Source organism: Diadema setosum, chromosome 13 (genome assembly GCF_964275005.1).
Source record: "Diadema setosum chromosome 13, eeDiaSeto1, whole genome shotgun sequence".
NCBI lineage: Eukaryota > Metazoa > Echinodermata > Echinoidea > Diadematoida > Diadematidae > Diadema > Diadema setosum.
This window is the reverse complement of record NC_092697.1, coordinates 2,072,063-2,144,151: the sequence shown is the minus strand read 5'-3', so window position 1 is coordinate 2,144,151 and position 72,089 is coordinate 2,072,063. Positions and strand designations below refer to the sequence as shown.

Sequence of the window (72,089 nt, the reverse complement as noted above, 5' to 3'; positions counted from 1 at the left end):
TATCGAGGGTATTAAATCCGAATCCAGATGATTCAGCTCGTTCATCGAATTGAGATATTCAAGACGACTGACGGATTGGCAGCCAATATGGCTAAATGTCTTAAATTCCTTCACATTTCTTCAAATGGTGAAAATTGAAACAAATTGTGGCTTTTATTTCGTTTCGAGGGTGCTAAATCCGAATCTGGATGATTATACTACAACTCTTGAATTCCTTTGGGGTAATCGATATTCACGATGGCTTCCAAAGTCTGAAATGCCTTTAGAACTGTATTTCCTGGCGAAAATTTGTGCTTTGAATGATTTCAGTCGAGCGACTTTGTCAAAACAGCAAGAAAGGTATCAAAAATGGCTTCACATCTTCATAAGATATCCTAATAATGTCGATGAATGTTTGAAAGGATGTAATTCACGCGTGTCCTGAAACGGTTGATAACATCCTCCTTACGAGGTCAATGTCTGATGCTTACAAACACAAGGAATAATGATTAATCACTTAATTATTCCAAAAGGCTTTCAAAATGTCCGGAAAGATGGCCGCCAAGATGGCTCCCAAGATGTGAAGTTACTCGATTTCGGCTATAGAGTCATTGTGTCACTTTGTGGTATAGCTGCATGATTTGACAGATTGGTTTTTCCTCCTGAATCACTTGAAAAATACAATTTCCACATGACTCCACAGTTTTGCCGCAATTTTGAATATCTGAAATACTGTGAAGTTACTCTATTTCGGCTACACAGAATAATATTATTGTGTGACTTTTTGGTATGGCTGCATGATTGGTTAACTTCCTAAATCACTCGAAATAAACACTTTCCACATGAATTTCACATTTTTGCCGCCATTTTGAATACTAGTATCTAAAAACCCTCAAGGATTTAGAGTTGATTCATCCGAATTCGGGTGCAGGTGCAGGTACCATAGGGGTGTACAGTGAGCGCGTGCGTGTGGTGGTGTGGTGTGTGGTTCCTGGGCGTGGGCTGAGTGTGGGTGATCGTGGTGGTGGTGGTGTGGATGCTTGTTTTTTGTTGAAAAACAAAAAATGCTCGTGCCTCTGATGGGCGTGTCCGCGGTTGCGTGAGGGGCTTGTCTTGCACGTCCACTCATGGCGACCACCAGGGAGAATTCCGCCCGACCATCCGGGGGTTGCATCTCTTTTATTGACTTTAGGCGTTCTGCATGAATGATTCCACGTCTTTTCTTGCCAGCCGGTTTTTTTTTTCCTAAAATCCACACAGGACAGGGTCCACAACAGCATGCACATTATGTCGAGTGGTATGAAAAAGACTTGCCTGCGGAGATCAAACCCTTTATAGTCCGGATCCAGTGGTCACAATTGAAATAAAGAATTAACCCCCTCGAAACCACAATCCCAGTGTTCCAGGGATTTTGTATTACAGGTTGTGAATAGCGGTAGCAGTTTTAATACACCTGTTGGTATGGACCTTATGCTGTCGGTGGAATAGAAACTCTGACAGTATTCTTCCAGTATGGACGATGATTAAGTTCAAAAGACTGGAGTGGGCAGTGGATAATGCGAGCCGGGGTTTTTGTGGGGATTGGCTCAGAGTTAGTGCCGAGGCTTTCTGACAGTTTTTGTTCTCTCTGCATTTAAGGCAGGTAAGAACAAAAATATCGCATCCCTCCAATGAACTAAAATATATACAGTAAACCAATGCTCAAATTGGCTATCTCTTAAATCCATTACAGTGTGCGAGAAGTTTGAGATCTAATTTACACCTTACACAAAAACTGTTCACAAGAATAACTCATACTTATTCATCAGAATGGAATATATACGAGCACCTCTCATGCCTGAATATACCCTTTAAGACATAATTTTCCTTTTCCTAACACTGGTCACTCTCCCATGAACTCTTTGACACATCACATCCGCTCTAAAAAAAAAAAATCACATGACTACAGAAATATAAACAATTAATACAATGTAATTCATTTTTCATACATTCAAGCATTTTTACAACTATGTAAGCCATGAAAATCCTTACGTAGATACACGTGTATACCAGTAGGCCTACAGCCCTGGTAAGATTGCTTGTTTGTTTGTTTGTTATTTTCTAGTATAGTGGTTTAAAATTAAGTGGTTAGAAAATAGTAGTTTAAAGGTGGATAGAGGAAGTGGTCGTGGTAGTGATAGGCAGACAATTCAGTGAGTTATCCATGGTATTGAGAAGATGTGGTATGGAAAAGAATATGCGAAACGTGAAGGATCGAGTGATGAGGGTTTTCTTTGCTTATTGGCGGCTATTTTAAAAACCATCTTCCTCTTCTTCTTTTTTTTTTTGGCACAATAAAATCATCAGTTATATCTTTGTGTTCCTAAGTGTCAGACCTTCATCTCTGGTGGAGGGATGATAATATCAACCTTTTCAATAAGCGTGAAAACTATCCACTGAGACCAACATTACTGGGACATATAGTGTAGAAATCCGTTTAGGCGGCCATTTTGGATACCCTTTAGGCTGATTCGATAAATTCGCTCAACTGAAATGTACGTACGTACGTATAAAACAACACTAATTTTTGCTTTTTACCCTTGTTTCAATCTCCCGAATCACTTTCAGAGCATACTTTTTCACCACTGCAGGAAAATACATAGGTAATTTCATATTTTGGCAGCCATGTTTATTTTGAATATCTTAAATCTTTCAGGATGTTGAATCATCTTTATTTGAATTTAGCACCCTGGAAGCAGAGTACTCCGTAAATCAAACATTTTATACATTTTTCGGTTTTTCATCATTCATAAGGAACTGCACACACATAGGATTTCCGATTCTGGCGGCCATTGTAGCAATTATTTGGTGGCCATCTAAAATCTTCAAGGCTGCAAACATCGCATCATCCGAAATTGGATTCAGCACCCTCAAAATAGGGTAAAGCCATCTTTTTTGCTTTAATTTGTCACCATCTATACTGCCCTACTTTGGCAAAAGGAAGCAAGTGACATACCATCCGAATTTGAGTTATTGATGTTTTCATAATTCACATAATGAGCTCTTCTTCCAGGCCAAATTTCATGCAGAAACAATCATCCTATTAAGAGATACAATGTATGTTAGATGAGACATCATGATAGTCCATTGACGTCAGTGTAAATAACAAACACATTTTGCTCTTTTACGAGAAATGTCACTTTTGTCACTTGCTTCCTTTTGCCAAAGTAGGGCAGTATAATGAAATACGTAAGAAATTCAGATTTCGGCAGCAGTCTTAAATATCTCAAAATCCTCATAGATGCAAGAGTCGTATCAGCCAGAATTCGATTCAGCACTCTAGGGGAAAAAAAAAAACACCAAAAAACACAACACAACAAAACAAGACAAAAATCGAGCGGACGATGAAACACAATTAGGCCCAAAATCTGACTTTGGCACTCATATTACTAGCTATTACCCATTGTGAGATTAATTATTATCGATAGCTTAGACTTGATAATATAGAAACAGGAAGTATTGAACGTATGCGCATCATTAAATGCATAAAATCTATACACGTCCTCAACAGGTTTAAAGATTTCCATAAACTTCCTAGAATATTTGTTGGCGCTCTCTTCATGATACTGTATTGATATTGCAATGGCATGTGCTTTTGAAGCAAAAAGATTAATGTCTTCATTAGCCCAAAGGTCCCCTTTAAAAAAAGAACGATCTCACAATAGGAAACATGCAAATGCCTTACCTATAAAGGAATGAAGCCCAATACACAGGACAAAATAGCAGATACAATTAACACATTTCTTCGGTCCTCATAGATAAAGTCCTTATTTTATTGACTGCTTTTGGTTGGTAATATGACAATATACTTCATATCATGATTAAGACTTTCTAGCATAATAAAGAATTCGTTTTATCTAGATTGACTTTAATTCAAAACAAAATGTACCAATCAGATCAGTAATGAAAATATACACACGACAAGGGTCTACAGTACCATTAAAAGACAAGTTCACCTTAATATACATGTGAATACAGAAAAGTGCAATAATGTTGGTAGAACACATCAGTGAAAGTTTGAAGAAAATCGGACAATCTGTGCAAATGTTATGAATTTCTGAAGTCTCAGTGCCACCATCGTTGGATGAGAAGACTACTGCAGCTTTATATTTCCCAATATTGTTCTACGCATGCAACATCATCTACCGTAATAGTCTTCTCATCCAACGGTGACTGCGCAAAAAATTTGAAAAGTTCATAACTTTTGAACAGAATGTCTGATTTTCATCAAACTTTAACTGATGTGTTCTACGAATATTGCTACATTCACTCAATACACATGTATATAAGGGTGAACTTGTCCTTTAAATGTTGATGCAACATGTGCATTCCATGCATCTTAAAAGTAACATTTATCATGTCACCGGGATGCTACATCTAGTCTTTATTCAAGCCTGCTAAATGATTTCTTCAATACTATCGATCACTACTATTCATACACTGCCAAAGAACTTTAAATATCGAGGAGTTCATGTCGACAGAAAACTAAACACAGATGTAAACATTCAACCTATTACTGCCTTTGTACAAAGATCGGCTGCTTTACCATTGTATATATTACTGGTCAGTACCAGGTGGGGGCTCCATCTCATGACATGTATTATATTTCTCTCTTTTTTCTTGGGGGGGGGGGGGAGAAGACAAACCCATCTTGTCCATTTGATATTGTCATGGCCCTTGGCTATTGTGCATAACATCCATCAGTTTCATTTAGCGGCAAGTTACCTGTTAACCTATCGAGAGTGAGCTGATTTTGCTCTAACACATATTTCCAACGGACAACTGCCCAAGCATACTTGGGATTCGTCTTCAACGGGTGAAGTAAATACTCCATCTAAAATGGATGAGATCCGAGGTACAGAGAGTCCAGCTAAGTTTTGGGTCTCACTGTCCTCACCCAAAAATATCCAGTTCCTTAGACTGGATGTTAAATGGCATCCTGTGTGCATGAGATTCAACACTGGTTTTTGTACATGGTCCTATTTTCATTCTTCTCAGAAAGAGCATTGTGCAAGCACAGTGCAGTCGTCTGTCCAGTACATATACACATCAGTAAACGAGCATTCAGTCATTGTCATGTGATTGTCATTGTAGTGTGTACCGATAGACAAGCAAAAGTAAGTGAACTGTAACAAACCAAGCACATCTTACCATGTGTATACATCTGTCTATCTGTATATATATATATATATATATATATATATATATATATCTTGGAATTTTCCACGTGTTGGACTTCGAATGTTGTAATTATTAGAAGAAAGAGTCTCAAGTACGCCATGGATCCAACGATTACAAAAAAATTTTATTACAAAATTTTCGGTCTGCCTCAGACCTTCGTCAGTGCAAAGACAATGATGGACAATGATAAACATGAATCATAACAACAATGCTATGCGCGTCATGCGCGTAGTGCGTTGCCCTGGAGCTGCGTTGTCAAGGAGAGCGCTGATACGTATAGGGGTATGGTAGAAAGTGAAATCTCAATGAATACTGAACTCAGACTCAACAAAAGTTTCAAGTGCTTGTTTGAATCATAATATGCTATATATACTCTTTATAAAAATACATTGCTTTATATACGTCCTTGTAATAATAGACTTTAGCGATTCTATTTTTTCGTAGATAAACTTCGAAGAAAAGACGCATATAAAGCATTGATTACAAATGGAGAAGAAATTAAAAGGAATGAGCTAATAATACAACTAGTTATTAGAGCGTCTGTTTACTGTAAAAATAAAAATTGTATATATATATATATATATATATATATTATACGGATGGTCAAGACATCATATCAAAAAAATAGTGTTCAATACAAATATAATAAAATCTCAACATTAACTCAATTAAAATCTCAATGAAGACTAAACTCAAACTCAACAGTTCCGAGCGTATGTGTATATTATATGCATGCCAATGTATGCTATATATACTATATATAAATACATTACTTTATGTATACATCCATGTAATATTTGACTTTTGTGACTCCAAAAAAGCATGTAAAGACGCCTATCAAGCATCAATCAAGCATCAATTACAAATGGAGAAAAACATGAAAAAATAAGCTCATAATAATCATAACCAAATATCGAAGCATCTCTTTACTGTAATGGTGAGAATATGATAAATTTGCGGATAATCAAGACATCATATTTAACATAAAAGGTAAGTGGTCAATGCGAAAGTAATAAAATCTTAACATTACCTTTTGTAAATAATGAAAAATATGCATATAATATAGGTCTAGTCTCAGATTCTTAGAGATTCGTTTCTTCACTTCTTGTAGAAAGAGAAACTGCTTAACCATCCAAGGTCCTTGTTGAGTCCCGTTTCAAAAGACCTGGTTTGGATGATGAATTTCATTTCAGCTAATTTTCTGGCTTCTCTGTCTTTGAAATTAGTGCCGATGATACAGAATTGCAGATCCCGAATTGAGTGGTTGCCCGAGTTGAAATGTTCGGCAACTGGTAGTGATGACTTGTGCTGAATTGAACTTCTGTGATTGTTGAAACGAAGTCTGAACTTAGTACCTGTTTCCCCGATATACTTCGCGTTAGGGCATTTTGAGCATGAGATGCAGTAAACCACATTTGGGGTGTCACATGTGGCGTGAGGGGTAGAGACAGAGAAGCCAGGAGTTAGATCTACTTTTTCAGAGGTGAGCATATGGGCACAGATTTGGCAACGGCTTTTGCCACATGGGCGGTTAGCTTTCTGTTTTTGTTTCTTTGAGATTGAGCTCTTTACCAATAATTCTCGTAGGTTTTTCGGTTGTTTTTGAGCGTTGATGGGGTGGTTCGAGAACGTGGCAGGGAGAGATTTGTCAAGAGATAGGTATTTCCACTCCTTGTTGATTTCGTTAATCAACGCTTTTGTGGAGGGATGATACGTGGTTACAAGAGGTAGCCTGTCAGATGGTTTAGCAGTTTCGCTTTTACTCTTGAGTAACTCTTCACGCTTTTTTGATTTAGCTCTTTCTAGACTGCGGTTTATCATGTGGATAGGATATCCTCTTTGTAAGAAGAAGCCTCCTAGTGTGATCGCTTGTTTGTCAAATTCCTCGTCATCTGAGATGATTCTCCGGTATCTCAGAAACTGACTGTACACGACCGCTTCTTTGCAGTGTTTTGGATGGAAGCTTTCATGGCGAAGATAGGTGTGTTTGTCAGTGGGCTTGTGATACACACTTGTCGAAATCTTGTTTCCGTCAGATATTTTGAGTTTAACATCAAGGAAGGCAATCTCTGACTTTGACTTTGACATAGTGAATTGGATGCTTCGGTTGACTTTTCCGAAGTCTTCGACAAACTTCATGAGCGACTCGTCTGAGTCTGTCCAAATTATGAAAATATCGTCGATGTATCTCAGATAGAGTAGAGGCTTCTTCTCACATTTGGATAGGAAACTTTGTTCTAGCTCACACATGAATATGTTTGCATACGAAGGGGCCATTTTCGTGCCCATTGCAGTGCCATTGGTTTGGAGATAGAATTTGTCGTCAAACGTGAAGAAATTGTGCTTGAGAATGAACTCTGTTAACCTAGCAAGATCAGTCACAAGAGATGCTTCTACGTCTTGCTTAGTAAGAAAATCTGACATGGCCTTGATTCCGTCTTCATGACCTATGTTAGTGTACAGAGAAGTGACATCCATCGTGACTAGAGTAAATGACTCGGGGAGTTTATCCTTAATGGACTCTATCTTGTTGAGAAAGTCAGTGGTGTCTTTGATGAAGCTGGGAATCGAGGGCAAGTATTTTTGTAGAGTTCTATCTACGTAAGCTGACATCATTTCTGTTAGAGAACCACAGTTTGATATTATGGGTCGGCCTGGTGGGATGATGTTATGTGATTTAGCTACGTCGATTACCTGGTCACTGGAGATCTCACCTTCTGGTTGTTCGAGGTGTGAGGCTACTTTCGCTTGTAGTTTGTGGATCTTCGGTAGAAGGTAGAGACGACTGGTTCTGGGATCGGTGGGGAGAAGGTTCCTGCTTTCAGTTTTCGGGATCGCCGATAGTGATGACAGGACTTCCTCTGCCTCTTTAGTGAATTGCTGAGAGGGATCCGACGACAGGGGTGTGTAGAATCTTCCATCAGAGAGTTGCCGTTGTGCTTCCGCGATGTAGTTGTCTTTATCTTGAACAGTAACTGCTCCCCCTTTATCTGCTGGTTTGATAACTATGTCGTCGTTGTTTTGGAGGGATTTGATGGCTCGTCGCTCACTTGCGCTCAAGTTGTCGGCTGTACATTTTTCGTCAATAGAGCGAAGGAATGTGTCAAGGTGCTGATTAACACTGTTGATGAAGGTGTCGATATACTGGTTTCGATTGCCAGGCGGTGTCCACTCTCTGCCTCCTTTGCGTTGGGATTTAGGATTAGCAGGCACTGCGTTCTCCGCTTTATGTGCATCATGTGAACTATCCCCATTGAAGTACTCACGGAGTCTCACCCGACGTTCGAAGTTCCGGACATGTTGACAGAGTTGGAGTTTATCAAGTTTCGTGGTGGGGCAGAAGGACAAACCGCGGTTTAGAATTTTCTCTTCAGCATCAGTGAGTGAATAATGGGATAGATTCACCACCACGTTATGAGCTTCTGGCGTACTCTCCTCCGTTGAGTCTGCGGGCTTTTGCCTTCTGGTGTTGAGGATGGGTGAAGTGGAAATCAAATGATCGAGCTTTTGATTTTTCACTTTCATTCTATCACTCAATGTCTGCTTGTATCTTTTGTCCAGATACTTGAATGTCGATTCCACGCTTTCCTGGGTGTAGTTCCGTTGTCTTAGTGTTTCCCGCAGTGCATGTATGGCCGCATCGATATCTGCAGTAAGCTTCTTTTGCTTGGCGTAGGCGCTTCGAAGAGCGTCGTTTCTCAACAGTTCAGAAGCCCGGCGGCATATTTGGCGAGATTGTCGTGAGTTAGAAGTCGATCCGAGAGGGTTTTTAACAGTAAATCCTTTGGGTAAGAGGTCCAGTTTTCTGCAACGCGACAGGAAATATATGTCCGATCTTGTTTGCGCAAGTTTATCATTTGTCCGTTCCAGTGCACGTCTTTCGTGGAGAGCTGTGGCGTCCAGTAAAATGTTCATCTTGGAATTTTCCACGTGTTGGACTTCGAATGTTGTAATTATTAGAAGAAACTACAAGCGAAAGTAGCCTCACACCTCGAACAACCAGAAGGTGAGATCTCCAGTGACCAGGTAATCGACGTAGCTAAATCACATAACATCATCCCACCAGGCCGACCCATAATATCAAACTGTGGTTCTCTAACAGAAATGATGTCAGCTTACGTAGATAGAACTCTACAAAAATACTTGCCCTCGATTCCCAGCTTCATCAAAGACACCACTGTCTTTCTCAACAAGATAGAGTCCATTAAGGATAAACTCCCCGAGTCATTTACTCTAGTCACGATGGATGTCACTTCTCTGTACACTAACATAGGTCATGAAGACGGAATCAAGGCCATGTCAGATTTTCTTACTAAGCAAGACGTAGAAGCATCTCTTGTGACTGATCTTGCTAGGTTAACAGAGTTCATTCTCAAGCACAATTTCTTCACGTTTGACGACAAATTCTATCTCCAAACCAATGGCACTGCAATGGGCACGAAAATGGCCCCTTCGTATGCAAACATATTCATGTGTGAGCTAGAACAAAGTTTCCTATCCAAATGTGAGAAGAAGCCTCTACTCTATCTGAGATACATCGACGATATTTTCATAATTTGGACAGACTCAGACGAGTCGCTCATGAAGTTTGTCGAAGACTTCGGAAAAGTCAACCGAAGCATCCAATTCACTATGTCAAAGTCAAAGTCAGAGATTGCCTTCCTTGATGTTAAACTCAAAATATCTGACGGAAACAAGATTTCGACAAGTGTGTATCACAAGCCCACTGACAAACACACCTATCTTCGCCATGAAAGCTTCCATCCAAAACACTGCAAAGAAGCGGTCGTGTACAGTCAGTTTCTGAGATACCGGAGAATCATCTCAGATGACGAGGAATTTGACAAACAAGCGATCACACTAGGAGGCTTCTTCTTACAAAGAGGATATCCTATCCACATGATAAACCGCAGTCTAGAAAGAGCTAAATCAAAAAAGCGTGAAGAGTTACTCAAGAGTAAAAGCGAAACTGCTAAACCATCTGACAGGCTACCTCTTGTAACCACGTATCATCCCTCCACAAAAGCGTTGATTAACGAAATCAACAAGGAGTGGAAATACCTATCTCTTGACAAATCTCTCCCTGCCACGTTCTCGAACCACCCCATCAACGCTCAAAAACAACCGAAAAACCTACGAGAATTATTGGTAAAGAGCTCAATCTCAAAGAAACAAAAACAGAAAGCTAACCGCCCATGTGGCAAAAGCCGTTGCCAAATCTGTGCCCATATGCTCACCTCTGAAAAAGTAGATCTAACTCCTGGCTTCTCTGTCTCTACCCCTCACGCCACATGTGACACCCCAAATGTGGTTTACTGCATCTCATGCTCAAAATGCCCTAACGCGAAGTATATCGGGGAAACAGGTACTAAGTTCAGACTTCGTTTCAACAATCACAGAAGTTCAATTCAGCACAAGTCATCACTACCAGTTGCCGAACATTTCAACTCGGGCAACCACTCAATTCGGGATCTGCAATTCTGTATCATCGGCACTAATTTCAAAGACAGAGAAGCCAGAAAATTAGCTGAAATGAAATTCATCATCCAAACCAGGTCTTTTGAAACGGGACTCAACAAGGACCTTGGATGGTTAAGCAGTTTCTCTTTCTACAAGAAGTGAAGAAACGAATCTCTAAGAATCTGAGACTAGACCTATATTATATGCATATTTTTCATTATTTACAAAAGGTAATGTTAAGATTTTATTACTTTCGCATTGACCACTTACCTTTTATGTTAAATATGATGTCTTGATTATCCGCAAATTTATCATATTCTCACCATTACAGTAAAGAGATGCTTCGATATTTGGTTATGATTATTATGAGCTTATTTTTTCATGTTTTTCTCCATTTGTAATTGATGCTTGATTGATGCTTGATAGGCGTCTTTACATGCTTTTTTGGAGTCACAAAAGTCAAATATTACATGGATGTATACATAAAGTAATGTATTTATATATAGTATATATAGCATACATTGGCATGCATATAATATACACATACGCTCGGAACTGTTGAGTTTGAGTTTAGTCTTCATTGAGATTTTAATTGAGTTAATGTTGAGATTTTATTATATTTGTATTGAACACTATTTTTTTGATATGATGTCTTGACCATCCGTATAATATATATATATATATATATATATATATACAATTTTTATTTTTACAGTAAACAGACGCTCTAATAACTAGTTGTATTATTAGCTCATTCCTTTTAATTTCTTCTCCATTTGTAATCAATGCTTTATATGCGTCTTTTCTTCGAAGTTTATCTACGAAAAAATAGAATCGCTAAAGTCTATTATTACAAGGACGTATATAAAGCAATGTATTTTTATAAAGAGTATATATAGCATATTATGATTCAAACAAGCACTTGAAACTTTTGTTGAGTCTGAGTTCAGTATTCATTGAGATTTCACTTTCTACCATACCCCTATACGTATCAGCGCTCTCCTTGACAACGCAGCTCCAGGGCAACGCACTACGCGCATGACGCGCATAGCATTGTTGTTATGATTCATGTTTATCATTGTCCATCATTGTCTTTGCACTGACGAAGGTCTGAGGCAGACCGAAAATTTTGTAATAAAATTTTTTTGTAATCGTTGGATCCATGGCGTACTTGAGACTCTTTCTTCTAATATATATATATATATATATATATATATATATATATATTATACATATTTAGCAATAATAATGTCACAATAGAGGAATGCATTAAATGCCAATTTCCTTGATTTTAATACAAAATCCGAATTTTGGGGGCCTCCCCCTTCGTCAGGGATGACAGTGCTAATGAATTTCCACAGTGATATTAACAGTGAGGTGTTGATATCCTACTAGCATGCGCATTCTCAGTGTAAACAAAACAAAAAATAATAAATAATAACAACAAACACATGTTGCGTGCTTATGAGTGCCATAATTTATGTCATAATAGAGAAGATGTCGCACTGAGATTGCATGCGCTGCACATAAAGATCATGAGACAATAATAACAATAACAGAAGTGTCATAATGGCAATTAAGTAATACAATTTGAAAATGCTAATGGATTTTCACAGTGATATCAACAGTGAGGTGTTAATATCCTACCAGCGCGCGCAATCTCAGTGTAACCAAAACAATAGATAACAAATAATAACAATAAACGCATGCCGAGTTGCGCAATTATGAGTGCCACTTTACGTCATAATAGAGATTACATCACAGTGAGACTGCGCGCGCTGCACAAAGGAGACAATAATAACAATAATAGAAGCGTCATAATGGCAATGAAGTGATACAATCTGTCATATGCTTGTATGCATTATATAGAGAGAAGAGAAGAGAGAGCAAAAAGTACGAGAGGGAATAAGGAGAGAAGAAAAGAAAAAAGAAAAAAAGGGGGTGAGGAAAATGCCATATACATGTGGTACATTTACTAGAAACATATCAAGACTGCGTAAGTTGTCCAGTACTAGTTAAATAAATTGAAGACCTCTACAAGGGTGAAATCATCAATAGCGGAATAGCAACTGAAATCAATTATCGGAAGAAAGTGTATGGGCTGAGCCAGGAAAGATCTTTGTTCATGCCTGTTTCAAAACTGCGGCTCCGAACAATGGATCGCAGTTCTGCCCACTTCCTTTCTTCAGCTGATTTGTAACCCCCGCCAAAGATGCAGACCTTCAAGTCTTTCAGCGAATGACAGGGGTCACTGAAGTGGTTCGCTACTGGAGTATCTTTTTGTTTCTTTAGGATTGAGCTTTTGTGATTATTAAACCTCATACGGAATTTCGTGCTAGTTTCACCTATGTATGACACCCCTGGGCATTTAGTGCACATGATACAGTAAAGCACATTGCTAGAGTCACATGTGGGGTCCGGTGGTTTGATGCTGAATGACGGAGAGATTGTACTACTGTTTCTGTCACCAGGTGGTTACAAATTTGACACTGTGGTTTGCCGCACCTCTTGTTACCTTTTGGAATTGCAGGTTTTGGTAACTCACTCCGCACCAGAAGTGATCTCAAGTTGGGCGGTTGTCTTTGGGAATGTAGAGGGGGTTCCCCCAATACTGCAGAAAGTTTGGGATTAAGTTGAATGTTCATGTGGTAACAAGAGGGATGCGTTCGTTCCTCTCATCTTTAGGTTTACTGCCTTAAGAGGTCATCTCTGTGTTTTTCGCTGACCCTTTTGAGGGCATTGTTTTTATGAGGTGAACTGGATAACCCCTTTTGACGAAATGTTTTCCAAACACTTTGGGGTCAGAAGTGATGCGTTTGTATCTGACTAGTTGGCTGTACACAATTGATTGCTTTGTGTGCAAGGGGTGGAACGAATTGTATTCCAGGTAGGTGAAAGAATCTGTGGGTTTGATGTACACACTAGTAGAAAGCATATTCCCATTCTTAGATACGTTGACATCCAGGAAGTGGATTTTCTCTCTGGAGCTCTCCATTGTGAACTGGATGTGACGATTGTGTTTGTTAAATGCCTCGTGAAAGGCTGCAAGGTCTTTTTCACTGTGGGGCCAAATTATGAAAATGTCATCGATGTATCTCAGATACATTGATGGTTGGAGAGTGCATCTAGAGAGGAAATCTTCTTCCAGGACTGCCATGTATATGTTAGCGTACACGGGCGCCATCTTGGTCCCCATGGCGGTACCTTTTCGTTGAAGGTAGTGTTTGCCGTCAAACTCAAAGTAATTGTGCTTCAATATGAACTCTGTCATGGACGTTATATCATCGATGTCATTGTTACGTACTTCCAGTTTTGTAAGGAACGTACGGAGAGCATCTACACCGTGATCGTGTGGGATGTTGGTGTAGAGGCTCGTCACGTCCATGGTGACCAGCATGCAATCTGGGCTGAGAGTTGCAGACCGAATCTTATTCAGAAAATCCGTCGTGTCTTTCACATAACTTTTGATTTTGGGTAGGTACGCCTGAAGTTTTTTGTCGACAGTTTAGACATTGGTTCTGTCAGAGAATCAACGCTTGAAACAATAGGTCTGCCAGGAAGGATTACATGCTTATCCCTGGCTTCCTCAATCATTTTCTGAACGTCAGACACCCCTGCATGAGATATAAGTGTGTGTGTGTGTGTGTGTGTGTGTGTGTGTGTGTCTGTCTGTATGCATGTTTGTATGTTTGTATGTATGTATGTATGAATTCAAGTAGGTGTATTGATGTGTGTATGTACATATGTATGTTCGTAGGTCTTCACATACGTATGAATGAATAATTTATTCAGTCATGTGCTGCTCTCATGCGGCAAGATGGGACTCTACAGCTCCTCATCATCACTATGGATGACTCCGTCCAGCATCCTGAACAGCTATGCACTGAGCTGTTTCCAGCCATCTGAAACTTCCAAGCAGGGAGCGCAGGAGCAACATGTCCATGAAACATCAGGTCATTCACCTTGTCTTGCCATCATTTGACATATTTCTGTAAGAACTGTTCATGGTACGGAGTTGCAGTTGACAGGAGGAAAAACGTGGGAACACCGCCGACTATGACATACCTGCAACAAAACAGACAATGGGTGTTACATAAAGAACAGTGATATGGTGAAACTCCATGTCATACACTCTACATATACTGTTAAACGAGGAATGTTCGCATGCATTTTAATTTCGTGAATTCCGCAAGAGCCAAGATTTGAAAAATTAAAATGCATGTGAAGGTTCTTGTCTACACTATACGCATTGAATGTTAGAGGCAACTCACGAAAAAGGTTGACGGCTCCAATTCGCGAAAATGTCATGCCGCGAAAATATAATGTTTTACAGTAATCATAGCGAATAGCACATCTATGATGACAAAGTCCTTTGGACTGGCAGTTTTCTTCAGTTACATTTCAAAAGTTTGTTATATCCACACAAATAAGGATAAATAGATGACACTTTGGGGTCCTGAATTTTACTTTGTTGTATCCAGAATTTCATTACAACTATGTTCGTTATAGCGGGAGTGCTCTGTACTAGTAAATGCAATAAATGAATTTTTATTCCATTTTGGAGACATAGTTACCAAATCACATCGTACTAAATTTGATAATGAAGCTATAATCTACAATTAAGTAAATTGCGTGTTTACAGTCAGTAATGTAAGTGCACTTCATTTATTCCAACAAATGGTGAATGTTCACTCAAATCTCATAAATAATCTTCATATAGCTATCAGTCTGAGTACATACTGTACCACAAGGCATAATAATGTCTTTGTAATGCATGTACTTTTTGCAGTTTTAAAATTTGATTAATTCCACTTTTATTATCAACATTATCTGCCACTGCAGGAATAGTAACAACCCACCCAGAAGCAATACTATACAAAGTATTCCCAATTGTTACAAAGATCATCATCATGCTAAAAATATGCATCGTCACGTTATCAATCAGCAGAGATTCCCATATCATATTTATCATTTTGATATCTATTTTCTTCATCTTCCCACCTTGGATGTTGTAACGTCTTGAGGAGAGTCTGTTTTGGCTTCACCTCCACTAGGCTGTTGCTTTGGTAGTCTTCAAAGTAAATCTGTGGGATGATTTGGAGGAGATGTATCACAGATTGTACATCTTCCATTCACACAAATCACTGTTTCATCTTTTGTTTGTAAGTCATCTCTCACTACCAGTAATGTTGCACTCAAAACTTTCAAATACTATCTATATATGAGCAATATCAAGACCCGTTTCTGAAAAGGTGCGGCAACTGAAGAAAGTGATTTGTAATGACACCAGTATAATTCCATTAAATTACCGTTATCTACTGATCTGTGACTTGGAACAATTTCAGATTCCTGGTCACAAACAAAATAGGCAAGAAATCTGTATGATAGTTTTCATCATAACTATCTCTGTCATCCCACTAATCCTATCCAACTTCCTAATGAAACATATAAAATCTTCTTTCAGTGTAATTGTCTCTTTATCTCTCTTGACCAAATTTCGAAGAGTCAACATACTCCTTCCTAATGCCCTTTCCTATTTTTGATTTTTTTTTTCCAATACTTCTAGTCAACTCACTCACTTTTCTGCTAAAGATCACAGCATCTCTTGTGCCTACAAACTTTATTATTTGTTACTGTTACTGAGATTGGCTTGCTTTGCTCAGAGCCATGAGTACTTTCTGATTACACCTGAGTCCCTTCCCCTTTTAACCCTAAAAAGACTGGGGGGGGGGGGGGGGCCTAAAAGGCCCCCCCCCTCGACATTTCGCGCGATTACTCGGCAACGCGCAATGCTCTTGCCGCGATGCTCTATGACATTTTTCTTTCGAATTTCCCGCACATTTTGACACCAAATTTGTGACGCCCGGGGGTACGGTTCTGAAGTTACATAACTTTTTGTACATGCACGTGAGGCTGAAAATGGCTCAAAAATGTGATTTTGCGTACAAAGTCAATGCAAATTGAGTTTTTTCACATGGTTCATGTAAATATGCTTATTTTTACTCTCATAAGCTAAAATTAATTTGTTTTAGGAGTATTATGCTTCAAAAAGGGTCTGCCACAAATTTTGTAAAAAAAAACAAGAAAAACAAAAGGTCGAAAAAACAAAGAAATACATAAGAAATTCATAAAACAATAAAATAAATAAGAAATTAATTTTGATACTGAATTTTTTTTCAAGTGCATTTGCTAAGAATGCCACAAAGAATAATTAGACCAAAAATGAGCACTTTTCGAGCTTTATTTACTGATTTAGATCAAAGAGTCTGATTTCTTGCATAAATTAGCATAATTAATCAAAATAAAATAAAAGAAGACTGTTTTGTAAAATTTGATTATACGATCTTGTAGATTACATCGCACACTACCATTGTGCAAATTTCCGCCGCGATCACGCGATCCACGGCCGAGATCTTAAGGGGGGGCCCTTTAGGCCCCCCCCCCCCCCAGTCTTTTTAGGGTTAATCCTGTTATTTTTAATACTGTTTGATGATAATACATGTACAATTGTTTCTGTATGAATACATCAAGTTTCTTCATTGTCTCAACTATCCACTGCATTCCAGTGTTCAGCTACTTAACACAAAGTTTTCCTGTTACGTATATGAATGGACACATTGCTAATGTTCTTTTGGACTTACTTTCAAATTTTCCACCCTGTACTCCCTGCTGGGATCCCATGCTGGAGGAGCCTCGTTCACACTGAACATGACTTCAAGGTGGTCTAGAAATCTGCAGATTGACATACAGCACAACTGATTAACACTACGCATTATGTCCCCTAATGTAAGAGTGGAAATTTTGAGTGAGTTATTTTCTTGCTCGGCTGGGTTAAATTCATTTTGTGTGTTTTTAATTCTGCACAGTCAAGGCATTCAATAGTGTTGCATATTACAAGCAAAATTTTTGTGCTTTCATTTTCACCCTAGTTTCTTGTTGAGCTAAATGTGTGAGAATCTCCACATCGTGAAAATTTCCACTTTTACATTATCTGATGAAATTTATGAAGAATAAGCTGAATTCCTTTCAGTATAATAATTTCTCCCTTTTTGAAGTGAGTGGGCCTTATACATATATTACTCAGAGTTACTTGCCCAATTTGTACACAGTAACAAATAAACATAAACCAAAGTATTAATTTCTCCTAGTATATAATTTGATGATAGATTTTGTGGGGATACAATGGATACAAACAATGATCATATTGGTTTCTGAGCACTCCAAAAGGCCCACAATTACAGAAAACTATACAAAAGAGTAAATTAGCACACACATGTAACATGAATATATCTGAATCAATAATCATGACCTGATGAAAAGATGTTTCAGGAGAGCTCATTGAGACTCTTCTGTTTATAATGGGTTCATAACTTAATCATCAGGTTTTTCAACCTCATAAAAAATTTCTTTGATTAATTTTTTTGCACTTAGTCTAACAGACAAATTTCATATGTTCTTAATTTTATTGTTGATACAATATGAGTAATAATACAAATTTACAAAGATGAAACATAGTATACACAATATTCAACTACTTTTTTTTAAAACTTTGGCATTGTTAACACGATCCCACAACTGCGCTACGTATGACAGTATCCCTACAACAAACATTCCATGCAAACAGCACCTTGTATTTTCATTGAAGGCAGAGATAAGATCACTCTGTCCATGTTCTGGGTACAGGAACCGAACCGGCCAGTGGAGCACGCCCTCTTCGTCGATGGAGACGACGGCACGTCCTGACACCTCGTTGGAGGTCAATGATGTCACACTGGACCTGATCTTCTGACCCTCGTCTTCCTCCTCGTCATCGTCTTCGTCTGTAGGCTCCTTCCAGAATTTAACACTCCGTGACTGCAATCAAGGAAAAAGAGCAGGCTGGCTGAAAACAGGTTGAACACTTGACCGTCACATGAAGTTTGTTAAGTAGTTTAACCCACTGAGGACGGACTGATTTTGCTACAACACGCATTTCCCATAGACACCTGCCCGAGTATACTTGGGACTCGTCCTCAACGGGTTAAAGTTCATTCTTTGTGTGATGTCAGTCAGTCAGTCATCTCCAAATCAAAAAAATAAAAAAATAAAAAAAACATCAGTGTCTGTCCATTTCTTTAACAAGTTCTGGCGACTTATCTGTCGCCTCGAATGATATATCAACTGATTTCACTTGTATAAACTAACCTATCTGGATCCAATGAAAACTTATATAATAAATTTCATTTCATGAACAATTTCATGATATGAATGACTGTATGAACTTTTAGAATAATGTACCAGTAAAGGACACACAATATGTATATATCGGTATTTACTCAGAGCCGATATGTTCTTGCAAACATATTTGAAGACAATCATGTGTTTTTGTATAATTGAGATTTTGTCATATTACATCTATCGACACATTATGGGCATTGCATCATATTCAGACTCATAGTATACACTTGTATAATCATTTATGATTAATGACCACTTTTTGTCTATTTTGGAGCTCCCAAGGAAAAATAAACACATACATGTAAGCAGCAGAATGCCATTACAGAGCCTCCTTATGTACTTCTCAAGCTGTCTGTCTTTAAATTGTGTAGTAACGGCAAGCCAATCAAATAAAGGATGAAATAAAAGATCCATTCGGAACTTCAATTTTAAAATGATAACCATACTGCCCAATATTCCTTCAGGGCATTAAAAGTCTGCTAAGTCAAGTCTAATCTCATAGAACAGACCTGTTATTCCTCCACCTAACCAACCTTGATTGCACTGATAAGCTTCTCATCCATCGCCCGCTGTTTCTTCTCCTTCAGCTGCTCTTTCCTCTTCTCCCTGTCTGCGGCTTTCTGCTCAAATAAAAAACAAAAGGGACTGTAGAACTCTTGATCTACACTTCTCTAGCTGTCAAAATAATAAAAAAACTAAAGATATGCAGTACAACCTAAGAAACACATGGCAAATACAAAGGCCGTATAAAATATTCTTTAGAGGGGAATGAAACCCAATCATGAGCGTTGATTGAGTTAATGCAGAAATTATGGTAGAACACATCTGTGAAGTTGGAGGAAAATCGGACACCACTTTCAAAAGTCATGAATTTCAAACTTTTTTTGTACAGCCATGCAAAGTTCCTGAACTCCTCTGCAAATCAAATTAAAGAATTTGTCCTGTTTCATACTATAGCTTTAGCACCGAATTGCACTATTTGAGCTCCAGTGACAACATGAAATGTACAGTTCTTTTAGTGAACAAAGGCTGACTTAGGAAGAAATATCTTGGCACCAAAAACTGTGGAAATGCATCAGACATAGAGAAATTTTTCACTACAAAGCTTAGACTCACCTTCAGCTTGGATGCTTTTGCCCTAGTATTGATCATCACTTCATTTTGGGGATGATTGTGCTCTTGCGGTCAAGGAAGATTAAACCTGACTTGTCATTTTTAAGATAAAATGTAGAAGAATAAAAAGTCAGCTATCAAAGGCCTGAAGACTTGATTGCATTAGAATTCTACAAGGTAGAGCAGTAAAATGTATCGGCTGAAATTCTCCTTGCATATAGGGGAATTCTGGATCAGTTAGAAGCTAGTCTAAAAAGTCAATATCAATATACAAATGAGAGAGTTAACGATCATGTTAAAGAAAATAATAGAATTATGAAAATTCATTTCTTCTGCTATGAAGTACAAAACATAATTATTCATGGCTGAAAACTTTGAAATAATGATCAGTCATCTGTAGCAGGATTTGAGAATGGACCATATTTGTGAATGAACAAGAACTGATAAATCTTTACTCTTTACTGCTCTGGAATTTTCCTTTAAATGAAAGTTAGCAGATGAATAATAGAATTACAAAAGATATACACTGCAAATTAAAATAAATGGTAGAGTGAGCAGCAATGAGTTAATCAAAGGATATCTGAAGTCCCCGGTCACACCACAGGACCGCCTCACTGTAATCCTTCAGCTCCATACAGCTCTGGACGACTCTCAGCGCTGCCTTCAGATGGTCAGGTTTGAGGTTCAATGCCTCCTTGGCATCATTCAATGAAGATCTGTGATTACCTGTGAGCCACACAACGATGAGACAGTGTGTGGTATGGTTGGGTAAAGGCCCTGAGCTCTTAACCCGTTGAGGATGAGTCCCGAGTATACTCGAACAAGTGTCCATGGGAAAAACGTGTAGTAGCAAAATCAGCCTCTCCTCAACGGGTTAAGAAGGAAATCTGTGGATCAAACCCAACCCAGCATACAAGTACATCTTTGACAAGATATTCTATCCGCTATGATATGTCCCTCTCAATCCAATTGTTTGGAAACGTTAGGAAACATGTCTTACACCTAAAGAGGCAACTCTGGGTAAACTAAGCAGATACTAGTTTCATCATTGGTATTTCTACCATTATTAGCACTCTTACTATCACTTTTTTAATTATTACCATTATCATCACTATCATAATCATGGTTGTCATCACCATCATTATCTATATCATTATCCTTATAACTGTCATTTCTTTATCAAAACAGTAATCTCCTCATGAATCATTCATTAGGTCACCGTGTTACAACAGTTATAAAAAATGGAAATCGAAAACAAAATTAAGAAAACCCAAGATATTCTTCAAAGTCAAAGTGAGCACTACCTCCCTATCCCCCCCCCCCCCCCCAACACTAGACATATTCCATAGCCCCTGGATGACAGGGAAACTTACCCAAGTGAAAGTGAGCTGCAGCCCGGTTGGTGTAAAGGATGGCATTGAGCTCTGTGTTCCCACATTTCTCCTTCAGACCCTCCGTGTAGGCCCTGACAGCCTGCTTGTACAACTTCTTCTTGAACCAGTGGTTGCCATCATCCTTGTGTGTCAGAGCATTATCTTCAAGATGGCAACAACACAAATGTCAAAAGACTGTGTGGCAAAGGGAATACTGTACATCCATGTCTATGGGGGAATGCTTGACTCGTGTCAAAGTTACTACATGTAGTAAGGACAAGAAAGAATTTCAGAGTGCAGAATCACATCACTAAATCAACTTCATGGTGGCTCATTCTTTTTACCCATGCACAACAATGTTGCAAATAGGAAAAATAATTTGTCTTGTCTATTAGTATATGATTAAATGATTAATGTATATAATCTATTTATTTCAGAGGATCTTATGAACACTTCACTTTGTTATCCATAGTATAATATACAATGCATGCACAGCCTCTAGAAATTGGAATGTTAACAAGAACACATGCATGTTCTTTTTGGATGTTCCATTATTGTCCAGTTGTACTACAAGTTCCATTCATAGTGTCAAAGCATGTTTTGTTCATGGATTTACACAGTGATAAATGACATTGTGGGCTTTTAGTTTTAACTCATCGCCCAGAGAAACGAATGAATGAATGGATAGACTGAAAATTTAATTAATTAATTAATATTATAATTACAGTAAAGAGAACACACCTTCTTTGGTGCTCTCTTCACTGGCGTATTTGATCTCTTGCAGACCAACCAGATCTGGACTCTCATTCATGTCTTCTGGGAGCTCTTTCATGAACAGAGGAATTTTCTCAATTTCCTAGAAAAGAGAAGAAAAATCATTATAGTCCAGGCTAGAAGGCACCCAACCTTGTTCTTTGATATATACAATGTTTTTTGATGGTTTCATGTCAATTCGAGGGTGCTGATTCCAAATCCGATTGATGCCACTCGCGTAACCTTGAGCATTTTCGGCAAAATGCAAAAATCCAAAATGGCCGCCAGATATGCTAATTCGGCCGTGATAAACACAATAATGTGCATTATATGACCAATTATTCCACCAAACTTTGTACATTTCTGTTCCTAGAGTTACTCCATCTGCATTTGCAAGCGAATTTTCATTTCATATAGGTTCATTTAGCATTTAAAGCTCATTTTTTTATTCAAAATGGCCGCCATTCCTATGCTTATGTACTATATGAATGGCAAAACATATGCATGGAAATATAGAACAAATTTACTGTATTTTCAGTCCCGTACCTGCGCTATCATAAAGTGTTGCATGTGCAATATGTTGGGTGTCACTTACAATATATAGGGGGACTACATATATGAGCATTTAATATTCATAAACCTTACGATGTTGAACACAATTTCTTATATATTTCATTTTGTCTCAACAAAAGTCTCAACAATATGAGTTCACGAAACGTCTCGCGAGGAATCAGTATACCATCATATTCTACATGCCGGTTGAATATAAAAATGTAATACTAACACAATGTATTAAGGAGCCTAGATACATATACATATCAAATAATGTTGAAAATGGAGGGGAACTGAGCAAGAAAGCAAAGCTTGTAATTTGCATTCCCCTAAAACCATATTAGCAAAGTACCGAAAAATCCTATACAGTAAGTGCAGAGATACATGGTTGCAGACAAAAACACATCGGACATTAATGACACAACTAAAAACCCTTTACATTGTAGATTTTTTTTTTTCCAGCAAGGAGTTCGGGGGGGGGGGGGGGGGGGGGAGGAGCAGTCCTATGAGGCGAGTTCGAAATGGATCATAACCTCCATCACTTTGATATGATTTAATTTAGAAGTGCCGCCTTGATTTATCGAGCAAACCTGATTTTCTTCTTGAATTAAAACAACAACAAAAACTGTTGAAGGCATGAACGAAACTGTCTTAATGCAATACCGTACAAACTTTTCATTAAACATCAACCAAGGAGCAATGTGAGATACCTCTTTCAGTTCTCTCACAGTTCCCAGGTGTTGATAATATACACTTTGACATCATGATCTCATTCAGTCTTGTCTTAAAACTAAAACTGTCATTTTTATTGTCTTTAAAGAACCATTTAATTGTATGTTTAGCAGCAGGCGACATCAGCCCCAAATTTGCAGAATTCTCAGGCTAAAGATGCATATTAGTCGTGCAATTGTTTTAATTGCAACCACATCTGGTGATGTTCAGCACTTCCTCAGGGGTCAGAGGGCGATTATTTGCCATAGAAACAGGATGAAGACATGAAGACTTGCTTGATCACCACCCGTTGAAGCCCTGCGGCTTTGTTGCCAGGCCAGAGACAGTGTTGTAGGTAACTTGGGTGGTATCAGAGATGACATCAGACCAGCATCTGCACCAACCTGTTTTGGGGTCAAAGCTTTCAAGATACAGTAGGGAAATCTAGGCTTGTGGGATTTCAGGCGCAATGATGGCAGGTTGTTCAAGGGGGCATTTCATGAAGTGTTTTGTCAGATCTTTTCTTTTTCACAAACTGTTATAAGCTATTAAATCCTTGCATCTGACTGGCTGAGAGCAAATTTGTCACACAAATTTGTCAGACAAAACGCTTCATGAAATGCCCCCCCCCCCCCCCCATGCTATCGTGTTTGGAAGGTCAGGGTATGCGTTGACGGTACTGGTGACACTTGCCATCCTTTCCTTCCAGTGTGAGGGAGAGTGATCGAGTGCCAGTGAAGGAGGGTGGACTTCCTTAGCCTATGCTTGGAAGGCTTGCCACAGAGGGCTACCTTGAACATAGCGTTGGGAAGATGGTTACTAAGATGGAAGGCATGGGTGTGATGATAATCTAATAAAGGTTGGGGCAAAGTCTCCAGAAGATGAAGTACTCCACTATTGTCTTGAGATGGGTCAGTACTCGGCTCATGTCATCCAAGGACTTTCTATGAGACGTAAAGGCAAGATCATCTGCAAACTTCCTACGTGAAGTGAATGTAATGTCACCACATATATGTTAAAAAGACATCTATAATAGTGGAGTTAGTTTACAGCCACCATTAAGGAGTGTGAGGGAGAGTGATCGAGTGCCAGTGAAGGAGGGTGGACTTCCTTAGCCTATGCTTGGAAGGCTTGCCACAGAGGGCTACCTTGAACATAGCGTTGGGAAGATGGTTACTAAGATGGAAGGCATGGGTGTGATGATAATCTAATAAAGGTTGGGGCAAAGTCTCCAGAAGATGAAGTACTCCACTTTTTTGTCTTGAGATGGGTCAGTACTCGGCTCATGTCATCCAAGGACTTTCTATGAGACGTAAAGGCAAGATCATCTGCAAACTTCCTACGTGAAGTGAATGTAATGTCACCACATATATGTTAAAAAGACATCTATAATAGTGGAGTTAGTTTACAGCCACCATTAAGGAGGCCATCATTTAGAGTCCTAACACAGCTGGTCTGGTTACCGAGAGCAATCCTGAATCTGCAAATGCTGAAGATTAAAGACAAGCACTGTGAAGTTGTTATAACACTGCTTTCAGAATGAGGCAGCACTGTACAGATCTCAGAGTCTCCCTCGACATCACAGGCCTATACTCAAACACATTCACTCCGAAAAAAAAAAAAAAAAACGGTGGTAAAATTCATCTACCGTATGTAATTCATCTGGGTTAACATTAAAAACTTTGGGGCATTGTTTTCATTTCAGAGATTTGACAACAGGAAGTGAGGTGGTCCCTTTTTCCACTTTCCCCTGCCTCATGTTCTTTCTCGGATGAGGGGACTGAAAAGTTTGTATAATATCGCTTTTAGATAATGTAGAACAGGACAGTTAATTGAAAATTCCATTTGTGTCATCATCTAGGATTCAGCCTTTTAATTCAGTAAATCAGAATGAATATTTTGATGTTGAACATCTAAAGGCAAGTAAGTATCAAATGTTCATTATCTAATAATTCCTGATAAACGATCTTGATGTTGGCGTCAGTTCAAGTTTTGGTGGATTTTTCCAAATACCTAGGGAAAAATTCAGATTGAGGTAGCAAATTTGGATGTTTGCATCAAAAAATAAAACAGCCTTTGTTAGTAACAACCTTCTGATTTATAATCAGCACACAAATTGGTAAACAGTGTACCTGAGTGACAAAAAAAGAAAATTTGTTTATTTAACACGCTCTGCCGTTCATATTGTGCAGGGGTATATGAGTGGCATCCATTTTGAAGTTTTGTATTAAGAAGAATATAATAAGCCTAAAAATTATAAACTTTCTGGTTTTTTTTTTTTTTTTTTGGTTTGCTTGTTTTGCTAGTGGCACTCATCAGATTTGCATTGCACATGCAAAACTTGATAAAATCGTAGGTATGTGACTGAAAATTCGTCTTCTATTTCTATGCATGTTTTTGCCATTCATATAGTACATGAGTATAGGAGTGGCGGCCATTTTGAATTGAAAATAAGCTTAAAGGGTGTGTACAGTTCTGGTGGAGGTGAGGATTTAGCTTTTAACGTTTTACGAGATATTCAGAAACCACTCTATGAGATGTCAAAGAGCATGCAATTCTAAGGGGTATCAACAGTTTATTCGATGAAAATCGGTTTTGAAATGGCTGAGATATCCAAAAAGAAGGTGAAACAAAGAGATCCTAATAAAAGGTGTAGCCTGTCGCCTTTTATTATTATCACTTTTTTTGATATCTCAGCCATTTGAAAACCAATTTTCATCAAATAAACGTTGAATCCTTCTTAAAATTACATGCTCTTTCATATTTCATAAGAGGCTTTTCATTATCTCACTTAGGAATGTTCAAAACATGAATCCCCACCTCAACCAGTACTGTACAGCCCCTTTAAAATACTAAATGTACCTCTTCAAATGAAAAATTTCTTGCATGTGCAAGTAGAATTACTCAAGGAACAAAAATAAAAAAATAGAACTTTGATGGAATAATTTGTCATAAAATTGACATAACTGGGATTATCATGGCCAAATTAGCATATCTGGCGGCCATTTTGGATTTTTTCGTTTTGCCGAAAATGCTCAAGGTTACGCGAGTGGCATCAATCGGATTTGGAATCAGCACCCTCGAATTGATAAGAAACCATCAAAAAACATTGTATATATCAAAAAACAAGGTTAGGTGCACTTTCTATGGAGCCTAGCCTGGACTATTAGGGCACAGAAAAAAAAAAATCACAAAAAAAGAACTTAAGTAAACATAAGCAAGTAAATATTCAATTCACTATATTTCAATCATCGTCATTATCATTATTATTACTATAATTGTTATTATTATTGTTATTATCATCATCATCATCACCATCATTATCATCATCATCATCATCATTGCACATGGTTAAATGAACATGTGGGACATGGTAATTGTAAACTTCCAGATCTGCACTCGTAAAAAGCTTGCGAAGAGAGTCTGCCAGTGGACAATCTGAGTTGCATGGACCATGCCACAAGCAGAAACAGCCAAGTTTGCCTAGAGTTCCCAAAAGTAAATTCAGTTGAGCAAAAAATGCACATACAGATAAACTCAAGGAAAGGGCAGATTCAGTTTCACTGAAACGCAACTTGAGAATATCTTGGAAGAGCTTTACTTACACAGGCTACATTCCACTCTAATGAGTCTTTAAATCCAACACTTGGAAATCTATCTAATGTAATGCACATGATCAGAATGTTTACAGTTCATTAATCTGAAAATGAGTCAGTCAGTCCGCAGCACCCGATAATTCGCTAATTTCTGTGCGTCGACTTTATCGGCAGATTCTGCCATGGTTACTGTATTGAATGGAATCTTATCACATCTGCACCATATCAGTCAGTCCGCAGCACCCGATAATTCGCTCGTATTTATTCAACTCGTATGCAAGCCCGCTCGAGGCTTGCATACGTAATGAGCTGCGTAAGGGCATTTTGTCCTTGGGCTTTCGGCAACAAAAATACACCTTATATTTACAAATTTGGTATCAAATTCGAGGAAAATATGTAAGCTATCTTCACATGTTACTCAAATTATTGTAAATGAAAAATATCATAGCGTAATTTGAGCTTGAAAAATTATGAAAAAAGTAATTCCTGCAGTACACGTTCAAGACGTTAAAAAAAATACCAAATTCACCTTGCGTCTCAATGAAAATGCTTTATTTGGTAGTCCATCTCCTAATCTTTGTATCCATGTAAATATCTTGACAATTTGTTGCTTAATCCGGTCAGGAACCAGTAAAATATACATCAATGTCAGCGCTGCCGACTGACTGGAGTGGCTTCCTACTGTCCTCTCATTTAACTGTGTACCTTACATGTACAGAGAGTATTTTCAAGTGTTTTTATTTTCCTCACTTTTGTAAGTTGACCTATATTTGCGACAAGAGCATCTAAAATTAAAAAAATAAAAAAAATTGCTTCCCATGAGACAGGTGCAATCTGTAGATTTGTAGATCATCTCCATGCAAGGTGGGAACACCATCTTCTCTCTTTGTATTGACATTTCTTTCTCAACTTCTTTCCCTCGATGTGGCTCTCCAGCCAGATCCAGCTTAGCATATTCAACCAATCACAAAATTGTCATACAAGTCCCAATCTGCAAAATATTTACTCTTGATTGACATGTTCAAAATGGTGAATACAGTACAATTAGATTTTCAGCGGTTTGTAACCATCTGAGCTGTGACTGAGAGGGGTCTGGGGTTCTAACTGCTATGTTTTCAGTCAAATCCATCACTTGAAAACTCTTCAAATATCACTCGACACTGGTTGCTAATTATTTTACACTTGCTGAGCGACTGCTTCTAAACATTTTGGACTACTCAGAGAAACAAGACAAAAACATTCAGCAGATAAATTTTACCCTATTTCCTCTGTTTACCACATCGCAAACCATACTTTCTAAACCAAAACTTTTTAAGATCCTTTTCCCAGAAACAATGCCGGTCAAGAGTTACCGGTATGACATGTAAATTTACGTACATGTATTGCTACAGACGGGACTACGCACCAACACTGTGAAGAAAACGACATGTAATATTTACTCTCGTTACAAAGAATGTGTGTTACCTCTTCCCAGTTTTCCTCTGATAGTCCACCATCATACTTTCTTCTTGGAAGAGATTCGATGAAATTGTCAAGTTTTTCATCGAGTTCTTTCGCTAATTTCTGTGCGTCGACTTTATCGGCAGATTCTGCCATGGTTACTCTATTGAATGGACAAGTGACATGGACACGCACGCACTTGCATTACATGCGCACCTCGCGCACGCTCCACCAAACATCCAACGTACGAAGCAGTGCATACTCCACGTGTGCGGGTATTGCGCAACGTCTAAGCCACACCAGTACCGCTGTCCAGAGCTGAAGTCGTATATACTACCCTATTCAATGTCGCATACGGCACAAAACAAAGCAAATGAGTAAATATCCACCAATGCCTTAAAAGCCAAAAGTATGTAACAAAACGAATATTCTCACATTAAACACGCAAACGCATACAGAGGGTTTTTGGCACTGCTTCAGGCAATATATTCAAACCAGTTTCTGTCTCATTATGACAGAAGAGGGCCAGCAACTAAGATGAAGACTGACCAGCATGAAAGACAGAATTATTGTACGAGATCAAAAACCACTCTAAGGACAAAATTAGTACCAGTACTCGCAAATAACTATGTCCTGTACTTTCTTCAACTAGTACTTTGGTATTGTTAATGTAGGCCCTAACTTTAATGGGAGAGGCAAAGCTTGTACAAGTACAGCTGTATCGGCATTTTCAAAAAGAAATTCAAGACCCACGGATTTCGAGAGCCATATCGATTGTGTCATTTATGGATAATTTGTATTCGTAGTTGATTATATGTTTGCTTCTCTTGTTTTTTTTTATAAAACATTTAAAAACATTTTGGTCAAAAGCCCTATATAGTTGGGTACCTAAGGGGGGGGGGAGGGGGGGGTCACCGTGCATCCCCCCCCCCCCCAGGACTCCTCGAAACTTACATTTTCAGGATCCTCATGACATACCAAAACATAATCAAGATGTTAACAGGAACGGGCTTTTTCTTTGTTTTTCTACTAGAAGTTGTCACTGACCACTTTTCTACCATAATTAGCACAAAACTAATCAATGAAAGTGATTAATTGTAAAAATAATCAGGTTTTCATGACTTTCATGACGGAGCACCTGTTTTCCATAGGAAATGTACACAAAAGCACAAAATTGTGCCCGTTTTGGGACGACATTCCGCTACAAAAATGGGCGTGACTTCGCACAAGTATGCGGGGAAGTTGCAAATTTGGTCTCGAAAGTTGCGTGAGACTTGAACAAAACAAATTCAAGTAAGTTTCGAGGAGTCCTGGGGGGGGGGGGTGCACAGTGACCCCCCCCCCCCCTTAGGTACCCTACTATGTAGGCCCTACATGTAAGCACATACATACATATAGCACACCCTGTTGTCGTGGAAACAGAAGAAATACATTTATGTCGAACGCACTCACTAAGTTAAGTGACTGTCGGTTTATCAAAAAGAAAGATATGGATAAATACAATTGTACTTAGTAAAGCATACCACCCTATGAGATTATGTGAAAATTGATTTTTTTTTTTTCATGCAACATTAACCCTTTGAGGACGGGGGGGGGGGATCCCCCCCCCCCCTCAAAGTTTCGCGCTATAAATCTGTTGCGAGGCTTCTTGACTTTGTTTGTTCAAGTCTCGCACAACTTTTGAGACCAAATTTGCAACATCCGCGCATACTTTTACGAAGACACGCCCATTATTGTAACGGAATGTCCCCCCCAAAACGGGCACAATTTTGTGATTTTGTGTACATTTCCTATGGAAAACAGGTGCTCTGTCATGAAGGTCATGAAAACCCGATTATTTTTACAATTAATCACTTTCATTGATTAGTTTTGTGCTAATTATGGTAGAAAAGTGGTCAGTGACAATTTCCAATAGAAAAACAAAGAAAAAACAAAAGTTGAAAAAGTTGAAAAACAAAGAAACACATAAGAAATTATGAAAAACAATAGAATACATTAAATTTCACCTAGAACAGCCACTTTTCGTTCCTGTTAACATCTTGATTATGTTTTGGCATGTCATGAGGATCCTGAAAATGTAAGTTTCGAGGAGTCCTGGGGGGATGCACGGTGACCCCCCCCCCTTAGGTACCCTACTAATATGATTTTTTTCATATCATTATTATTATCATTGCACAAAAGGTCAACTGTTCCCAAGTGATGGGCAGGGCTGTAAAAGGCCTCTACTAAAACACACTTTCATATACGAGTTCAGTTCTTCATAATATACAAGTTTGTTGAAATTATCAAAAAAATTTAATGACTGAGGTGCCATATTGCATGGGAAATTGACAGTATGACCACCATTGCATGTACCTAGGTAAATAAGATAGCTCATGCTCATGGTAACAACCGAGTCAAGTGAAATTTGCGCAATGATTATTTGGAGCAAAATGAGATACCGAGATACACTGTACAGGTGACTCCTGTTATACCAGTATACACTGTACAGGTGACTCCTGTTATACCAGTATACACTGTACAGGTGACTCCTGTTATACCAGTATACACTGTACAGGTGACTCCTGTTATACCAGTATACACTGTACAGGTGACTCCTGTTATACCAGTATACACTGTACAGGTGACTCCTGTTATACCAGTATACACTGTACAGGTGACTCCTGTTATACCAGTATACACTGTACAGGTGACTCCTGTTATACCAGTATACACTGTACAGGTGACTCCTGTTATACCAAAGTCCTCAGGACCAGAAGTTTTCTTACGTTATACATGTATTGAAATTTCAATATAGCTGAATAGTATAGAGAAATATAAGGATAATATAGATGATAATTTAGAGACCTGATTTTTTACTTCATTATACCAAGAATTTCATTTTAACCTTGTTTGTTAAAACATGAACAGTGCACTTTGTTGGCCAAGCCACATCTTGTAAAGGATTTCAGTTGCTAATGAGTGAGATGTGTCAGATATTCAACAGGGGCGGATCCAGGGAGGACCGCAACCGGCACACGCCCCCCCCCCCTTTTTTTGTTGAAACAAAAGAAATAAAAAGAAAAAAATGGGGAGGGGTGCGTGCGCCCCCCCCCCTTTAATTTTGTAAACATGCCCCCTCTTTACGGAATTCCTGGATCCGCCCGATTCAAGAACCAATCACAGCTTGTATACTTCCACATTGACCAAACACTTTTCACACCAAAACTCAAAAACCTTGATTTCATTCACTCAAACATGAGGCACGCACACAAGAAAAGTAGAGCTCGTGTCACTTTATTTCTTGAAGATACAGTGATCAATTTCATTCAGGTCTTCACTGCACTAACAAAACAACAAAGCAAATGCAAGTATACCCTAGCAAGAGAAAATTATTCTATATACACAAATAGCATTCAAGGATGAAAAGGGATTTATTTAAGGCCTTCAGTAAAGTAAGAGTCATCAAATGGAGTAGCAATTAAATTAATGTTGCCTATATCCTCCTTCATCTGCTCTCAATGTCAAAGCTGTGACTTGTTGGGTAATACATAGTTGGGACATAAAACTTTGCCACTTAATAACTTTCAATTGTCAGCAGTTAAGTACAAAACTATTGCTTTCATGTTACCATCAAGTGGGAAAAAAAGACTTCAGGCCCACCAAAAACACCAATAATTCCATATTACATACTGCTACGCAAAATAATAAATAACATTTTTAGAGCTGTACACAAAAGGTTGGGAGTAAGGATATATCCTGTTATGCCTTTAATACACACGGTACATTGTTTGTTCAGCTGAAGGAGAACGGTAGCACAAAATCTAGACAACACAAGAGCATATTTCCTGACTCGTTCTTTCTACGCTTGGATTTCAGCTGAAGTTATGGATAATGCAACCCCTCTTGAGAATCGATTAAGCTATACATTAACTGTTGACAGCAACCATAGTGTACACTCCAGACTCAATGCAGCTGTAGCATATTTTAGGCTATCAGCGGTCAGAGTTTATCTTGGCATCCTGAAGTAACCATATGGGTTGCATTGTGACAATGTTCTACAAAGACTTTGTCTTTTTCGTTTTGACATTGTTTGCTCGCACACGTATTGTGCTTCCTTATTTCAATGGCCTTATTTCTTTTTTCTGTTCTTTCTTTCTTTTTCTGTTCTGTTCTCTTTTTTTTTTTTTTTTGGGGGGGGGGGAGAAAACTGTTTCAGTTTCACATTAGATTCATAATCTGCAACACTATGTATGGGTCAATACAGTTATTGTAACCCCCAATGAAAATACAGCCAGGTAATGTCGTTTTTATCAACTGCAAATCAGAATGCATAACTGTCAGAGTTAATTTGAGGCATCGCGACCTGATGATATCAATGACAATGTGCATCATGTTTTCATTTCCCAGTCTGAAAAAAATACTGAAAAAAAAAAACAAAACTCTGGATTTACAGGCACTTGTTTCTTGTCGAGAAGCCCTCATGGCTTCCGATACATTTCATGTTGGGATATCCAGTCTCTCATAAATTAGACACTCCAGTCTCTCGTTACACATTAAATTTTCAGGAAAAATACTATCTGCACAATAAGCACATCACATACATTCTCCAATTGGAGGAAAATTAGAAGAAGCATTACAGTCATCCATCTTGAGTAAGCACTTCCACAAATTACTATAAAGAAAAGAAGCGATGATTATCGGACAGAAGTGCAAAAAACTGCACAGCTGGACCACTTCCTTGCCAAGTGCATTCAGGAGATGGCCACATGAAAACTGTTAGAAATCTTGTAAAATGGCAATTCATTCTTGAATTTCACATGAACACCACTATAATTCAGTGATATTACGAAAGGGACTAGCATACGAATGGCCTTTTTCCTTGGATCACTGTAAATCTCCTTTTGGTTTCATATGACAGATACGTACAAAAATCAACAATCATGAAAGATTCTCAACAAGTAACTAATTCATCAACATTTAAAATGCATTTGCAGAATTAATTCTTAGAAAAATTACTTGGCAGAAATTAGAAATAAGCAGGTGCTTCATCGTTGTAATTCATATAAAAAAGTGATGCATCCACATATACCTACAAATTTCTAACTCTCACACTTGCCTGTCCTACTTTTATTTCACCTACTAAAATTGTACAATTGTAATCATCTTTAATCAAAGATAATCAAGATAGAAATAAATCTGATAAATATGCACATCAAACAACTTCACAAAATAGTGTCTGTACATGGAGAGTGCAATCCATTTATGATTTTGTGATAAGTCACTATACAAACACATGTACATAAAAAATTGTAAAAATTACCTCTTAAAAATCAGAATCTTCAAAAATATTTTACAAACCAAGCATATTTACTGTACAAACAGGAGACACATAGACAAAGCAAACGACTTGCATCAGTAGAACAGGACTCATGGTCAACGGATTGCATGAAAATTCAGGTACATACGACATCTTTTTGTGTGGTAACACCAAAGTATGTGTGCCACTCCCAACTTAAAAGTGGCCAAACTCTTATTTTCTTCTACTACCCAAGCAGAGAATGGTGGAAACCACACATGAATCTTTTACGAATATTCAGATGCTACATTCTACCACAACAAAGCAAACAATGGTGCAGTCTTACTTGCTCTAATATTTCATTATCAAAAGGGAAAGATCTACCTGAGCCATTTCTTGTGCAAAATAAAAGCACAACTAAATGCAATTGTACTTTGTACAGAAGATGGCAAATTCATAGGCCAATTTCTTCTTTGAGTTGTCGACACTAAAAGAGGGCGCAAGACTTGTGGAAAGGATTAAATCCAAGCAGCTTTCTACAACTGAACATGTTGCTAAACTTAACTGAAAATAATACCCTAGGACAATAATGGTTCACTTGTGAAATTAATTCTGGTAACAGTCTACAATCACAAAATGGATACATTTCTTAACAATTGAATTCTAGCAAAGCAAAATCTAAGTCACACTTAGAGTTTAAACTTTCTCGCTGAAAACAACTACTTATCATCAATAACATTTCAAAATAGCATCACAGCCCAAATGATATAGGGAAGAAATACAGCAACAGAATTGAATAAATATTCATCTTTGAACACGGCATCAAACAGTGACTCGGTATTTCAATTCATTAACGACACAAACACAACTACACACAAGTTTTCAACAACACCTCAAATTTGCATGACAAGAAGAAACAGGACTCGATTTCACTTATTGGAATGTAACAACAGAGTCAACAAAGGAAACAGCAAAGAAAATGCATCACACGCTCACCTCTCTTATCTATGAGGGAGCACATGAGAAAGACAGTAAAACAGGTTAAGATAGGCACCTAATGCGACTTGAAAAGAAATGTACACCATCACCACACTTCCCTTTGTTTTTCCAAGTCATGTCAGTCAGCAACCACACATAATTTATCCTCCCCTTTTCCAAGTATCCTTCAAACGAATATGACACACTGCTGCCTAAGTTGTTTTGTAGTCAGAACACCAGGCTGTTTGGTTCTTGAGAGGGGGGAATCGTCTCTTCAAAGACAATGCCTGACAGCAGAAACATCACTGATAATCTAACAAGTTCATTCTTTCGGTTGACACCAATGCACTATTTGTATCCAAAAATTGATCTAGCTCAACTACTTCAGAGTCATAAGCATACAGCTTGCAACAACAGCAGATAATCTGCTCAATAAAACAACAGGAGCCTAATTCACTGCTGTCTTAGTAATGATTTACTGTGCATAGACTGATAAACCATTATCCTTCAATAGGAATGTTTGATGACCGACTTCAGTTTGACTCTGTGCCGTACTTTTTGTACAGAGCAAGGTAAAAAGTACATGGTAAAATAAGTCCTCAGACTTCTGAAACTTTTTCTCCTCATTAAAGTGCTGCCTAATGTGCTAAATTTCTTTGCAGTTGCTAAAACATAATTCTTTATTTCATTGCCACATAGTGTGAATGTTAAAATATTGCACACTAGGTCATTCATCACATTTAATTCCAAATCAACTCTTAAAATATAGTCTCTTATCCTCTTTTCAGTTTACTTCATACATTCATTAGCTTTTCAACATTCCTATTCTTTCTTGTCATTTAATTGCGCTGCTGCAAGAATCCACAAAATATTTTCTTATTGCTTTTTGTCCAAATGCAACGTCACACACCAAAAAGACTGCTGTGGCAAGCGTGAAATTGACTTCAGTCAAAATTATGTGTTTTGACGCCTCAACAAAAGTGCAGTAATGTGCAGCTTGTGACATTTAAATTTTGCATATTGCCTTCTAGAAAAATACATCAAGCCTGATGATAAAATATCTGAAAGTACATTCTAGTAATGGACTTAGTGCTCCGCAGTACCAAGCAGCCCGATGTTACAGTGGAGAAAAAAAAAAATCAGAGCACTATATATCATTCATCTGAATTAAGATGAAATTCATTCACTCACCAGACTGTTGACTTCATGACAACTGAAACACATACATCAACATCCTACTTTCAATCAATTCTTCTGACAGCTCAGGAGAAACTTCTTATATTCTCCAATAGCAAAACATACATGCATAGCCAATCAGTCTCAACTCTCCAAATTCTAGACAAAGCGTAGTTGTGGGATTTTTTGCTGCACAGACATCTTGTTAGTTTCTTTGGCAGTACACTAGAAAAGCAAAAATGTAACTAAATGCCACTAACACCAGCAGAAGGCTTGCGATTCTTCAAGCGCTACTCTGAATTAGCCCGGCAAATGTGCGTAATAGTTTCATCTGTGAAGGCCACAGCTGCGCCTAGTCTGTTAGATCAAACTGCCACTGCATTTAATGGCACACAATGCAATTTCAACACATGGTTTCTTCTCATCATTCTGTTCACCTTGAAATTGTTTTGGCACTGTCATTTCATCTTTGCTTAACATATTTCATTTTTCTTACAAATTTCATGCTGGGAAAATTCGGATCAGGATCAGTGCACTAGAGCTGCACAGACAGGTTTATAAGATCTTATACTTAATGCAGAAGTCCCCTAAAATGCTTCATGAAATGCCCAGAAAACTATACTGTTTTTAAAGAAAAGTTCTTTTCTTGATACAGCATATTTGTGCATATCAGTCAACTGACTATTTAAATAACATAATTTCTGCCAACTAAACCATTTTCAAATACAGACCGATAAGGAGAACAACATAAGACAAAAACAAACTACATCCACTGCTTTGGTTCCAGTCCCCCAAGCTAGGCTCAGTCAGAACAAGATTGCACACAGAAAGCAAAGCCCTGATAGTTGACCTCCTGTGCAGCTTATTACAGTGATGATCTAGGCGGTCACGGCCAGTCACTGGTGAACGAAGGGTTTAGAATTAAAGACTAGCCTGCCATCGGGTGGCTAATCCTTCACAACCATACAGATGATGATGGACACAATGAAATCTAAGCAGATTTGAACAGGGTAGCGCTTCACTGGCTCACTTGGCGACCCATGGACACACTCGAAAGGCGACCCTAACTCAGCCTTATGAATGAATGATTGTCAGACGTACAAGATGTTTGAAAACCAACGTTTTCATTCCTACACATTTTTTGTGAGGAGGGAGAAAAAACAGAAGATTTAAAAGGCCAGAAAAGAAATATACACAGCCCAACTCTTTCTAAGGGTAGGCAGATGCAAGCCCCTGTTCAGTTTGCACTGCCGTTGCTTCCAGTTGCTAATGTGATGGTCGAATTCGTTGTGGCACTGCTCGTTTCTATCGGACTCTTCTTTTCTTCAACTACATCTCCGTTCTCGGTGATGCTCTCCCCACTCATTGATATCCTCTCTCCTCTGCTGTCCACTTTATCTGGATCAAAGATACAAGAGAAAAAGAATCGTGTTACTGTAAAATGAGGAATGTTCGCATGCATTTCAATTTCACGAATTTCGCGAGCGACAACATTCGCGAAATTAAAATACACACAAAAATTCTTGCCTACACAGTATGCATTGGATGCCAGTTGCAATTTGCGAAAATTTCATGCTGCGAGAAAGGCCATCGGCTGCAATTCGCGAAATGTTCATGCCGCGAATATATCTTGTTTTACTGTACCAGCACATTGTCTACTCATGTCAGCATATTAACCCAATGAGGACTAGCTGATTTTGCTTTAACACTCATTTCACCTGTCTGAGTCAGAGACTCCAACCCAAAGCACCTTCTGATCTGGAGATTCTCCCACCCGAAACCCCTAGCAAACGGGAGACTCTAAGTTGATGTGTGCGAAGTGCGAAGTTCCTAGGGTTCTAGATGTTCTCTGGTGCTATGTAAGGCTTATTTTTTCAACATACGATAGCAATAAGTAAGAAATCCTTTCCAACGGGAGACACAGAGCCAGGGCGGGAGAAATTAAATCTCAAGCGGGAGAACGGGAGATTTTGCAAAAATGGGCTTTCGGCGGGAGATCTCCCGTCGAAAACGGGAGAGTTGGAGTCTCTGCTGAGTATACTTGGGACTACTATTACACCAGAAATATTTGCATGCATTTTAATTTTGCGAATTTAGAGCAAGCCAAGATTTGCGAAATTAAATGCACAGGAAATTTCTCTACACTACAGTTGAACCTCTCTTATCCGGCCTCCCTTTATCCGGATCTCTCTATTATACGGACACAATCTCGCCGTGATTGAGAACTCCTACACAAACACACATGAATTACATATTACTTCGAACATGATTAATATACATTACATCAAATTTCCTTCCAAATTGCTTACCTTCAGACATTTTAACATCCCCAAACATCCCCAAATGTAACAACGAAAGGTTTGAGTATACACATTACTACATGTGGTACTACAATTCGCTACATCAGTACATGTGTATGTATATGTACATGTATAAAGCATTGAGTCTCCCGAATCCGGCCAAATCCCTTATCCGGATGAGCCCCGGTCCCAAATTGTCCGGATACGAGAGGTTCAACTGTATATGCATTGTATGCCAATGATAATTCTTGAAAATTTCACAACGCAAAAAAGGTCATAGGTTCCAATTTATAATAGTACACTAGCATATCTCATAAATAACAAATCTATCTTGTCCCTTTTTGACATATTTCAACCATGACCCCAATTTCCACTGTCCCTTTCCCCTAAAACTAGACTGTTCCAATTCCAGTACAGCTTTTTGAACATGTGAAATTTAAAAACAATATATGTAATGATGATCTTCAGATTACAGATATTTTTATGTCCAAGAGATATTTTTTTCTTTTTCTTTATTCTCCTCCCCAAACCCAGTTGGCCACTCAATGTAAGAAAATTACAAAAGCTCAAACCCTGTCATATATATTACACAGGGAATAAATTTGTTAGTGTTGATTATTGTGCCTCGCTTGAAACTGGAAGCAAGCCTATTTGAAGACTGGTTATGGAAATAATGGTCCTTACCCATGACAGCGATGGGCGTCTCTCCTGTAGCCGATGCCACCTTGTGCTCTATGAGATAGAACATGTACTCGTCGTACAGCAGGCGAATGAGGTGGAAGGAGCCAAAGCTAGCTGCACTGCGAAGTGTCAGGTCTCGGATGACCATTGAGCTGTGAGAAGGGCACACAGGAAGTACACAAAGAATGTAAGCACTGATATCTATTGAAAAGACTTATCTATTTGAAGGATAACTTTACTTTCCATTTACTCTAAGAAAGACAAAGATACTTAATTTTCTCCAGTGAATGATACTGTATGGCAATGAGTCTTCAGTTGTAGCACTTCAACTGCAGTGCACTCCCATTACATCAAACACAGCAATGAAATTTTGTGCCCCAAATTACTATCTACAATGGCTAGAATGAAATTTCAATATAATGATGGAAAACTGGTGACCCTGAGGACTTTGTTACGATTAGAGTTGAGTGTAGAACTCATTATAGCTGGCTATAATCAGTCAATTTCTGTTCTGACACCCCCAGATATTTTGTAGAGACATCTACAAGCAGCATGAACATTTCTAAAGTGACCTTGGTTCAACCCCCAGAACCAGCCAACCACCAATCACATACCAACAGACCAACGCAGCTACGCACCTGTAGAAAGACCACTTGAGGAGGAACTGCCGAGCTGCCTTGGCAAATTGGGGTGAGCCTTCGTGGGGCTGGAGCACCTGGTTGACCACGCCTTTCAGCCACGCCGCCCACTGCTCCAGGGAGTTCTGCTGCTGCAATGTCCGCTTGAAGTCCTGCTCGAGCTGCTGGACGACGGAGTCTTCGCACTGGCATACCCACGATGCTTGCTCCTGCAGGGCAAAGGTCAATTTATTTATTTCACTTGGAAGTAGCCATGGTAACACGAGCCAGAATAATCATTTTCACATTGACTGCAGTGCATGGTGCCAAGCAATTGAATCATATTGGCTAAAATCCAAGTAGGTGGTTAAGTTCTATTTCCTGTTAAGTCATTTGATGACTTGCAATATAACAGTGGATCTGCGAGACTGTATCCAATGAGAGCATTTCCAAAAAATAAATCATTTAACTGTGACCAATATGTAAAAATAACGTAAATTCTTTATCACTGAGGAGAATCATCTCAACAAGTGTGTACCTTCCCTATGAAGACAAACAAACATGTTTGTCAAAATGCAAGCATCAGAACTTTTTACAGTGACAAAATAATACTTCAATTCACAGCAAGAGAGAACTCAAGATTTGTATCTCATTATAACAGGAAAGACTCTATTCAAAGTTGATCACAGAAAGAAAAATTTACTACAGAACTGTCAAAACAAAACTGACAAGGCCAGATTTGAGCACCATGTTTGATATTAATTACCACGATGAGTTTAGGTGAAATGGCTCCTGTACAAGAGAAACTGAGTCTTGTCATGCTTGTCACGCTTCTGTAAAGCGCATTGAAACCCTGAAGTGTGTGAAATGCGCTATATAAAAACCAGCTATTATTATTATTATTATTATTATTTCAGTGATGCTACTTCAGTGATTGGATGAAATGCACAATTTTTGGTTACATCACCCTGTGTACATCCAACATAATTACTGTTGTTATGAGTAGCGCATCATCATAATCACAGAAATCAGCATATGGCACACAGAAGGTAATCAGCAAACTGCCAAGTCCTGAAAGGAAATCCTTTAATTTCCTACAATATTCCCTGAATTACACAGGCAGCTTCCAAGCTATGCACTGATATGATCGATTTTCATACGGCGTTGTTATATCTTTAATAGTAAGCAAACATCAAGATATGTTTTGTGCATATGCTACAATTTCAAGCTGCATTGAACCAGTGTTCCAGGACTCCCTAAAATGCACAGACATGCACACAAATTTTGCAAGCAAGCAGTACTTATCTTTACTTCAGATCATTTCGCAAGTGTGTGCAGTCAAGTGGTTCTGTGAAATAACTCAACAAGCAGCAAAACTGGATAAATTCTGAAACACTGATAGCTTCCACATAGCTGTTACATTGATAGCTTCCACATAGCTGTTACATTGATAGCTTCCACATAGCTGTTACATTGATAGCTTCCACATAGCTGTTACATTGATAACTTCCACAAAGCTGTAAAAATATATGATACACAGATAGCGATACACTTGGCTTCCAACAGACTGCAAGAATCCCCAAGTTTCCATGGTAACGTACCTGCACATTTGCAAAGTCTACCCTGTTGAGATCACTCAGCATCTGATTGATCTGTGATGTGTTTTGTAGGACAGCCCTGGCGGCCTGTGCCAAGTGGTTGAGGGAGGTGTAGCGTCGAAGGGTCTGGGCAAACGCCGTCACAGCTCCAACCTGTTTTATTGATCAAGGAAATACTTCTTTACAGACAAAGATCAGACCCTTTGTTAGCTGTGTCAAATCAGGAACAAATATCAACAAAATACATCACCTATACTGAATAAAAACATTTTGAATTTACCTAAATCTATGCTTACTGCCAAAAATAAGCACTTTTAAGAAATAAGCACATAAGAATGAATTTCTATTTAAAAAAAAGACAACAACAAAAAAAAAACACAAAAAAAAACACAAAAAAAAGCCAAAAGTTAGGTGAGAACTACACAAGCACTAACTCCAGCAAAGTTCAATGAAGGTAGTACCCATTTAAATGTAAATTGCTCATAACAATATTTAGCTCTACTAGTACGGTAGGAGAGGAGCAAATTCCATGAAATCAAAATTTGATTATAGTAGATGCAGACCAAATCCGCGTGTAAAGGTAATTCAGAGTACAGTCAACTCATGCAAGGAGGCAAATGCATAACCTGCACTTAATTTGTCATCTCTTGTGGTAAAGTGATCACTTGTGATGTTTCGACTCGAGGACGTGGAATGCAAATCATGTTTTTCCTACAGATAAACCATCAAATGGGTGTAAACTGAGTAGCTCTCTCACGACCTCTGACCTTTAAATTCAGCATCTCTTGTGGGGTGTTGTGCATGCTGTTTCTCAGCCAGCTCTCAAGGCTCTTGGCAAAATTCCTGATAGCTTGTGTCAAGGCACCTGCAAAAAATGACAGACTTACACACATTACCGGGACTTTAATGTCACGTTAGTAACACAGTGCACTCCTGCTATAACGAACATGGTTACAACAGAACTGTCGTTACAACAACGTAAAATTTCAGGTCCCAGAATTGTCAGCTATATATCCTTACATACTTTACTGTTTGTCTATTACAAAATTTCTATATAATCAAAAGAAAACTACTGATCCCGAAGACTTTGTTATAATGAGTGTTGCCTGTAGTTTGGCTTCTTCACAGTCAAATTTCAATATTCATAGTCTCGCTCTATTCTTGTGTGCTACCCAAGAGACTGTAACCTATGTGCTGACATTCTTATCTGTAAGGAGCAAGGAAATGGTGGTCACCTGTTAAGGACGAGAAATAGTGTGGTCTTTAGTCGTTGTGGTTTTAAAGATGGGGTTATAGTGTACAAAATATGGAGACTTGTTTGAGCTAGAAATTCCCTAAATGCAGATCATTTTATATCCACAAGCAAAATAATAGATCTCTGAACAATGAAAAAATAGTGAGAACTAGAAATTCCCTATATGTGGATCATCGTATATCCACAAGCAAAAATAATCTCTGAACAATGAGAAAACACTCAGAACATACTCTTCCTTCTTCTTTAAAATAAAAAGACAGTATGGAGAGACCTACATTATATAATTGATTAAATCGCACTGCTCGTCAAGGCATCTATACCCCAAGATTAAACAAAATAAAAATGATACTATGATCAGGGCTGCACACTGGCGCCGGTCCGACGGTCAAGACCGGCAAAAGTCACTGTCGGACCGGTAACTTTTCAGGAAATCCACAAGTTACCGGTCCGACATGACCAGTAAAAAAAAAAGCATTGGCGGGGTCAGTAGAAAGAAAAAGATCAGCCCCGATCAGGGAGAAACAGAATGCAAGATATCGCATTGTTCAACACGTTTTACGCAAGTTTTCGAATATGTCTACCGGTGCAATTTGTAAAGTAAACATACAATTGTATATTAGTAATGAGCACTTACTAGCAGTCGACCAGTATGCTGTTATTCGCGCTCGCTTGCGCATTGGCGCTGCTCACGCACTGCCATGCTATGCAATACATGCAAAGGATGTACGGTACAATGTAACTGTTGAAATGCATGGATTGTTTCCCCGATCCCGTTTTGTTTGTTCGTTTGCTTGCGATCGGCGGTCATGCCAGACAAGAAGCATTGATAGAAGCGCACGCATTTCTGGGTCATTTTACTCATGATTTTTTTTTTTTTTTTTTAACGCAAGATCGATCCGATCCCGGCTTCGCAGCTGCGTGGCAGTTGACATGTTAGAACTTTTTTACTTGTGCCGATTTTTAGAAAAAGTAAAAACATATTCTATATTCAGCGATACAGTAAATGAATATTTTTATTCGTTCAGAATGGTCTCATAATGAAGATAGGCGCGAAAAGGATCACGAAATCGGCCCTTAAAAAATGTAAAGAGATAATACAAGGGAGAAAAAAAAATCATGAATTAATCATCGCAGTCCCGCTTACATATTTCAGGTAGAAATCGTCCCAAAAAGGATCATGAATTCGGCCGCGTCGTACACCTTTCAAAAGCTCATACAAGTACGAAATGCGAAGAGATTATAGAGGAGAAAACAAAATAAGGACATATTAATTTGGTGCGTGAATCATAAAAGATTACAGCCGAATAACAATTCATGAAATCAACGCAAACCCGTTGAAATTTGAGGAAATAAATAGGCGCAAAAAAGATCTTGAATCCAGTCCTGCATGCCGTGTCGGTTATCAAAAACGCATGCACAAATGCAACGAGATTATCGGGAGAAAAATAAAGGACACATTTTTACCCTTCTGGTGCGTGCATTACAAAAGATTACATCCGAAGTAATTCATGAATTCGCCACAATCCCGCTGATATTTGAGGTAGAAATAGACGCAAAAAGGATCGTGAATTCGGCCGTGTCGTATACCTTTTAACAACGCATGTACTAAATGGTAGTAGATTAGCGGGATAAAAATAATGTACACATTTTCAACCCCTTTTGGCGCTTGCATCATATAGATTACAGCCAAAGAGTAATTCATGAAATTATCGCAATCCCGTTGAAATTTGAGTAAACAATAATAGGCGCAAAAGAATTTCGAATTCGGCCCTGCGTGCAGTGTATAATTTTGAAAACGCATTCACAAATGTGAAGAGATTATCGGGAGAAAAATAAAGAACTTATTTTCAACCCTTCTGTCGCGTGTATCACAAAAGATTACAGCCGAAATAATTAACGAAATATCGCAATCCCGCTGATATTTGATGTAGAAATAGGCGCTAAAAGGACCGTGAATTCGGCCGTGTCGTATAGGCCTACCTTTTAAGAACGCATGTATACGATATGTGAAGAGATTATTGGGAAAAAAATACAGGACACATTTTCAACCCGTTTTGGCGCGTGCATCATAAAGATTATAGCCGAATAATAATTCATAAAATCATCGCAATCCCGTTGAAGTTTGAGGAGACAATAGGCGCAAAAAGAATTATGATTTTTGGTCTTGGCGTATATCTTTTAAGAACGCAGTTACGAAATGCGAAGAGAAAAAAATAAAGGACACATTTTCAACCCATATTGGCGCGTTCATCATAAAAGATTACAGCCGAAGTAATTCATGAAATCATCGCAATCCCGCTGATATCTGAGGTAGAAATAGACGCAAAAAGGATCGTGAATTCGGCCGTGTCGTATACCTTTATGTACGAAACGCGAAGAGATTATGGGGAGAAAAATAAAGAACGCATTTTCAACCATTCTAGCTGGTGCGTGGATAACAAAAGATTACACCCGAAGTAATTCATGAAATCGTCACAATTCCGCTGATATTTGAGGTAGAAATAGGCGCAAAAAGTATCATGAATTCGGCGGTGTGGAACATCTTTTAAGAACGCACTTACGAAATTCGAAGAGTTTATCGGGAGAAGATAAAAGGACACATTTTCAACCCCTTTTGGCGCGTGAATCATAAAAGATTACAGCCGAAATAATTCATGAAATCGTCACAATCCCGCTGATATTTGAGGTAGAAATAGGCGCAAAAAGTATCATGAATTCGGCCGTGTGGTACACATACATCTTTTAAGAACGCACTTACGAAATTCGAAGAGTTTATCGGGAAAAAATAAAGGACACATTTTCAACCCCTTTTGGCGCGTTCATCATGAAAGAATACAGCCGAAGTTATTCATGAAATCATCGCAATCCCGCTGATATTTGAGGTAGAAATAGGCGCAAAAAGGATCGTGAATTCGGCCGTGTCGTATACCTTTATGTACGGAATGCGAAGAGATTGTGGGGAGAAAAATAAAGAACGCATTTTCAACCATTTTAGCTGGTGCGTGCATGAGATCACAAAAAGTTACACCCGAAGTAATTCATGAAATTGCCACAATCCCGCTGATAATTTGTTTGAGGTAGAAATAGGTGCAAAAAGTATCATGAATTCGGCGGTGTGGAACATCTTTTAAGAACGCACTTACGAAATTCGAAGAGTTTATCGGGAAAAAATAAAAGGACACATTTTCCAACCCCTTTTGGCGCGTGAATCATAAAAGATTACAGCCGAAGTAATTCATAAAATCGTCACAATCCCGCTGATATTTGAGGTAGAAATATAGGCGCAAAAAGTATCATGAATTCGGCGGTGTGGAACATCTTTTAAGAACGCACTTACGAAATTCGAAGAGTTTATCGGGAAAAAATAAAGGACACATTTTCAACCCCTTTTGGCGCATGAATCATAAAAGATTACAGCCGAAGTAATTCATGAAATCGTCACAATCCCGCTGATATTTGAGGTAAAAATAGGCGCAAAAAGTATCATGAATTCGGCCGTGTGGTACATCTTTTAAGAACGCACTTACGAAATTCGAAGAGTTTATATCGGCAAAAAAATAAAGGACACATTTTCACCCCTTTTGGCGCGTGCATCATAAAATGTTACAGCCGAAGTAATTCATGAAATCGTCACAATCCCGCTGATATTTGAGGTAGAAATGGGCGCAAAGAGGATTGCGAATTCGGCCCTGCATGTCGTGTACCTTTCAGAACGCATGCACAAATGCGAAGAGAGTGTCGAAAGAAAAATAAAGAACCCCTTGTAGCTCGTGCATCAGAAAATATCACAGCTAAAATAATTCATTAAATCACGGTTATGCAGCAAGTTCGTGCGCCGATGTTTAGAAAAGTCACAAACGCATGATACAATCTGATTTTTTTTTTCATTATCATTTTACACTGTAATTCACGAACAAACATTCTATTTTTTTTTCTCATTTTTTTTTTATTTCTTGTGCAATAAATAATTCAAGTTTAAAAAGATATTAATCAGTAAAATGTACATGGGGGGGGGGGTATACGTCCATAAAAGCAAGAAAATAAGTTTGCAAGTAATTTAATGGGGTTTTTTTTTAGGTTGCCGTTGTTGACCGGTAAGTTTTCTGTTCGGACCGGTAAAAAATGGTAAAATGGGGCATCTACCGGTCCGACAGAGACATGTCGGACCGGCAGAAAAAATGGGTTAGTGTGCAGCCCTGCTATGATTAACTGAAAGGCCCCATACCAGCTGATGTAAGACAAACTTTGGGGTGGCTTAGCTAGGTAGGCACTGGATACTCACTGGGGATGGGTCTGAGGACATCTGGAATCAGAACCTCAACAAGCCCCTGGTAAAGAATGTGATCATAGTGTTTGATGTACGTCTGGATCGGCAGCAGCTTACAGAGCTGACAGAGTTTCTCCTTTGATAGCTGCTTCTCCTGCTCCTCATCTCTGAAATCAGGGTTAATTTAAACATATATAAAGTCATAAACACACGGTTCATTCAAAGATATATCGTCAATACACAGGGTTAATGCAAAGATATAAAGTCATAAACACATCAGAAATAAGTTATCAGCACAATAACATATTGTCAAACCTGGGCCCAATTGCACAAAAGTTGAGACCAAACTCATTGTCAGACAATTATATGCAAGTCTCTAAATACTCAATTCTGATTGGTTGATATCTGACTTATGTTTGATTTTCTGACTTACATTTGTGACCCTGCACCTCAAAACAAACAAAAAGTCCCCAGACATAAATTTTTAGTTAAGACCATATTCTGAAAGAGCAGACTTTAAGCTTTAAAATGATGTATAACTCAAATCAAATGGACTCCCCTAACCTATCTAAATATTGGAAAGAAAGCACAAACTCAGGAAAAGTGTGAACTGAGAAAAGAGGCTCTGAAGTACAGTGTCTATTCAAGCGCTTAATCTTTACCAAACCGTGCTGGCTGTGCGATGAATGAGACAAAAAACAGGAAGTAAACCACCAGAGTAACAATGAAGGGATTATTAGATTAAACTGAAATTAAGCATGCCTCATTAACACATTCTGTCCATAATTAATGCCAACATTCAAAGCAGTAGCACTATCCTTTCAAAAGTTATTAGAGTTGAAAGTGAAGAGTGTGGACAAGGTTTTTCAGAAATGAAAAAAGGATTCTAAAGACACACCTAATCACACTATTCTACCAAAAATGTTCAAGATAAACTGCTAAAAAAACACACTTTCCTGCCCGTTTTATGATACCAAATTTTAGCATAATGTAAAAGAAGACCCGCTCTTTCAGAAAATATGAAAAAGTCAAGTTCAGCTAGGTTGACCCATTTCACTTATTTTCAGTCCTCACGCAAAATCAGTGTGTGCGACTTTATGTTCGTTTTGAGGTGCACGGTCACATTTGATTGCAGCTTTTATGCAAGAGGCCCCACATTACACAATGAGTGGAGACTGCGACTGTTACAGATGACACACTAATGCACAACCCAATTTCAGCAAACACCATTGAAGTGCATGAAAACACATCCTCACAGAGTGAGACTCCTGATATGTAGGCTAATGTTTCTGCTTTGTGTCAATTCCTAATTTTTTGTCTCATATCACTATCCTCTGTATTTCACTTTACCCTCCATCATTAAAGTAAGCTTGAACGTGGACGTAAATTTCCCTTTGGGCAAGCTCTAGCTATGAGAGTATGTTTCTAAGGCAATGAGGAAATCAACTTCTGCCACAGAAATGATTATGTCAGACTTTCACAGTCTGTAGCACTCAGAACTTTGGAACATAGAACTTATGCTAAATGTGTAGTCATCTTCTCTTCAGAGACATTGCAAAAGGTTTTAAAATATTATGTGAGAATATGAAGTAACAATATTCATGAAAAAGTACTCCATCTTGGTTACATTATGTCATTTCACAGCACTCTATTAATGTATGAAGTACTTCACATTCAGCTCTCATATGGCCATATGGTTGTACAAGTAGACATCATAATCTTGTCATCTCATTTACCACACCAGATTAGTGAGGTGGAGCTCTATTTTATCACAAGTTAATACTTCAAGAGTAGGGTATCTTGTTTTCTTTGTAACTGTTCTGCATTGATCTTTATCAAATTTAATTGTCAAAATATCTTTATACATTGTCTTCACAATATCCAAACTGCAACTAAACCATATTTTATTTCGCAAAATGAGAACACAATAGTACAGCACCGAAACACTTGGTGAGATAACTAGACCATAAAGCACACAACAGTCAATTTGCTCTGAAAGGTTGCCTTCCTCTTCAGCTGAATAGTTCCTAGAACTTTGGTCAAGCTACCCAGGGAGAAAACAAACAGTCCTTTTTTGGGAATATCAAGTGGTGACATCATAAACTCCTTTCACAAGACTTACAGTGGTGTGTCCGGCGGAGGACATCTCCAAAATGTCTGCCAGAGTTGCTCGATCAGTGGAAACTGCAGATTCACCACCACATCCAGTATCGACTGTTAGAAATGACAGGGCAGAGACAAAAATATACCACCGAGTGTACGATAGTCTGCGTGTACTGTAGGTAGTCTCTTCACTTAGCTATTACAATGTCAGCTGAAAAGCACATGGCTGACTACATCCACGCACCTTGTTGTACAAAGTTCACAAACTTAGCAGAGATTGAAGCTGCTGAGTATTATCACAAGTATGCCATAGCACAGGAAGAAAGATAGGTCGACAGCTGTGCCTAAAATCTCTCCAAAGACCTGTGACTAGTGAGCGGGAGTTTTATGAGGGGGTGACATCATTCCCTCGTCTCATTTGCATTAAGTGATTGTGTCTGATATCGCAGCTTTGTGAAAAAGTTCAATTTTCATTTATTTTTTATTTTCATTTTTCCAATTTTCATTCAATGTTCATTTCATTTTTTATTTTATTAAGTAACTGTACACAAACCTTGTAAGACAATCTTGCTACCAATGTACCCTGAAAGATTGTGGTTATTAAGCCTGGGATATCATAATACCCCTCTGTGCGGCTCAAATTTATTCAAACAAGTGCTATTGTTACTCCATGACTGCTGTATCTATCTCTATGATGAATACTATGATGCATAAGCACAACTCTGTGCAAATGTTGTTTATACAGTGGACTACTGTTATAATGAAGTCCTCAGGACCAGCAGTTTTCTGTCGTTATATCAAAATTTCATTATAACCGAAAAAATAAACAATGGAAATACATAGAGCGGTTAATGTTGCGGCCTAAATTTTTACTTCATTGTAACCGGAATTTTGTTATAACCGTGTTCATTATAACAGGAGTGCACTGTATCTATCATACTGTATCCTCCACCTACCTCACAATGTTCCCGATATAATGACTGAAAGATGTCAATATCGTCTGGTTCGATGCCCTCGGGCAGCGTGTCAGTGGCCACGATGAGTTCCTTGAATTCCGGCAGCACTGTGGTGGCATCTCCAAGGAACTGTTGGTGTTGCTGTGTCTGGGTCTGGGGGTGGTCACCTGCATTACCCGCCCCTGCGTTGGCACCATCTTCTGGCTTGGCACCCATGGGGGATGGCTTGAATCTGGAGGAGTTAGTAGTCCCACATACTTTCATTCATGTACAGATAGCAAATGTGTCTCCTTTCACAACATATACAATGTAAATATACATTGAAACTCAACATTTTCCTGCTTTTGTTTGATTACAGTGAATCTTCTTCATCATCAATCACATGAAATGCACATGCTGGGAAATATTCCATTCACAAGATTTGCTGACTTGCCAGGAGCTGATATCTGCTTACTTGATCCATTTATGAGTACAAAAAATACATTTAACCACAAAATATATCAATACAGGGGTTAAAAAAAAACCTGAATAATATGTGAACTCCTAAGTCCATATCATTTTTAAATTTGGCAAATATACAGAACAATATGGAGAAAAGATCAATTTGCTGTTTCGTTCAAGACACAACTTCTTTCAATGAAAATTTCCTTTCTTGCCAAGTCTAAAACTCTGAAGCATTTACTTCTTGCTCACAAACAGAAACCATTATAGCATACAAATTTCTGTTCTGATACTTGGTTACAAACTGACACCTTGTGCATGCATGGGCAATAGGGCTTGTTCGTATTTCATGATAAATTTCTCCATATTGCGAGGTTGCAGGCAAGCAATCATCACCTCTTTGCCGAGTTGACGGGCTGTTGTCTCATGGCTGCATGTCCACCATCATCTTGGAACTGATTCAGGGAGGATGTGCTCTTGATACGAATCCCATAGTAATGGTACTTGGAGTTCCCTCTGCAGATAATCAGATGTAAATGTTGCACTATTACACATGCTTCCAATGCATGAGCATTCAAATGATCAGGGTCATCTGTCTATAAGTAGAAGCATATAATTTACTTCATGCACCGATCATATGGGGGCGCGATTTTATTTTTTATACGTTGCGTCCCAGCGTAATCTAAAGCTACTTTTCTACACGACGCAGGGGAGAGGAGAACGTCCAGAGCACTCGTCGTCTCAAACGTCCGCGCGTCAAAATCTAAAGCTCCCTAATAACTCTACTGTATGGGGCACACTTCCCAGACTTTATCAGAACATGGTCCACAATGGTGCCACATGATAATCTATTCAATAAAGCTGCCATAGCAGCATATGGCCATCACATATATAACACAAAAGCAAGGAGTACCCTAACATTTTCACTGGAGTGACTGTCAGACACTTCAAATATGCATGGATATGATTATGTGCATTCCATCTGAGAAATCAATTTTTATGGATAAAATTAAAGCATGGCTTACAGAAAGCTTGAAACTAGGGCAATCACCTTCATGAAGAATTCCATGATTTACTTCTCTAACTGCATGGGACAATAACGAAAACCCAACAAATGCTCTCAACTTTAAAAATGAGACAGATTATCACTATTTTACAGGTAAATCACACACAAAGTTCTCATTTCCACATACCACAAAGAAGAGACAAAACTGGTTGAAATAGAACACGTACCTTGTGCCCAATCTCCTTGTCCGGAGCCCTAGGAAGACGGATCTGATGAGCTTGCCGAAAGAGGCAGCATTGACGGGGTCAAGCTTGTGCTCCTGACAATGCCTAAGGTAGTGATTGTAGAGTGTGCTGCGTGGCAGACTCACCCCCTCTGCAGTCTCGTAGTTATCCAGCAACCACTGTACCTGTTGAACCAGTGATACAGGGATACAGACAATGGCTAGCATACATTGTTCAGCCAACATCCAACAGTTCTACAAACTAGGAAGGACTATCGAAGGAAAGTCTCACACACTCCTATCATGGTCAACCAAAATCACCATCTTTACCCTGCAGTCTAATGATGAATTATACTTTCTCTGCTAACTCATACAAGCACATGATGGAACACTAAACATTTTATACTCAACAGTTTCACATGTATGGAGATACTGTATCTGCAGAGTGCTGACGTTATGTTCTGATGTTTTTATTTTTGGAAATAAAACTTTTAGAAATTGTGTTCCTTGTCAAGTTCAAAACTCACTGTTGCTGGTGACGCCCTGGTGGTGTGTGTAATGGGGTGTCCATCACCATCTATGCTGTGGCCCTGCACTAGGTATGTTCTCCCTGGCTGGGCAATCAGCTGCGACGCCCCCTGAAGCACTGATCCCCCAAGGACCCCTCCAGGAACAATGGAACCGCCCATCACTCCGGTGATGGTGTTCTGTGTGCCCAGCGTTTGAAGGTTGGCTGTCGAGGAGCCAGTGCCCTGCCCCGATGCAAAGTAGCTCGCAACCGGTGTCGCTTGCGTGTACATCGTCGTTCCTTCACTGTAAGGATAGGGGTTGGTCCTGTTTCATCAATCGTTGTTGATTTTTTTTTTTTTTTTTTTTTTGGTAGTAGGTGGTATTTTTTAAAGATTTCGGATGGTAGTGGTGGTTGAGTAGTTGTTGTATGGTGATTTGACACAGCACACCACACACGGATTTTGTTTAAATAGAGACAGCGCCCCCACGTGGTGATGAGATGACAGCACACAAGAGGATACAAAACAGCAAGGTGAGGATGAAGCGATGGGAACGCAGCGTAGGAAGGAAGGTATAAATGTTTGGAGGAAAGACACACAGGATTAGTCATGTTAGTTTGGCAAGATCTAATGGGTACAATATATTCCTTCAAGTATTCTCTGCACTCTTCCGAAGGATACCGGGTACAAACAGTCTTGGATTAACTACTGGGGACTCCACCCATGCGATTTATCTACAGCATACAGTATCATATTCTCAAACAAACTTCTAAGCTAACAAACAAATTGCCACACTCATTCTGGCTAATGATATGAGCTAGGGGAATAATATACAGGGAAATAATAAATACTTGATAGGGAAGCAACTCTGCCAGGACGCACACACATAGTATATCTACAGTATATTCATACAGCATTTATGGCAGGCCATATTGTCTTGTCTTTCATCCAAGGCCAAGTTTATACATAGCATACTGCAAACAGACTGTAAAGAAGTACATGTAACATGAGGACCAAAAACAAGTCTCTTCCATGCAGTATTGCTGAAGAGGACAACATCACAAAATCTAATGAAACTGAGGGAGACTTACTCTAAAAATCAAAGTAATGATAAATGATTTCCATCCAATTTCATATCTTTTAAATTTGATGGTTACATGAGATCATATTTCTGCAAAAATGGTAAAAACATTGTACAAGCAACTAGAAAGCAAGCCTTTTATGTATGCAATACATATTCCATTCCAAAAAGAAAAAAAGTGCTTTATATGTACGCAATACATTTTCCATTCCAAGAAGTGTGTGTGTGTGTGTGTGTGTGTATGTGGGAGGGGGGTAGTATTATCACTAAAGTTAAACTTAGCATGCATGTCAGTTCATATTGCAGATGACATGTTTCCAAAAAGCAAATTACTACAGTAATTCTGTATGCAACATTCATTTAACAACCTCAGTGCTCTATTTTGCAAGTGGTCAATTCCACAGAAAGGTTGCATTTTATGAAAATCAAACTATTGAGTATAGATGATTAATGAAGCTTAATTAGATGATCTGGTATTGTTTACTCAAAGCAGCCTATCACAACGGATATTTTGATACCTCATTTGTGAACATCGGTGAACGTGGAGTGGAGTTATGTCCGAAAAACCTTCATTTTTCATGAAAATTGCCAATTTTTTGCAGAATTTATGTATCATTTCTGATACACTATTATGACCATAATACAGCTTGTGTAATTCTCAGATGGCTTATTTTCTGAATGTTCTTTGGTCATAGATTGGTTTTATGATGTTCTAGAACTTGTTCCAGCATCAGTAAACATTATTCTCTCAATCTCAAAATGTGGTAGTTGATAGCGTCCCATAAGTCACGTTTTTGTGTCCCATCAGTCACACTGGTTTTCCCTATCCTGCTACTGTACCAATGAGTAGATATTCATACCACTTGGCTCAGGGTAAGTACCAACCCTTTGCTACATTCAGGAAAGAAAATATCTTTCCAGAGACTCTGTGTGTAAGAATATTTCAGAACTTACTTTCCCATGTGAAAAACGGTGGTCCTCAGATGTCCCATAAGTCACGACAGCAATTTTTCATTGCTGTACGTAATGCAATGATACTTTTCAAACTAAGTATGGTGTTTTCATAAACTGTGATATGATGGATCTAACCATGAACTGAGAAAAATGCATTTGATACAACTATTTTCTCAAAATACTGGTTTGAAATTGCCGAAAATTGTCACTTTGTCCCATAAGTCACAATGGAATTGACCAAGTGTTATTTCTATGTTGTTTTATCATACAGCTTGTCATTTTTGGGTTCTCTTATCATCACAAAAAATAAAAGAGATCACACCACAATGGATATCAAAGAAGCTCCATGAAAGTTACAGATAATGTGGCTATCGTTATCATCAAAGAACAATTTGCAGACCAAAAGAAAAGACAGAAAAAAAAGAATGTATTATTTACATGTACTTGAATCAGGGAGTCCCTTTTATAGGGCATTACAATCATGCCATAATTTCTTGTGTGGATTAACTTCAAATTATGCCTGGGTGCCTTTGTAAAATGCTGCATGGATTTTATTAGGTGTTAGTACTAGTCTCATTGCTATCACAAGCTAAGTATGCAAACACATGTATTAATGATGACACATGAAATCTACTTAGTGTCATTCCACAATGCAGATGAGGCTCACAGGCTGTTGCGCCGTGGCATAGTGATCAGATGATCATGTACATGGAATGTGAACAGCAGGGGAGAGAGAATATTGTCAGTTCATACAGCTGAACCTAAGAAGTCACTCAGCAAATGTTTGCAGCAAATGTGTCATGATTAACAACATTTTCACATGTGGAATGCAGCACTCTGAAAAACTGGACTCTTAATATGACATCTTGAACATTAAATCAGTATTCATTTCAGCTCTTCACTTTGCATGAATGTGCATATGGTATATGAGAGAAGAAAATAGTTTCTATGCCGGGGTACGAGCAGGAATATATTATCCCTGATGAACACATCAAAATATGGAAGGAGAGCTTCAAAATCCAATACAGTGATGACTTATCAATTTACGTTGAGCTTCCTTTGCAAGGCTGCACATTTTGACTCTTTGCCAAAAATTCAAGCACTCAGACTTTGGTTATGATTCATCACCTTTGACAAAAGTTTCACTGATTAAATGCCTAGTTAAATATTTTGCTGCTTTCATCCGCTCTTCCCAAAGCTGAAGGGTATTTTCTTTTGTAGTATGCAATCCACAACTTCGTAAACATCACAGATAACACTTGCTGACTCATCTAGGGAACACTTGCTGGCTTATCTTTTGAACGAAACTGAGAAACTGAGTGAAACCCACCATTTATGCAATATGTATTATCAATTTTTGCAGGTAATTTCAATTTCAATTGCTGCGTATGTTACTGCCCTTGTTGAGCATAATTTGGTCAATGTCACTGGTTGTTGCTTGTCCACAATTCAAGTATGAGCCTGACATACTTCTTTCTTCCACTAAGATGTACTTCTAATGTGAGGTGTACAAACTTTTATGAAGGGGAGACCAGTAAGCCACAAGATCTTCTTTGATAGGGACACTTTGCCATTTGTCCTCATACGTGTTGGCCCAAAGATAGTGAATAAAGAGATGAGACAAGTGTTTCAATGCACTCATTGCACAGTGAATTAAGTCATTACGTAAATTCTATCTCAGTATGGGTGTAAAGTAACAATGTTTGTGTTGTCATGCGAAGAGGAAGTTGTGACAATAGTCATGCGACAGATAGAGAGTTTAATTTCCAAACACTGAACTGCGCTGATATGCAAAACATACATTCCACTAATACAAGACAGAATCATGCGGGTTAATGTACAATAACAACACATGCATGTGTGTCCTGGCACGTGGAATAGCTCTTGATCAATGTTATCTTCAGTGAGTTACGCTTCCTATGTTAAACTTCCCTGATTCCCACGAAAAGTTTAAACTTGTACGTTATTCAGACATAAAATAAATTTAGAGGTGAAATCAATGAATACAATACATGAAAATTTGGCTTTTTCTTTTTCTTATTTATTTGAGTGAATGGGAGCTGTATGTGATTTGGATGGAAACCAGCATTAGCTGGGAAGATATGGCAAAATTACCAAAAAAAAAAATGTTATACCTTTTTACATCAGAGCAAAATCAGTATGTCTACTAAGTACAGCACCCTGGTACATGAGCTAAGTGGACACCATTAGAAGGAAGCACACAGCTTCAGGGAAGAGTATACTATCTGGTTTATATTTTGTGTATTAACTGCTATTTTTGCTATGCAAACTGTTTTTTTCAAGTCTCTTTCAGTCTGTACAAATTCCTCATTTTGACTCAATTTAACCCGTTGAGGACAGACTGATTTTGCCACACGCATTTCCCATAGACCCCTGCCCGAATATACTCGGGACTCGTCCTCAACAGGTTAATTGACTACAATTTGAAGCCAATGATCACTTTTCTGTAACGGCTTAAATAAAAATAGTTTGTATCCAAAAGGAGATATAGCATCGGCTTTAATCAAAGTGGTGCTGTGCTCAAATACAAAATGGTGTTCACACTGCTCATGTCTGAGGGTTGTAACTTTACAGAGATGGTGGGGAGGGGGTTAACTTTGAGAAAATCACTTTATGAGCTCATTTCAAGATTCAACCTTGACAGTCATGTGAGTAATGACAAACAGAAAAGTTTGGCTCCAGGAAAGTCAAAATTATAAGTGCACTGCATTGCAAGGCAAAAGATAGATAAAAACAAACTTGTCAGAAATGAAAACAAGAGTGTCAGATTCACACATATCATTCTAAGCATTGCTCAAGTAGAAACAGTTAAAAGAATAAAAACAGAAAATGTCAGAAAGAAAAAAAAAAGTAAATGGAAAAACCAGTGCAGACAAGATTCATCACACGACTATAATTGATCTTTCTGAATGAGCTCACATAGCGCCGTTAGCATAGATGGGACTTGAGTGTCGATGGTCTGGTCCCTGTACGTACTGCACTTGGCCTTGATAAATGGTGGGCTGAGCAGCCCGCTGCAGCTGGCCTGCAGGGGTGGTCTGCAGGGTCACCGTGGTACCGGAACTGGGCGTGTCCATCACCTCTGCCAGTCAAAAAGGGATGGGAGGCAAAAGGATGATATGGAAGAGGCAATTACTAGAGAACATGTGTGTGTGTATAACTGTTTGGAGTTTAAAGGTAGCACTGCGGTAATTCTTCTACAGAGATATTGGTTCCTGATCTCTACAGAACTTACTCCCAAGAATCAGATTAACGATAGAAAGAAATCAGTAATATTCTGGAATTTGCTGTGGAAATTGTTGCTCTAATTCCTTTTGTCTGTGAAATGTCTGTATTTCACATGGTCGACAAATGTTTCCATGTGTTTGCTTAATGTCTTTTGACAGGAAACATTTACAACATTAAAATTTTATTTTTCAGAGTCACACAAGCATTTATACAGAAGACACAATTTTTGAACATTTTTAGTAAAAAGCACATAAAGAGGTATACCAAGCACAAGTACTGGCAGTGTGACATTTCAAACCGTTGAATTGATGTATGAGATAAGTTTCAAGTATCAATATCCACTGGCTCAACCAAATGACACTCTGTAGTAAGCAGATGAGGCAGTCATAACAACATTGCCTTTTTTTTTTTCTTTTTTTTTTGACTGAGAAGAATGTTAGCTGATTCCTTTGTTTCATAATCTTAAAACCGATGGATTTGACCTGCATTTCATAAGTACTAGTAGTTTCACAATGCCTGCTTCATTGATTAAGAATTCTGTGGTCGAGAACAAAACATATTGTATTAATCAGCCCATAAATTAGCACACTAGTTATGGGCAAGTAGTGCTAATCAACTTCTTTAAATTCAAACACTCTTAGAATTACAAGGCATGTTTTAGTATTTCACTTTCATTACTGTCTATCCTGATTAAACCAATGCTGCATCCACAGCATACTGTTACAGGCACACTTGCAGTGTGTAGCAAATGACACATAAGAAGTGACTAACTTGCTACTTGCAGAAACTGCTGGCCTCCCGACTGAATGGTGTGTGAAGCGGGCTGGATGGAGTGGGCGGTGACGGGCTGTGTTGCAATGATTGTCGTCTGCGAGGTCTGTTGCTGTTGCGCCTGACTGGATATAGTCTGCATGTCATTCACAAAGCTCTGTGTTGCCATAATACACTGCAATGAGAAAACGGGATAAAAAAACTGTTATTCATTTCAGATACTTCCTACGATGTATACAGCTAAACACACATCGTTAAACTCTGTCACATTCATGATATGGGCATGTGGAGAATCTGTGTGCAAGAATCTCAGACTGACAAAATGAAAACTTTGAAATGCCATCAACAGCTTAAAGGAAGGGAAAAGTATGTATATTGAAAGTGGCAAAGAACAGCATTCAGCTTTGAAGTCAGCACGTGTGCATTGTAAGCAGTCCACATTGCAAATATATAGAAGCAATGATGAGGAGATATCAAGACTTAACTGTTAGAACTACATGTAAATGTAAAGCATGAAATGTGATTTAGAAAATGAGTGATCCAAGAGTGATGGGTGGGAATGTTAATGACCTCCATACACAAATTCTGGCTGGAGTCTGCAGCAAAGCGATGTGATCTACAAGGTAAAAACACCTTGAATGAATTATGTTGAATGGTAACAATGCATAACAATGCACAGTAAGGCTGATGAGGAAAGATGCAGGGAAAAAAATGGCAGAAGGTGAACAGACAAGAGGAGGAATCTTGTACAACTAGATGCCTTTAGAAGCTAATGATTCAGCGTGGACTAGGTGCAAGCCAACAAAACGTACCTTTGTTAGTTGAGCTTCACCCGACAGAAGAAATTACAGTGTGAGGTGGCTCAGAGTAAAAGGAGCTTGACTATGGATGGATATCATTCATGAAGCTTGTGTGGCCATTATACACTTTGAAGAAGGATAAACAGGATAGAAAAGAGTTGATCATGAATAGCATGGAAGACTGAAAGTTAGGCACTGAATTATGTCATACAACAAACAATTCTACAACTACAAGAAATCTCACTGCCATTCCCACAATATAAAAACAGGGAACATTAAAGCGAAAAAATAAAATAAAAAGTGAAAGAAAATGGAGGAAGTACACATACAGTATAGATGGGTCTTTGCAATTCTGATACAGTAAACTGTAAAAGCTGTTATTTTCACAAACAGATTTTTTTTTTTTTTTTTTGTGAATGAGGTCACAGACAGTTTCATGAGATGATGTTTGACACTGAGGCTATCGTAATTGCACTGGTAATGCATACCGTCCATTCACTCTGCCCCTTTATGCAATCAAGAATAGGTGGCGATATTTTCGCCCGTTGTTAAATTTGGGGCCCAACAGTAATTCTCAAATTTGTCCGTCAAAATCCAGCAATAACAACAGGGGGAAAAAAACAGGGTTATCCTGTATCAAGCTTTAATCAAAGGCCCACCTTCCAATTACATCACACACAATGCACACACATTCCAAGTGGATGCTAAAATGCGTTGATTAGTAGGTGTGATCATGGTGATCTATGGTGTACATGTGTGATACACGTGAAATGTGATCCATGAGAAACACATAGTGGTACACATGTAGATCTCACAGACGTAAACAGGGTTCGAAATTGGCGATGGTCCGCTGGCCATTGGCCAACCAAAATCACATCGGACTAGCTAAAAATCGTAAAATTATGAAGTTACTAGTCCATCTGGCTAGCCAAAATATTGCTTCAGTGTCAAAATTGATTCTAAGTAGTCCGCCTGGCTAGTTAAAAAAAAAGAAAAAAAAGTTAAATGCGACCCCTGGTAAACACTGAAATAGAAATGAAGTGTGACAGGGTTTACTGCAATCCTACTAGTATCCTTTCACACAATCAACAGAGATTTTTAAGACTGCTTTCACAGAAATAATTATCCAACATATCCTGGAAGACGTTCAGCACATATCACTGCATTAAAAAACACTAAATTTGACCTTGATAATGACGGAAACTCATTTTAGTGTAGGGACTGTCTCTACAGTGTATGTACACTTGTAGGTAGACACGGGCACGATGTACAATATTCATAGACTTTAATATCACTATGACCTTTCACTACATGCCATTTGGCACGGCTAGGGGCCAAAGCTTGCTAGAGTGTCTTATGCTGCCATCAAATTCACACATGCCACACATTTGTACCTTCACACAGGCAGTCTATGTTCACATCCAATGAACATGGGCCTTTTTATCAATCAAACTACATGTAGCATGCACCATATGCACTAAATTGTTAGATTGACTCTCACACAGGCAGCCTACTGCAGACACTGACAGCCTAGTGTAGGTCAAACACTGAGTACAAATTTAGACAGAGTAAGAATTTACTCTGGCACAGAGATTACTGTGCCTGGTCAACAGGCAGACAGAGCAAAGGAATGACAAGCAGAGGCAAGAGCTAAATTAATTTGACAGAAGCTAATGCAGACTTTACAGTCATCAATCTGCACAACAACAACAAAAAAAAAATAAATAAATAAATAAATAATAAAATATAGAATTATAGAAATTATATGAGTTACTAAACAATGTGGATGTCCCTTTTTAATCCAGAGTGAAAGTGGCCATGTTCAGTTAACAAATCAAATTAATGTTGCTATACACAGGGATGCCAGTTTGAAAGAAAGAGGGGATCTGAAATATGTATGTCACATGTATGAAGCAACCCTTTATTTGACGAAGCCTGAAATTTGATATTACCAGGACCTAAATTCAGGTTTTTGCCTGAAAACAGGCATCTCTGTGTTTTGTGATAGTGAAGCAGACTGAGGATCAGTGTCATTACAATGCAGATGCAGAGAGAATACACTGTAGGTTGCTCTATGGATCATTTCATATTTCTGCCAACTACAGCACATGTACATGTATAGAATACATTTTATTTGGGTCCTTACACACCAACCAAACTAGAGTTACTATTAAATTTCACAGGTAAAGAGAAAGGTTGGTGCAAGGTACTAGTACATGTTGAATTCAAATGTTTGCTATCCCTAGGGACATACGTGTACCTGGGATGACATTAGGCTAGACGTATTCCGTAACTTCTAAAATCAATACTAAATTTTCCATTCACTTGAAGACTACAAAACCCTCAGGGAACACTTTACGTACCACAGGCAAGCATACTGTAATACATAGATGTCAATGGCATTTTTATATCATGGTTCTAAGAGGGATATTCCAACTTACATAGATCTCCCATTTTGCTTCTTTTTTCTCTCTTTTTTTATCAAGATTAATCCCTGATTTAAGAGTGCAGGCTACCTCTCTTGTCATGTTCAGCCATTTGTGGCAGGGTCTTCTCTGACAGCACTATTACTCATCAGATTTCTTGACACTATAATTGGATATTTTGCTTGACAACATCCTGAAGCGCTGCAAAAATGCTTGCTTCTCTGGAAGGGGTAGAGAGGAGAATAGGATAGTTTTTTTTTTTTTTTTTTTAAGTGAAGTGCTCACTAAATAAAATCCTACACCATCAATTCACATGTGGGCACTGCTCTCCACTGAACATCAAGAAGAGTTCCAATAAAAACAAAACAAAAAAGTGAGAAAAAAAAGAACAACCCTGAGGTCATGTGAACTTTACGGGGTTGTGGTCATGTCCTTTGCTCAGGACTTGCATGAACTGCTGGCTAACGCCCTGATCATCTTATAAAATGCTTCCTGACATTTACAATGACATCTAAATCCAGCTCCATACTGTTTGCAGGCACACTTCAGTGCTTGAAGCAGTAAAATAGGTGGTGCATTTAGTCTAACTTTTATTTATGTACACAAGATCTCGTGAAGAGGAACTTTATGATCAATAGTGTGCCAAGATGCAGAACAGGATGATATAAAACTGGAGCAAAGCTTTGATTAAAAAAAAAAGAAAATAAAATAAAGCTGCAATATAAAGCTGTTAGCATACAATGTAGGCAATGGCTAGAGTGTTTCTTTTACAGTTCATGGCAAAGAACAGCTGACAAAACCTACTCTTAAAAAAAAATGGATTTGTATAGATAGCAATGTCTTAGGTGCCTTGAGTTTGCACAAATTTGATGCAGCTTTGAGTTGCAGACAAGTCCTACTCATAGTTGAGCACTTACAATGTCCACATAATGTACAAATTGTAGCAGTACATGAAAGTACACTTAAATATCACATAACATTTTCTCCTTTTGATGTGCAAAGCCTAACGTTAACTGTTGACTTCTGAACAACATACCCGCCAACTTCCGGGTACTCAAAGGAAATTATAAATGTTGAAGCCATCAATACAGCCTGTACCTCCTGATCATAATACTTTGTACATTGTAACAGTGATGTTCAGTGATAATCTGTGTGTCGAATAGCATGGTCACTGTGTACAATGTACTGTACTTATTTTTCTTCTTCTTTTTTTGTACACATGTGTTTGTTGATGTATGGAGCTTAAAGGTGCATAGTCCCGGTAGTGTAGAGGGCGCTGTTGATGATACTGCCGATCACCATAAGCATTGATACGAAGATTACCGAAGTTGAGCTGTCATCCAGAGTAAAGTGCGTAGGTGTTGCTAGGTAACGTTGCCTTCGTTGTCTTCTCTGCGCATTGCGCAGTCTGTAGCAATGCCAGGGTGTGTGCATATCTATCCGCTTCTTATTATGACATCACAAAAGAAGTTTGCTAAAGCTGTCATCCCCCTCAGCCGAATCATGAGCCGAACTGTGATCAGCCCACTGACTACAGTGGATCGGATTCCTTTGGACTCAGGGAAGTGGGCCACAGCGTAAGCGCCCAAGAGGAGTCGATAGCATATGTCTCTATAGGAAACTTGCGCCATGCGCCCGCGTACGCATTTGACTAAAACACCGGGACCGTGCACCTTTAAATTTTATATTTACTGCTTTTCAATCTGTTTCTCAACCCACAAGTTACTGGGGTTTATTTTAAGTCTTCCCGATGCAAAAGATGAGCATAGACAACCAAAGCTTTGAACATGGGAGCCAATGTCCAGAAGGAAACAGGAAGCTTTCATCACATTATCTTTAAAAAGTGTGGATGTTTCTGCCAATCTTGTGATGAACTATTAAATATTTGATTCATCCCTTTCCATTTCACATCTACAGTGTACTAACTTAACTAAAATGCAACCATTGTATATCAAACATTCCCATCAGTTGTTCTAGGTTGTAAGAAAAGTCCACGAAATAAATCATACCAAAGCTATCATTTCTTTTTGAACAGCATAAGATTAAAATTATCAAAAAATTTCCCTGGTCTCTTTACCCTTGTGAAAAATCAATTTGACAGAGATGTGGGGAAGTAAATCAGCACAGTTCCAAGTGTAGAGAAATATTGCAAAGTTAAACATTATTCCTGAATTTGTTGTAACCATTTCAAATGTCAGCAGGTCATATATGATTTGTACCAGTACATTGTACAGTTGTACAAATCAGCTTTCTAAAAACATAAGTGCATTGGTTGTGGTGCTATAAATGGACACTGTGACCTGAATATTTCTCGTGGAAAAAGGAAAGTCTCAATGGCTTTGTAAAAGACACAATGCAGACAGTTCATATGATTTGTACATCTTGCAAGACCAAGGAGGTTAATTTCTATAAATTTGCGCACTGAACAGCTGTACTCCCTTTTCTGGTCCATGCTGATAGAGGTACGTACATTGGAGAAGATCAAAGGGAAATTTAGGTATACATGATGCCAGTACTGCCTCAGTTATACATTCAATAGCCAACCCCCACCCCTCCCTCCCCCCCCCAAAAAAAAAAACAAAACAAAAACAAAAACAAAACAAAACAAAACAAAACAAAAACAAAAACAAAAACAAAAACAAAAACAAAACAAAACAAGCAATTACCGGAAGGGTAACAACTCACAAGTATAACAAAATTTACAATTTCTTCTGGCTTACAGTACATGTAGTTTAGCCAATAGACCCCTAAAATAAAAAGGTATAATGTTTTTGCTCCATGAATGTCATACTCTTGAGAATCCAGTGTACATGTATGACATATAATGAATACAAGAAACCAAAATATATGCTCAAAATCACCAATAAGGTTCACAGAAGAGGAGCAGTTTACTTGCACACAAGCACTGTAATGATACAAAATGATACAAAAATACTCCTACACATTCAACGGGGCTGCTAACCCTCATGCATCGAAATCAAGAAGATTCCAAAGAGCTATTTGGGAGTCTCAGATGTCGTCTTGATGGGCAACATGTCAGTTTGATTCCCAAATTAGGCAGCTTTTCATACTCCATTGTCAGGACATACAGAAATAAATTGGTGGGTTTTTTTTCCCCGTTTTTTCCCCTTGATCTTACTGATAAGTGATAAGGGAGATTCCTGCAGAATCGGGGCAACTTGGCAGCTCTGCATGCTACAATGTATACAGTGTACCTCGTCCCCCCCCCCCCCCCCCTCCCCATGGTACATGTATAGTCATGGACTACAAAGAGAATGAACACCATGATTGAAAGAAGTATGAACGTGACATGTATACTAGTATATAGTTTTGGTTAAGACCTAATTTCATGTTTCTAACATTTTTTTTTTTTTTTGGTGAGATAACGAGAAACCTCTTATGAAATATGAAAGAGGTATGTACAAGTAATTCCCAGAGGTATTCACCATTTATTTGATGAAAATTGGTTTTGAAATGGCTGAGATCCAAAACAGAGCGATCATAATAAAAGGTGGGACTCACCTTTTATTACAATCGCTTTGTTTTACTTTGTTTTTGGATGTCTCAGCCATTCCAAAACCAATTTTCATCAAATAAAATTTGAATTCCTCTTACTGTAGAATGGTATGCTCTGTACCCGTATTACATGTATTTCATGAGTAGCTTCTTGGTATCTCACAAAAAAGTTAAAAGCCCAATCTTCATCTCCACCAGTACTGTACCATCCCTTTAAGACAACACAAATTTTGTATACTTGCAGGAGAGTGCGCCCTGATTGTAAATGCAAACAGACAGAGGCACAAAAGAAAGATCAACCTGCAATTGTACACACTTCTAGTGTTCTCCAACGGCTGGGAAGGATTTTGTGTGATCGCTGATGTGTATCAGGCAAACATCTGGTTCTTCTGTTTATGTGTGAACAGGGACAATCGACATGGAACCATCAATCAATACAATGAATAATTCATTGACCACCATTTACAGTCAACAGCACCACAGAATAGCAGGTACCTGGTATTCTTGGGAAAGACCATCTTGGGAATTGTACTTTATAATAACCATCAACATTTATAGGGAGTATAGTGCATCATTGCTAACTTACGGTACTTTTCAATTGTCTCAGTTACATGTACATAGGGGAAAGGGTGTCAAAATTATCATCTGCCCAGGGCTAAAAATAGAAAAAAGAATGAATAACTACAGTATCAAAGCAAAATCTTTGAACCAGAATAATTGCTCTAAAACTTGTTGGTGACTGCGAACACAAAACCATAAGATCTCTAAATATGACTTTACTACCTCAATTTCATAACTTGATAGGTTGGTAGACTGCAATGTGACTGAATCCTGACAAATGAGATTCTGTATCTACTAAAAGTACTGTTTTTGTGATCAAATCCCATATTTTAAATGTTATACACTGCCAGTCTAAAAAGAAAGAAAAAAAAAATCCTCATCAGACACTTGTTTTAAATACACTGTCTCATACAGTATAGACAGCACCAGGTCAGTTTTAGGAGGCCACCTAGGGGCCACTCTGAATTTTCAAGGGGCATCACCGGGTTTGGAGGACTACAGCTGTACCTTGAGGCCGACCTGGAAATCAATGGGCACAACCAGGGCCACCCTTTGGAGGCCACCTCAAGGCTGCCTTGAAATTTAATGGGCAACACCTCAACCACTCTCTAGAGGAACACCTTGAGGCTGCCCTGAAATCTCACTGTCAGGGCCCCATCTCATAAAAAGTTCTATGATAGCAATTCTTCTTTTTCTATTATTTTCTTTTCTTTTCTCTCAATATTCATTTTTCTTGCTTGTGTTATATACAATAATTAGATTTAAGTTTCTATGCCAATAGTTGAAATCAATAAAACATATAAATTATAAAAAAAAATTAAAAAAAAACTCTTCCTGCATTGACAAGCGTTACAGAATTGACAATAATCCGGCTTCCTGATTGGCTGTTCCTACTGGAAGTTGTTATTGTAGAACAAGTTGCTATCCTTACATCTGTTACAATATATAGGACCCTGGGCCCCATATCATAAAAAGTTGCTCCATGTTGTATAACAGTTCTTGCTATGATGCCACTTACTTAGTATTATGATTAATGGCCAAAATAATTTTTCTTGTTTGACTGTGGCTACCGGTACCAGAATTTGCTCACTCTCTCAGCAAGCATTGCTATGCTAACATCTGTCATTTAAAAAAATGGATCCTGGGCCACTCACTGGAGGGGGGCAACTTGAAGCTGCTCTGATTTTTGTTTGTTTGTATGTGTGTGTGTGTGTGTGTTTTTTGGGGGGGTTGTTTTGTTTTGTGTTTTTTGTTTTGTTTTGTTTTTTTTTTTTTTTTGGGGGGGGGGGGTACAATGTAGCTGCCAAAACTTAAAATTCTGCAGGACTTCTTACTGGTCAAAAAGTATATTTGGTCAGTGTATTATATTATGAATGATTTACTCACAAAAATTCTGATGCCTTTCCAGAAAACTTGACAGGTTGTCACATGATTCAGAAACTATGGAGCTGCATGGAAACAGGCTGACTGTGTCAATTGTGCAGAAGATGACTTGGGCTGGCAAAGGTCACAATGATTCATACATGTGTGATTGTGAGATTGAAAGATCGCAATGACAGTGCATGCACCGACGATGGCCTTAAATATGGTTTGTAATGAACAATAATTATTGTATGATCCTCTGAACTTGAAGAAATTATCAAAACAGATTATAAATTGATGCTACATATTCAATGACATGTAAGCGGAAGCACCTCTGGAATATAATGTACGCTATGCAGTGCACTCAAATTTCTGCTTATTTTTTGCAACACTGTAAGTATCAGGTATACTATCTCCAGTTCACAAAAGTAACTATGCTTCTAGTACTGTACAGTCGATCACACCTACAAGGATTGTAATTGCTAATGCCATTGTAATGATACATTTCTACTGTACAACTCCCTGTTTCTGTTTTCTTCTTTGGATTTCTTTGTTTGTTTTTTCTATTCTGATAAAGAGTTCTCATTGACATTTTCTTCTCATGTTTGTCTGACAGGAAACATTCAATAACAATTGGCAAAATGTAATCCTAATGTGTATTCTGCATTGATATTCATCTTAAAATCATATTTTAGCAAATGTAGCAAATGTATCATAAATTTTCATAATTCTGTAAAGGAAATGTCAGTTACAATACTGTATGCCTTATTCAAAAAATACTGTTGAAACTCAAAGTCAAGCATGAGTTTTGGAACAATGGGGAAAATGCTTGCAAGCAAAAATTACTGCAGCAACTTTTCTTTGTCACTTTTCTCCTTTCAAGCCCATGAAGTCAACCATACAGAAGCCAAAAGGTGACTACTGTACATGTATTTAGAGATGAAATGCACTCTAATTTCATTTCAGCAACTTTTCAACACTTTCGCGAAGAAGCCCCAATGCAATGAACACTTGCTCAAACCAAGTTAATTACTCAAATGTGTTTGAATGTGTTTGAATGTCTCTGAAGTGCGTGAATCAACATACACCATATGTACAAGTGAGCACTGTTTATTCATATGATTGTGTTTCATCAAGACCTTGACTTTTCTTTTCTCTTTTCCTTTTTCCCCTTTTTTTTTTTTTGGAGACGGGGGGCAAATAAAATTCATGTTTGGGAAGGTATTCTGCAAAAATTTGAAATCTGCATGAAACTGGACTGGGCAAGTGGGAAAAAAAAAAAGAAGAAGAAGGAAAAAAAAAAAAAAAGAAGTTATACGTATGTAGCACCCTGCTTCACAACCTACAACCAATCAGGAAAGTCCTCTCAAAGACCAAGAATTTGTGGTTGCTCTGTTCACGTTCATTGGCATTCAGACTGCAATGTATTGTGTACAGTTTTGCCATAGGCTTCATGTGTGGAGAATCTGCACGAATCAATGAGGGACTGTAATAGCAATCATCGCATGTGAGAAAAAGATTGTGCACGTGGGTAATTTCCATAGCCAGCTATTTTATACATTAGTCAAAATAGTAAAATATGAAGTGAAAACATTCAGAAAAGGAATTTCAAAATCCTCAAATTCTGTGAAGTGGTACCACAGTATAGTACAGTATAATTCAGGTAATACACGTGTATCTGCCTGGTATACCCCTCTGGAAATGTTTGTAAATCAGATGGATACTCCACACTGACAGTGCGAAGTACAGTAGGCCCCTACAGCAGTTCTAGCTATTCACCCAGGGGTGCAATGGGTCTCTAGCCGGAGGCAGCAGGGCACGGTTAAAGGAGCAATAGGGTTAGCCTATTTACGATTTCAGTGAAATTTCTTAGTTTTGATTGCCTGAGAAGAGACTGACAACTTTAAACGGTGCCCTGAAGCTTCAAAATAATGTAGAGCCTATAACATGACAAATGTGACAGACATTGTAGGGTTAAATCATTGACTGTATATACACCATATATTTTGCGAGTCTACATTATTGCAAATCGGGACTTCCCGACAACTTTGCGAGTGGTTAAATTCGCGATCGTGGAGTCCTGTACTGAACGGAGAAATGTATACGCATACATCACATTCTTTAATATCAGCATTAGAGTCAATATTTTCACGTTTTTAATTTCTCTGACTCGCGAAATTCGCGAAAATAAAAACCCCGCTAAATATTCGGCATATAAATTATCCAAAAATTTCCTTACAATGTATCTCTCCCCAGTGAAAGCAAATACTGTAAAACAAGGAACATTTGTGTGCATTTAATTTTGCAAACTTTGCAAGAGCCAAGACCCTGATTCGCAAAAAAAAAATGCATGCGAAAGTTCTTGTCTACACTATGCATTGAATGCCAGTGGAAATTCACAAAAGAGGCTGTTGGCTCCAATGCGGGAAAATTTCATGCCAGGGATAGATATTACTTAATCTTTGTGTTACAGTAACAGCTCTTTGAAACAATAAATGTACAATGTAGGCCCTACCACAAGTTTTTTTTTTTTTCATACATCAACCATCAAATTTCATAACTACATGTATGTTCTAATGTTAATCAGATTCAGCACATTAATCAGATTCAGCAAATGGTAAAAAAAAAAAACTTCTTTTGTCTGCATCACAATTTTCTGTATGAATAGATGCCCATGATTTTGGCAAAATGCACACAACCCACTCAATAGGTGAGGCCCATAATTCTACACATATTCCATTTTTCCTCCATTAAAAGAAAAAAAAAAAGAATCATGTTAAACGCTGTTACATGATCCCTTTCATTAAATTCATTATGAAAGCAAATTCTTTCTTTTCTCTCTCTCCCTTTTTACAGGCATTTTCTGAGTCTTGACTAGGGAATTCCAATTCTAAAACAGAATGTTTGACAGTATACAGTAATGTCAAAAAATAAAATAGAATTTGTGGAAATAGGAAGATGTTGTCTGAACAAAGTATCAGATGTTACATCCTGTCCACGAACACCTTGTCTCGCAAGAAGTGGCCGTAGAATCTAACAAATTATTGCTCTATTTATCACATCTTTCCTCACCTCCAGTCCTTAACTTCCTAACTTTAGCTGGAAAGACAAACATTATCTAGATGCCTCGCGTTAGCCACTACTTCAAGAAATAGATAACGAGAGTAAAACCAGTTTTCGGCTGGCCTCCAGAATCCGGACACCTATCACTCATCAGAAGCCAGCAAATTCTATTGTCACAACAGTATAGTATATCACATCATGCCACATACTGGCGCCGTCACATGTCGTTCACTACAGGAAGGTGCCTTAGTGCCAGTAACTTCCAAAAATCCATCTAATTTAATTCTAAAATCCCAAATTTTGCCATTAAAAACGCAGAATTGGTGCAACTTTTCCAAAGCAAATTAAGTCCCATGTTAGGAATCAGGGTCGCTGAAAAAGACCTAAAAATTCTTTGATATTTTGTTTTTCACAAGCTCAGTGTGATGGTATCCTCAAAAACACAAACAAAAAAAACAAAATCTCCATACGTGCCGATGCAATGACTAATAATGTACACATGCAGATTCTACAGGGGCTGAATGCAAGTGCCAATTCGCCAGAATTCGGACACCAACGTCAGCGAGGCACCACAGCGTCCCCGATGCAACCTTGTGCCAACAAGGTATGGCGTGGCAAATTTTTCAGCAGCCTTGTATGTGCATAGACATACGTGCATAGCGTGCATCTGGATTCTGAAGAGACTGGACGGATTCTGGTGGAATATCAAGGTGATGTTTTATTTTGGGATTTTGTGAAATTCCATGATGTACGAAAAAAAAAATCAAAATTTAGGTAGGCCTAACGTTAGGCCTAAAAGAAATTTCTATTTAACATAGCTATCTAACGTTTGTTAGAAATCTAGAACCTACATCTTGTAGTTGTACGTACATCTAACACTAACACTAGTGTTACCGTACTAACAGTTTGATAGACTTTGCATAATGTTAGGTGAACAAATATTGCAAAAAAGCCAAAAGCCTATGAAGTTAAGAAGAATTCGCTAGGCCTAGAGTATCTAATGCTAACTTGTTAGATCCATCCGAAAACTGGTTTCACTCTTCTCATCTCTAACAAGTGTTAGGCTACCTAACTGTTAGCGTTAAATCTAGATGATGGATCCACATCTAACGTTAGTGTAATCTATCCACGCACTATTTTGCAATGCCTACCAATGCAATGTAGCATTTTTGTCCCCCTAACACCTGAACACTACATAGTATACAAAGAGATCAGCCGAGGCCCAGCCTCCTGTGCGTTTTCATTGAATTATTTATAATCTGACTCTCCTTTTACTTCATGTGGATGGTTGGTGCCGTATGCCCATGCCTGATACTGATACACCGACAAGTTTCCCGTTCCGATCCAAGATTATTTACGCTGAGCCCCGTTAACCCGCGTTACAATCCCATGCATGCATACGAATATCGTGCAATGCCAACAGTAGTAATACGCAAGTACCGCCATTCAAGCTGCGCAACGGTTACTACCGTCAAGAGTCTGCCTAATCGCCAGTATGTGAAGTGCCCAGATTAGAATCAATGAATATTTACGAATTTGACAATTTATTATTATAAAAGCGAAGGAATCTACATGTTCATTAACTACTAATGTCTCAAAGTAAGGTCATGGCCTGCACAGCTGCAGAATCAAAGTCCAATAGTCGGCATAAAATCGTCCAGTCGCTAGTCGTTACGCAGTGTGATCAAACCTAAGCAAGAGCACTCACAGACTCAGCGTACGACACGCAATGGCTGAATAGCGTGTTCGTACTACTTTGCAATACAACTTCCCACTCTCCACATCACACAACCCAATATCCACGAACGCACTTGAAAATTGCAAAATCGCCATTTTGGAACAATGAATTACTCTTCTACACCTAAGCCATCAGATTATCATTAAACAATTTGATAAATTAACTCGGTTCTGTGAAGTCTAGCGAATGGCTTCCACACACCATAAGGAACACACAACGTATACTACGTAGGATAAAAAGGGAAAAAATTACCTTGTCGTTGGCGGGTAACAGTCGCCAGGACTACGGTGACTATGGCGTTTATTCTCAAGGCAACTGTTGCTAAACCTCATCACAAGGAAATCAAGTGTATTAGTCCGCACCGGAGATATATTTATTCAACAACCTGATTTCTTCGGCATATATCAGCATCATTTGCACTTCAACATGTATGAAAGAGAACTTTTCAACGATTGATTGTCAAAATCTACAAATTAATGGGGCTAAACATTTGCTTTCAACGCACACGGAACTACAGTTCGTTGCCAGGTGCATGAATACTATTGTGCAAACCGTCCTACAGGAAACGGAAAATAAGAGAAAGAGGCAGCGGTAACCAGCAGAGGGTGAGCGTCCATCCTCCTATCTCGCGTTGATGCACACTGCAGCCATTTTGTACTGCGTTGTCATAGCTACAGATTAACAAGACGACAGGTTGCAATCACAGGAATACCATGATGTGGGGAAGGCTAATTTCGGAAAATCCCTCACAGATGTTGGCGTTCCA

At 38.4% G+C, this 72,089-nt stretch overlaps 2 protein-coding genes across 6 annotated transcripts; both read right to left on the bottom strand.

The window, feature by feature from the left end:
• Positions 1-14,633: 14,633 nt before the first annotated feature.
• On the bottom strand, positions 14,634-28,571 carry LOC140237058 (tetratricopeptide repeat protein 4-like). The gene is made up of 10 exons (XM_072316999.1): positions 28,439-28,571; positions 22,104-22,218; positions 21,363-21,524; positions 20,570-20,715; positions 19,993-20,049; positions 19,410-19,496; positions 18,287-18,513; positions 17,301-17,391; positions 15,661-15,743; positions 14,634-14,724 (listed from the first exon to the last, which is right to left on the bottom strand). The coding sequence occupies exons 1-10, from the start codon at positions 28,568-28,570 to the stop codon at positions 14,634-14,636; spliced, it is 1,191 nt and encodes a 396-aa protein (XP_072173100.1). The 5' UTR covers position 28,571.
• A 3,103-nt stretch (positions 28,572-31,674) lies between these two features.
• On the bottom strand, positions 31,675-71,613 carry LOC140237115 (DNA-binding protein RFX2-like). Of its 5 annotated transcripts, XM_072317054.1 has the most exons (16): positions 71,576-71,593; positions 61,174-61,304; positions 58,670-58,783; positions 57,858-58,032; positions 56,778-56,940; positions 51,821-52,127; positions 51,298-51,479; positions 50,461-50,580; positions 49,624-49,855; positions 48,687-48,778; positions 46,580-46,731; positions 41,810-41,907; positions 41,046-41,195; positions 39,466-39,674; positions 38,831-38,979; positions 31,675-37,244 (listed from the first exon to the last, which is right to left on the bottom strand). In XM_072317054.1, exons 4-16 carry the CDS (start codon positions 58,024-58,026, stop codon positions 37,084-37,086), a joined length of 2,184 nt encoding a protein of 727 aa, XP_072173155.1. In that variant the 5' UTR covers positions 58,027-58,032; positions 58,670-58,783; positions 61,174-61,304; positions 71,576-71,593; the 3' UTR covers positions 31,675-37,083. The 5 variants fall into 5 exon arrangements, with proteins under 5 accessions (XP_072173155.1, XP_072173154.1, XP_072173157.1 ...); XM_072317053.1 differs by lacking the exon at positions 61,174-61,304 and having other exon boundaries at positions 71,576-71,610; XM_072317056.1 differs by lacking the exon at positions 61,174-61,304 and having other exon boundaries at positions 56,835-56,940; positions 71,576-71,610.
• Positions 71,614-72,089: the final 476 nt, after the last annotated feature.

Coding starts and splice junctions, on each gene's coding strand:
- LOC140237058 (XM_072316999.1), bottom strand. CDS start 28,570: ATGGCAGAATCTGCCGATAAAGTCGACGCACAGAAATTAGCGAAAGAA. Junction 15,744..17,300: donor ACAGGGTGGAAAATTTGAAA/GTAAGTCCAAAA, acceptor ATCATCCCACAG/ATTTACTTTGAAGACTACCA. Junction 14,725..15,660: donor AAGACGTTACAACATCCAAG/GTGGGAAGATGA, acceptor GTTTTGTTGCAG/GTATGTCATAGTCGGCGGTG.
- LOC140237115 (XM_072317055.1), bottom strand. CDS start 58,026: ATGGCAACACAGAGCTTTGTGAATGACATGCAGACTATATCCAGTCAG. Junction 49,856..50,460: donor CCCGTCAACTCGGCAAAGAG/GTGATGATTGCT, acceptor TAACTCCTCCAG/ATTCAAGCCATCCCCCATGG. Junction 39,675..41,045: donor TAGACTTTGCAAATGTGCAG/GTACGTTACCAT, acceptor TTTGCCCTGCAG/GAGCAAGCATCGTGGGTATG.